The sequence below is a fragment of the Cololabis saira genome, chromosome 6 (assembly GCF_033807715.1).
Source record: "Cololabis saira isolate AMF1-May2022 chromosome 6, fColSai1.1, whole genome shotgun sequence".
Lineage (NCBI taxonomy): Eukaryota > Metazoa > Chordata > Actinopteri > Beloniformes > Belonidae > Cololabis > Cololabis saira.
In genome coordinates this window covers 10198964-10260147 of record NC_084592.1, presented here as the reverse complement: position 1 = coordinate 10260147, position 61184 = coordinate 10198964, and the positions used below count along the sequence as shown (strand labels likewise).

General features: G+C 41.8%; 1 protein-coding gene across 2 annotated transcripts; it reads right to left on the bottom strand.

The window, feature by feature from the left end:
* Positions 1-26016: 26016 nt before the first annotated feature.
* On the bottom strand, positions 26017-59717 carry ndp (norrin cystine knot growth factor NDP). Of its 2 annotated transcripts, none has more exons than XM_061723267.1 (3): positions 59587-59717; positions 35467-35921; positions 26017-28168 (listed from the first exon to the last, which is right to left on the bottom strand). In XM_061723267.1, the coding sequence occupies exons 2-3, from the start codon at positions 35671-35673 to the stop codon at positions 27944-27946; spliced, it is 432 nt and encodes a 143-aa protein (XP_061579251.1). In that variant the 5' UTR covers positions 35674-35921; positions 59587-59717; the 3' UTR covers positions 26017-27943. The 2 variants fall into 2 exon arrangements, with proteins under 2 accessions (XP_061579251.1, XP_061579253.1); XM_061723269.1 differs by lacking the exon at positions 59587-59717 and adding an exon at positions 58768-58790.
* Between the last annotated feature and the right edge of the window lie 1467 nt (positions 59718-61184).

Sequence of the window (61184 nt, the reverse complement as noted above, 5' to 3'; positions counted from 1 at the left end):
ACTTTTGTTATTGCACTAAAAATGTGCACTATTACAGAATGGATGTTCTGCTATCTTTCTATTGTTTTATATTAATTTATACAATTTTAAGTTAAGCAGGACAAGTTTCTGTTTAAGAAAGATACTTATTTTATTGAGTTAATTTTGTTATTTTGTATTGAAGTGAATTCCTGGATAATAATTTGTTTTTCATGTGTTCATGGCATTCAAAAATATGCATTTGATTCAATTCAGCTTCTCAAACAGTTAAAAAATCGTTTCACTTACAAAAAAAGGGGCTAAAAAAATTCACCACGCCAGGAAGTGTGAAGGCAAAAGGTTGGCCGGCCCTGCCGATGAGGTATCCCTTTTTTATTTTTCAGGGAATTGGCAACCCTAACTTGCACAGACCTTCGTTCTTTCAACGTACCTCTGGATTTTACAGCAGTTATATAAGACATGGACTTCACTCCTGATTCTAGGTAGCTTATAATATTGTTCTGCATTATCAGTAAAGTTAATGAATATATAATTTTTATAGTCTTTATCTTCTTTTTTTAATGCAAATGTACTTGCCTATGAAGAACGATATCTATCTTTTCCATGACAAAAAAAATCAGGCTTTTACTAAAAAGAAAAAAGAGGTGATTGTCATCACAGGGAGAACGAGGGGGTACAGACCCTGGCGAGAGAGACGTGAAATAACCCCTCCACCTTCCCTCCGGTACCTCATGTGTTGGGATTCTTGAAAAGATTAGCCCACCTACCTCTGATTCCTCAGTGGTTTCACTCCACACTCTCCAGCAGGATTTACACACCCCACCAACACACTCAGCGGCATTACCATCTGTTGTAAAGGTCAATCAGTGTAATTATCAGTTCAATTGCTCTTAAATCTTCTGTCAGGTCAGAAGGTCGAGCAGACCATAACTGTGTCTGTCATGGTTTCATGGAATATGGCTGTTCTGTATTTCACTGTTTTAGCATTGGTTCAAGGGGCACGTTGAGATTACATAAGTAACACAAGCACTTTCTCCTGTTCTGTCTGTTTACTCTACTCTGTGTGCTAGACCGAGTGTTTGTAAAACATTCATTAAGCCTTTTATATGTTTTAGACAGTCCTTGTGACAATTGAGGTCTGTGACCGAGAACACGCCCCCCCATCAAACCTTTATGTTGGAAATGGGAAAGGCCAGACTCAGCTGACTCTGTGACCGTCTCCATAAACTTTGAACAGGGTGACCAGATCCATTGCTGAAATGAACTGTGGGTGGCTCCGTTGCACTGATTGCTGTCCTCCATCAAAAGATTGGGGGATTTTAACTTTTCCCAATTCAACACGTGTCAGCCAATCAGGCTACACAGCTAGACCCTAGCCAAAGAACTTGTACACAGTCAAAAGCGACAGTTGATTGTTTTGAACGCACAACAGAGAACAAGGGAGGAAAAACTCATCATCAGAATGCACCCAAAAATGAAAGTTGGAGGATTGTATGTGGAAAGAATAGCTAATCCTAGGACATGTTTAGATATACCCAGATATACCCTCTGTGGTGCTTTACTGTAACACTGCAATGTGAATCTAGCATAAGGGGCCTATACCAATGAGCAGCTGTCATTGAAGCATCAGCGCTGTACCAAGACCTGCCTGGGTAAAGTCCACCGAGAAAGGCTACCGACAAGGCAAGCTGTCCTATTGCCATAGCACTCAAGCTTCTGTTTAAACAGTTCCTGTTATCACCAGTGAATGCAAATGCTTCAAAAGATGGCCACTCTAATGAAACAGCTCTGTTGTCTGTGACAAAAGTCCCAAGAGCAACATGGGCTGCAGGTCGGTCATCTGTGCTTATCCATCTAGCCCAGGGGTAGGAAACCTTGGTCCTAGAGAGCCGCAGTCCTGCATGTTTTAAATGTTTCTCTGCTTCAGCACACCCTGATTCTAAGGACTGTGCATTTAGCAGCCTTGTGGAGACCTGGATGAGAAGCTGATGATGACCGTTAATTAGAATCAGGTGTGGTGATGCAAGGAGACATCTAAAACATGCAGGGCTGCAGTTCTTAAGGACCAGGGTTGCCTACCCCTGCTCTAGACCTATCAGCTGCCTATGATACAGTTAACCACAGCATACTGCCATCTATACTCTCAAACATGAGCATATCAGACATTTTGCATTCTTGGATCTGATCTCACCAGACATTCATTTAAAGTGTCATGGCAAGAACAAATATCCTCAGGAGTGCCCCATGGCACCGTGCTTGGGCCCCTTCACTTCACCATGTACACCACCTCCCTGGACCAGATTATCCACTTACATGGCTTCTTCATAACTGTGATGAGCTCCTTTGAGACAGCAGTGAGGATGAGCCATTGTGGACTGGATATTTCTACTTTTGAATTACGAGTGTTGACTCAAGAAAAAGGTGTTGGCATTCAGGGTGATGATGCCAAGTACAGTATGTTATACCACCACACCATGGGCCACCTTCATGTTTGATACTTGTACATGCGATTGCCAACCATCTGGTTCTTGGTGCCTACACCTCCTTTGGTCTTGTTGTAGAACATAATTAATTTCTTCTGAGCATTGCTGGCCATAGTAAGATTACCACTGAATCCAAACTCTGCTGTGAACCTTCCTGGACTTGGAAGGCTTCATCAATGGAGGGATGTCTGGTTCGTTCTGCTGACTAGTCCCCACAATAGTGACACCTTTCTCCAGGACATGCTGTGGAAGAGACACATTGCCAAACAAGCTATCTGTGGTGATGTTGTGGCCTTCTGAATGTAGTGCAGAACTGCTGAACCATGTATTCCCCGGGATTCCTCTGACCCTCTTCCCCTGGTTGACTCCTGCGTAAATCATACCATCCAAATTAATTAATTAAAATAATCTTCTTCAGGGGTAACACTTGTGATGTAGTCTGTGTGGTTCCGAAAATATTTATTCCTGACAGTCACGGTTGACAAGAATGAAAGCTTCCCAAAAAAGTCCATAGTAAATAAATGCGGGTTACTTTTGACCCTCCTGGGCAAACTTGGGCTAGTGATAAAAAAAAACTATAATTTCATGAAATGTACAGAAGGTAAATTAATATTTTAAAAAGCCATGATATCAATAACATGATTATTGAGGAATAGCTGGAATATGAAATCATCAAAAAACTTTTCAACCTCACCAGACAGCAGAGGCAGGTTTGACCAAACAGTGCCATTAATGGTAACCAAAAGTGCTTCAGCAGAACCAAAAAACAAATAGAGACATAAATATTATGAACAAAGAGACACAAGGACCAGGATTGACAAAAAGCAGAGGAATAAAAGGCAAGACGACATATAGACACTAACAAACAGTGTGTGAATTTAAATAGTAGATGTTAACAGTGCAGGAGACAGGAGAGGCAGGTTTAACCAAACAGTGCCATTAATGGTAACCAAAAGTGCTGCTTCAGCAGAACCAAAAAACAAATAGAGACATAAATATTATGAACAAAGAGACACAAGGAACAGGATTGACAAAAAGCAGAGGAATAAAAGGCAAGATGACATATAGACACTAACAAACACTTGACAACGAGACACAGGTATAGATAATTGCAACAGGGGACAACAGCAGAGGTCACATGTCAAGGAACAGACTTTTTAAACAAAAATTGAAAATAAAAATAGTACAAAACAGGAGTCCAAACAAAAAAGCACAGATAATCCTTGACTAAAACCAGATAAAGCAAGAGAAATGAATGAGACCCAAGTAAAGTCATAATTGTAAAAAGAGTGAACAAAGTCACTTAAAACAAAGGAACAGGATGAAGACTCGTGTTGCTATGATCAATATTGGTCTATTATTGGTATTCAGTAGTTCTGCAATGTTGTGTGATGGTCAGTCTGTATGAAAAAACGAGCGCTGAAGCTACCACAAGGTTTCCCACAACAGTGGACAGAAAGGAGCCGCCTGTACTGGCATTATTACAAACATTATCTCTGTGGGTGGGGCACCAGCGGCTCAGTGGACCCTGTTGTCTTGATCTTTAACTGAGAGGAGCCATCACACACGGAAGCCGACCCAGTGTGGAACAATCAAGTAGATCAATCGACTAGAACAATTATCTTTGCACATTGATTCAGACACTTGAGCATCCGAACATCCGATACAACGGAGGCAACACAGTTGCCATGCCATCCTCAGACACTTTGGGGCGTGAAGCCGCGTGATGGTGCTGGGGATCTATCTGGTGACCGTCTGGACAGAGGCCAACCAACTCCACCCACTACTCCATGGCCACCCCACCCAGCCATCCTTTACACAATGAATGAAAAATGGATATCCAGCATTAGGAAAGTAATTTATTATCTTTCGCTCAGTTGGGATGTGTAATTCTAAGACCGAGTATGATGTGTGTGTTTGTTGTCTGTCAAATCAGACGGACAAATCAGTTGGAAAAGATAAAGAAAAGAAAAAGAGGTATCAGATCATCAGTAATATAAAAGGGAGTTTGTCTTCATAAGAGAAGAATTGTTTTTTTATGATAAATGGCTTCATGATGGTGTCATTATGAAACAATGCAGAGAGTAGAGAGCAGCGCTGATCTACAGAGGCAGGAGGAGATCATTCAAGACTGATGTGATATATGAATCTCATATTTAGAAAAACCATTAAGATAGTCGTCATCCTCTTGCACTGATGAGTGTATTTAGTTGCTTCACGTATAGACAGCATACATCTGCTCTGAGAGCTATTTACTGATAACCCCCCTCTCTACATTTTTCTATCTAACATTGCCCCAACACTGAAATAAACTTTAAACCCTTAGATGGTGTTGACAATTACCACCTGAACCAACACTCAAAAACAAAATAATTGTTATTTACAGTATAGCAGAATATCCTAGCGGTATATTTGTTTCTGACCTTATGACACAGTGACCCACATCAGGAGCTCTCAGTCTGCAGACAGTGACTCACAGGCTTCACACATACATGTCTATACATTGTCAGCTCCTCCTCAGTGGCTTCACTTTGTACTACACTTGGTTTCCCTCTTGTGGTTGTTTGCAAGTGCTAGTGCACACATTAGACCTCATGCTGTACTGGTAGATGTTAAAATGTCATGCATGTATGGTGTATTTGATGCTCGGTTAGCTCAGATGCCTCCAAAGGTTTTATGTATGTGGATAAAGTTGCAGCGTTTGCTTAATATCAACTCCAACTGAAAAAATAACACCAAGTCCAAAGTTAGCACCATGTTCTGCAGGTTAATTTATTCAGTTGCTTTATTCTCATGTGTCATTTCTTGGATTGCTTTCTCACAGATTCTGTGCAGTTTCCATCCATCTCAAGCTGCAGACTTTGTGCTCCAAGACGTGATTCACAAACATATTTTGTGAAGCAAATTTTCAGTTGGATCGGTTACACGTTAAGGCCCCCCTCATGGGTTAATCTGAGAGTGATTGTGGGTAATCCTAATCCTCAATTATGGAATAAGCTACTAAAGTCCCATGCTAGCATATCCCTGTCCTTTCAGAGACTGTAGGGCAGTGTGGTGGAGCTTGTCTGTGAAAGAAGGGGAAAGGTTAGGGTGAAAGTAATTACAGGCAGTTACTGAGATTTACTGACACTTGCACAGGATGTAATCCAAAACATTAGCCTCGGAAGAAATCTCGTCTTTGTAGAGATCTAGGGACAACAATCAAGCAACAGCACTGTTAAACATTGAAGGGATGATCAATATTAGTTTGATCAGTACTTCCACAGGAACTTTGATCAGTCAGGGTTTGGATAGAGAACATCTGAGGGTTTCCTGGCGTGTCTGGTTTAGCGTCTTAGCAATACTTCCCTTGGCTCTGTGGATCGGGATTACTCCCCACAGACGCCACCAGGTCCCATCAGATTTGTATCTGGGCTGTTCGGAGACCCAATGAACACCTTGGTGGTGGGGGATGGGGGGTGGGTTTGCCCTGGTGACCTACTGGGGGATGTGTCGACTTGGGGGAAATTATGTTACCATGTTGGAATGAGTGTGACTGGTCTCCAAAACTATTTAGGTTGGTGGCAAGTGCCAAAATAGCATTCACATGAACAGATGGATGCAGCACTTTTCAGCAGAACGTCGCTTCGCAACAAGATGAGTAAAGTTTGCTCAGGTTACCTGTCAGTGGTCATAATGTTATGTCTGACTGGTGTTTGAGCCAAAACATATTTACAGATGTTACTTAATCCTTCCATAAAAAAAAAACAATTAAAATAAAATAAAATAAAATAGAATTAAAGCTGCAACCAGCGATGAATGGGCCCTCGCGCGTGCAATTTTCACCAATAAAAGTCAAGGACTCAAAACTAAGTCCGATGACACCACCCATGACTCTTTATGTCAAACCATTCAAAAGTTATGGCAGAAAAATAGGAACTATCAAATATCTACCAATCAGAAGAAGGGGTGGGGCTAATTTGCACCAATAGGAGCAATAGGAGGTGAAGGAGTCAAAACTGAAAATGGCCGAAAAAATTACACGATTAATTCAAAATGGCCGACTTCCTGTTCGGTTTCGGCCATGGCGCAGAGAGACTATTCTTTAAGTTGCGACATGATACAGGTGTGTACAGATTTTCGTGCATGTACGTCAAAACGTATCGTGGGGCTTGAGGCACAAAGTTTTCTAGGGGGCGCTGTTGAGCCATTAGGCCACGCCCATTAATACAAACCATTAAATATCAAATTTTTCGCCAGGCCTGGCTTGCGTGCAAAATTTGATGACTTTTGGGGCACGTTTAGGGGGACAAAAAGGCCTTCGAGTGATTTCCTGAAGATGCAAATGTAAACTTCATAACGTCATCATTTAATAGAAAGGATCAGGAGTAACATATTGTATCACGTAATGCTAGAAGCATTTTCTGCACCACAGTCCATGTGGTGATGGGACACAGATGAGCACAGAGGCCTTCTCCTGAACCTTATGTCAAGATGCAGTTTTGATGAAACCTGCATGAAGATGAAGCCATCTACAGCAAAGCAGTGGGACCATCTGAACAGGTGCCATATATTCAGATTGCTTCTTTACATAAATACATGTATGTAGGGAATCAAGCTAACAGTTCATGTCAAAATGAACTTTTGTTACTTTCTTTCAAACCCAGGAACCCCTTCATCAGCTGCAGCTGATCTGGATACCAGAGTCATTACTGATCACACCTGCAGGCATGGACAGCATTCAGTGGAGTAGCAACGTGTCAGTGAAGATTATTATAAACATTTTGCCTTAAGTGTTTGTGCTTTTTTCAGTATTACAATATAGTCATTGAAATACAAATTAAAATCAGGCAAAATTGGCATCCTTTATGTTTATGTTATGTTTAATTGTTCGGGGGTCAAGTTCTGGGTCTCTGGAAATCGTCTAGAGATAACTTCTGTTGTAATAGACGCTGTATAAATAAAATTGAATTGAAAATACCTACGTTTTTTGTTGTTGTTGTTTTGTTTCTTTTGCATATTTGGCCTTTCCTCCGGGTACTCCGGCTTCCTCCCACAGTCCACAAACATGCATACTAGGTTAACTGACTCTAAAGTGACCGTAAGTGTGAGTGTGCAGGTGTGCCTGGTTGTCTGTGTAATATATGAGGCCTTGTGATGGACTGACAACCTGTCCAGGGTGTAACCCCTGCCTTATGCCTGTGATGAGCTGGGATAGGCTCCGGCGGACCCCCGTGACCCTGCAAAGGATAAAGCGGGTATAGAAAATGGATGGATGCATTGTTTTCATCACCCAGTCCATGAATAGTTTGCATAAATAATTTCCCAACTGGTAAATGGTGATTTGCAAATGCTAAACCTAAGCCTTTAAAAAGATACCCCAAATTTAAAGTGTTTAAAACACTCACAATAGAGTTTAAATGCTTTCTTATGTCATGTCATGTCTGACAGAGCAACATCAGGTTTAAGAGATTTAGATTTTATTTAACAGAGAAAGATTCTCTTATGTCTCAAACAGGTTCACATTTGGCAGCCAGCTGGCTGCCTGATCTTAATGTTGATATTCATTTGCAGGATTTAACACAAATACATGAAGATCCACGTACAGAGAAAAACACCTGATGAAAACAGTTGTTATTGGGGGGAGTAGCCTAGTGGTTAGAGAGGGGGGCTGGGATCAGGTTCAAGCCCCTGAATTGCAACCAAGTTCAACCACTTTGGGCCCTGAGCAAGACCCTTAACCCTTACTGCTCCCCGGGCACCGTGCCCTTGGCAGACCACTGCTCCTAGTTTGACTAGAAAGGGGTTAAATGTAGAGACTAAAATGTCCCCATTGTGGGATTACTAAGGGAAAAAAATGTTTTTTATTTATTTTATTGCATAATTTTCTTTTTCATAAATGATCTGAAACTGATCAAATTGATCAGATAATTGAGAATACACATGTCAGATATTTGAAGTTCTCTGTATTTCCCCAAATGTGTCATTGTTTACAAGAAATATTTGATGGAATGATTAGCTCTGTATGTTTTTCAGCTTTTACTTAAACAGAATAACAGAAAGTGGTGTCTCAAACATGTCACTGATTTTGCCGGGTGACGTGAGTAAACTTTTTTTTTTTTTATTGAAAATTTGCAATATACAAATAATGTACGACAAGCAGACATTTCAGTTCACAACCTGTGCATCATCAGCAGCACAGAGCACTGTCATGCATTATCAACAAGAACATTTGAAAAGAAAATAAATACATTAAATAAAGAAAAAAATGAATTAATTAATACATAAAAGAAACAAAACCTTGGTGTGACAGACTTTATAATATTTGCATTAAAATGAAAATTAAATTAATGCAGGTTAATGGTGAACCTGAGAATGACCTACATGTGACAGGTCACTGTGACATCACAGGGAGGACGTTCCGGAACACCTTTATTCTGCTCAGACTTGAAGAGAACAACTGCTTTTTCCTCACACTCTGAACAAGAAACAGCATTTTATCATCATTTTATCAATTCAACATTTCAACCTTCAAGGTGCAAAAATGTTTGCAAAGTGGTTTTCATGTGAAAAGGTTTGTTTCACTCTTTTATTGTGTTTTCTTGAGGTTTTGTGTTTTAAACTTGATCTTGTGAACTGAACAAATCAACCAACTGTCACATTTATGCTTTTCAAATGTTTTTTTTTAAGTTATTTTGATTTCAGCTGTCATGACACATTAATTTAATGAAATTAACACTATGATATGTTATCTTAACAGAAACAAGTGGTGGCAGCTCAGAAAACCAACCCTCAGGAAAGGTAAGCAAACGTTTTTTTCTTGTTAGTTTCATGAATGTTAGTTTCTTTAATATTTGAGCTAGAAAGTTTTATTTTTCAACAAATATACCGGTAGACAGTTTTGCTGGTAAAGCATAAGTCAGACCTAATTATGACTTTTTATGGTTTTAATTTTGGAGGAAAAAATAAGAGGTTTCCACATTTGTTGAGGATCAAGTACATGTATATAATGTTTAAAAAGATACATTATTGTTTACAAAGTCATTAACCATATACATATGTTTGTTTATGTGTAGTTTAATGTATTGGTGTTTAATTTCTAAGACTGTTTCACTTCTACATCTGTTAATGATTTGTTGTTGATCCAAAATATTTTCAGATTATTAATATTAATAACACCTCTTATTTCGTCACCAGGATCCCAGACTCTGCTGAAATGTATGAAAAGAAAAAAGAAAAGCAGGGATGGATAAAACGCTTATTTGGCTGCATTGAGGTAGGCTATGTTGTATTTGATTTAAAATGTTGGGATTTTTAGCTCAGACTGGTCTTTCTTTTTTATTATTCTTTATTTAGGTATGGCAGTACATATCACAAAGTAAAAGCACTAATATTCTTATCTGCCATCCAGTTTTTTCATTTTAAGTAAACATATTAAGAGATAAGAAAAGGAAAAAAGAACAAAGAACTAATTCTGGGAGAGACAGACTATTATCATAAAACCTCCATACAGAAGAAAAATGATTCTCAGTTGGGTGGAGAATGAGATAATAATAAGGATAATGATTTATTATTATGTATTAGTGTCTTCAGATCATTGAAGAATGTGAGGGGGAAGGAGGAGAAAAACAAAATAAGTTTTATCTATTCAATACCTCCACAAATTCTGGGCGCAAAGGGTTCACTTAAACAACCCTTTCGTCCACAATTTTACAAACAAATCTTCCTGGAGACGGAGGCAAAATGTAATCTTTTCCATGATATATATATATATATATATATATATATATATATATATATATATATATATATATATATATATATATATATATATATATATATATATATCATTAACTAAGTTTATCCACTTGGGGGATGTGGGGTCTTTCTCTGGAGTTTGCATGTTCTCCCTGTGCTTGGCTGGGTTTCCTCCGGTTACTCCGGTTTCCTCCCACACACAAACATGCACACTAGGTTAACGGATACATGGACCGTAGGTGTGAGGGGGCCTGGTTGTCTGTGTAATACATGTACATGTATATACATGTAACTTTATTTGTACAACACTTTTCATACACATTTCAACTTGTGTAACATAAATTCCTTTCCAAGTTTAAAACAGACGCAACATAAATAGTTAAACCAAAAAACTCCCTACTTTTACCCACAAATCACATCCAATAATTACATGTAAAAGTGTATATGTCATACACATGTACACCAACACTAGGGTTGCCACCCGTCCCGTAAAATACGGAATTGTCCTTTATTTGAGAAAAAAATATTGCGTCCCGTATTGAACTAATACGGGACACGATTTGTACCGTATTTTCATTAACTTTTACACCATATTCTAGTTGAATTATTGAAACAAATTAACCTTTACACCAAATTCTAGTTGAATTATTGAAATAAATTAACTTTTACACCATATTCTAGTTGAATTATTGAAATAAATTAACTTTTACACCATATTCTAGTTGAATTATTGAAATAAATTAACTTTGACACCATATTCTAGTTGAATTATTGAAATAAATTAACTTTTACACCATATTCTAGTTGAATTATTGAAATAAATTAACTTTGACACCATATTCTAGTTGAATTATTGAAACAAATTAACCTTTACACCAAATTCTAGTTGAATTATTGAAATAAATTAACTTTTACACCATATACTAGTTGAATTATTGAAATAAATTTACTTTTACACCATATTCTAGTTGAATTATTGAAATAAGTTAATTTTTACACCATATTCTAGTTGAATTATTGAAATAAATTAACTTTTACACCATATTCTTCACCTGTAGGCTATATTACATCTTGGCTGATGTGGACATACATAGCATAGGAGACTATATCAGTTGCTAGTATGGTTGTCTGTCTTTACAGTCATGCAAGTTCAATGCTATTAAAGCACTTTAAACTTTAAATCAAAGCATTTTGTGTTTTCATATAAAATAAACACATTTTTATTCAGTTTAGAAGTTTTGGGGCTTTTTTTTTGGCTCCTGCGCTGCTGAAATCGGGGCGTCCCTTATTTCTATCTCTGAAAGGTGGCAACCCTAACCAACACAGAGAAACATGTCAGTGATTTACATAAATGCATTTTTTTAACCATTTTTTTTCTTCTAATTGTGCAGAAGGCAAGACCTGAGAAACCAGCTCCTCAGGGAAGGTAAGATCCTGGAGATCAGCAGAACTTTTACCTCCAGGTAAACATTCAGCACCATAAAACATTATTGTTTCTTCTTGTTTTTAAGCCACACCACCCCAAGGACCCAGAAAGGGACCAGGAATAGACCAAGATGGTGTCCTTTCAACTGGTTCCAGGTACGTTTAAGTCCAGTGGAAGCAGATATTTACTCGTTCAGGGTTAAATTAAGTTTCTTTAACTATTCAGAGGTCATTATTCTGTTTTTGCTCTAATAATCAGTTTTTTCCTCCAACAGAAAACACAATCACATGAACAGCAGTCCTCCAATACTCAACAAAGGTAGGTATTCTTATTTATTCTCATTTAACATTTGCACTATTTATAAAAGTCAGTGATCATCAAGAACTAATTATGAAAATTGTCTTCATGACATTTTTGTGAAATCCGCTGCACCTACTTTGGTTTAGTATTGAACACGGTGTAGTTCATCTCTGGTAACCAGCTTTTATTGTTTCTTCTTCTGCTAGAACATCAGCTGATGATCAAAGAGGAGATCAGTTCATGAAGAAACTCTCTAATCCATCCCATGACCAGCGGAGAACTAAATTATCTGGAGGAAATGTAGAAGATGTTTTGGAGTCAGTTAATAGCGTTGAAGAATATTTCAACTTTGAAAATGACAATTTCTTTATAAAACTGAGAAATAACATAAGAGAAAGGTAAGTAAAAGGCAAAGTTAATATAACCTTTGGTAGCAGTACTTTTTCAGCCAGTTAAATAAAGCCTGGTTTTTACAACAACTTTCTGTACTGTGTTATTATGTTGACTGTGTTGGTTTTTCTCTTTCTTATCAGACACAAAGAGGTAATTCATGAAGACAGGACCGACCCCTTTGGGTGAGTAAATTTACAAATGTTCAACAGCTTCAGCCAGATTTCAACCCATTAATGAACTGTTTTGGAACAGAAAGATCTGAGTGTAATGAGGTGATGTTATTTGGACTTGTGTTGACATGTCAGATTGCCAAACATTGGGAACAGCTGTTACATGAACTCCACCCTGCAGAGCCTCCTCTCTCTGGATGGTTTCTTCAGCAGCATCAGCAGCATGGAGCACATCTGGAAGTCTGTCCCGACAGTCCTGAGGTGAAGAAACCACATCACCCTACACAATCTCAAACAAAATTAAAAAATACAAATCTAACCACAGATATGTGCTTTTTTTGTCTCCAGAAAACTGACTGCCATCAAAGATTTCCACACCTCAACAGACTCCGACACCAAGAGCTACCTCCTCCAATCTTTGAAGGAGATGATTAGCGAGGAATCCCGCAGGTTCCGTGGCGATTCAGAGAACGTGAGTCAGATTGGTTTTCTTATGTTATGGTATGGGATAAGTCTTGTGCCAGTAGGAAATTAATTTGAATTCTTTATATCTGAATGTGAATCATTCAATTTGAACCTGAATTGATTGATTTGTATAATTTCTTTTAAAATCTGTAATCTGAATGGAATAATTTTAAATTGAATGTATTGGTTTGAATGTGTATCCCGATAACATCAAAACTGTATTTCACTTTTGAAATGACAACATGTACGACAGGAATAGTAATGTATGTATTAAAAGGTGTTTGCCAAGGCAGCTCCTTGTGTGTCCTTTTCGAGGCTCTCAGAAAACCAGGTGCGTGATATTGGGGCATAAACTTGTGTGGGATGAAACACGAGGTATCAGCCGCTGCTGCTAAAGTCCACAGACTGTTTGTTTATGCTCCAATATCACGAACCTGGTTTTTCCGAGAACCTCGAAAAGGACACACAAGGAGCGCCTTGGCAAACATAATTTTAATATATACATTACTCTTTCTGTCATACATGTTGTCATTTCTTTTATTCATTTATTTACAAACGTGAGCGTTGGCCCAATGGTCACTGGCAGCCCCCGAATCTCGCGCTCAGAAGGCGCGCCGATTTTTCCCAGTGGCCAGCTGCAACAAAAAATCCCATGTGGCCCAGAAAGCTTTTTTCCCATAGACTGCAATAGTAAAAGATAAGCCTCTAAAACTGTTCACAGGACACCTCAGGGCTCCAGACTAACTTTTTTCACTAGGAGCACAGTAGCCCCTAACTGAAAATTTTTAGGGGCGCAATCAGAAATTTTAGGAGCGCACATCGTTTATCGACACGCTAACCAAATGTTTACATTTCTACTATATTTCAGTGTATTAGTAATACGTATTTCATAATAGATTAATGAATTACCACAATGTGCTGTTTCAAATGCAGTGTTACATTTTATTGTGCATTTTTAAAGATGCCGCAACATAAAGTAAACTGACAGCACCATTGCTGTCATTATATATAAAAAAAACATACATTCACATGATAAAAAAAGTGCTTGGTAACAAAGTGCTTAGTAACCTTTCAGCCATGAATGTAACTGTTAAACACAGTACTTAACAAATGTACAAATATTGGGGGTACTGGCCAATAACATTTCCCTACTTGTGTCTTTACTAAAACCCTGAACTTACACCAGTCGACCAAATTCACTGCCTTCACTCAAATAACTAAGGATCCTACCAAGAAATATTCTTATGTCTAACCTAAAAATGCCATTACACCTGACAACACACATCACTTAAAAGGTTAGGTGTTTTTCCCACGTGTTAAAATTTAACTTTCATTTGTGTCAAGCAAATTTTAAGCAGTGTTCAAAATAAAATTATGAGACCTGCTGTATTGGAGCACATTTTCTTTTAGTTAAAACTGTAGCGGGGACAGATGTTTAGAGAAACCTATGTATGTACCGGGTGAAGGCTGATTTATGGTTCCGCGTTACAACAACGCAGAGCTCTGCGTCGATTTAAGGCGGAACCATAAATCAGGCTTTAGAGGGGGGACATATCGGAGAACAACCAGAAGAATATAGAGTGGATTAAAAATAAAAGTTAAGCACTGAGCTACATGTTTCTCCCGTCTGGGCCATTGCAGACTCATTGCCTGAGCATGATGTTACTAAAACCAAACATACCCGCCGCTTCTTTCTTCTAACTTTATGTGCGCGCCGCGGCGGCAGCGAGTTGTGTCGCATTAAATGTCGTCCGGGCGTAATACCTGCTTTGAGCTGGTGAAATTAAACGAAAAAAAAAAATAAATAAATAAATAGATCCCCCAACTCATTCCCTTTCACACTCATTGGCCTGCAAATATGGGGGTTCATTGAGGCACTCCTTCCACGTTTAACGTGTAAAAAAAAAAAAAAAAAAAAAAAAAGAAAAGCAAATTTACTGGTCGCACGTGTGCGAGTGGACATGAAATTCAGTCGCACATACTCAAATTTTGGTCGCAAAATGCGAGCATTTGGTCGCAGTCTGGAGCCCTGCACCTCCAGCTGCAATCACCGGCAATTACTAATCTTTGTATTCTATATTTTTAAGTCATGGACTTTATATCCGTCAAAAATGTTTTATAATGGCCAGTCAAAGTCAAAGTCAAAGAAAAGTCTCTTTCTGGGCGTGACGACACGGCTGACGTCACAGCCGTGTCCGTGCATTCCACGGACGTTTATATTAATATATATTATGTAATTATATTATATTAATACATTAATAATATATGTAATACTATACATGTAATAATATACATTAATTAATATATTATATTAATACATATTATATTAATACTCGCGTCATTGCCCCGGGGCATCATGGGAGGTGACTCAACTGTGCATGCTCTATGGGCCGCATAACGCGGAAGTAAACCCGGAAGTCAGAGATTTTTTCGCTGTATGCGCTGGCTGAGCAGAATGCATTGAAATGAATGGGCGGCCATTTTTGATATCCCATCCAGTTTTATAATAGATCCATGGTCACTGGACATAACTCATCCAGGTGTTTACGCCAGGTATAGACAACGTAAAGCGCGTTACTGTTGTAAAATCGACCTCTTCCTATCTGCGTTGATTAGTTTTGCATGACCCGAGAGCCCAGATGTGTGACACAGAAAATTGAATAGAAAAACTGAATTTGAATAAAGAAAAGTGAAACTGAAAAGTGAGGGTGAATTAGGGAGTTAAATACAGTTTTGATTGTTATTGGGATACACATTCAAACCATAGATTCAATTTCAAATTAGTCCACTCAGATTCAGATTTTAAAAGCAATTATTCAAATCAATCAATTCAGGTTCAAATTGAATGATTCACAATCAGATATACATAATTCAAATTCACTTCCTACTGGCACAAGATTTACCCCATATTATGTCTTCATCTTGGTGGCAGTTTCCTGACGTGAGAGTTAAGCTGTGTGTGATTGTGTGTGTACAGGACGCCCATGAGTTCCTGACCATACTCCTGGAACAGATTCAGAGTCTGTCGCCTAAACTTAAAAAGAAGGCGGCTATTTTAAGGAAAAGCTACACGTGTCCAGTAGAAGACCAACTGGCGTTTCGTATGGACAACACCAGGACATGCAAAAGGTCAGATGATGCAGTAGAAACCTGCACAGCATCATTTTTAGGATCCCACCACCATCTGCTCTTGCTAGATTTTTATCAGAACCTACAGGATATCAGTCTCTATGTAGCCTGCTAGCACACAGCTCAGTACCATCCGTACATGTCGTCTGTAGAAACATCAGGACAGGTTTCATATTCTGATGGTCCCACCAAAACCCCTCAATACTGAATTGTTCCTTTTAATGTGCAGGTGTGGATTCCAGTCAGTACGGGAGGAGCAATTGACCAACCTTTCTCTGGATCTGATTCCTGGAGGGTCCGTTGAAAAGATGTTGGAAAATTATCTAAAAGTAAGATTCACCAGTCCTCCTTCATTCATACTGTCATGTACAGTCACCACTTGTGTGTGTGTGGAGATGTTGTGGTTCTCTCCTTAAATTTCTGACACACTCTTGTCTCTGTGATGCTCGGCAGGAAAACGAGGTGGAATACAAGTGTGCATGTGGAGGGAAAGTGTCAGGCATCTCTCCGGCTTTTGCAACCTTGCCAAAGTGAGTCATCACATACGTTACAAATGATCAGCTGATGTGAGGGGTTCTCAGTGCGTCAGATTAAGGCTACCTCCATGTTAGACCAATCAGAAAATAAATCATAAACATCTGCATTCCCTGTTTTAGTTTGTAAAAACAACTGTTGTGATCTAAAATCAGGTTAACGTGACATCGATGAACGAATCAGAACCCACACACTCCTATAAATGTTCATAGATCTTCTGTGGTTCTTCATATTCATACGAATCTACCCAAACCATGATTTTCTACAGATTCCTGATCTTACACCTGAAACGTTTCCGCCTGACTGATTATGGTCCGGAGAAGATGGATGATCCTGTACAGCTACAGAGGGACCTGGTGATGTCGTCAAAGCTGGTAAAGAAACTTAATTAAACAAACATCAAGATGATGTAAAACCTAATTGTTCTCCGTGTGCTGTATATTTGAGTGCTTTAGAAAAGCTAACTCAGAAACTGTGATCTTTCTCAGGGTGGTGGCTGCTACAGTCTGGTCAGCACCATCAGCCACATCGGGAACACTGACAGAGGTAAGAAAATTAGAGACGAACTTGTAACAGTTAACAGACGTAACAGGTATAGAAGCTCCTGGTTATTATTTAAAACTAATAAGCTATTATTATTTAGCTTATTATATTATTTAGCTATTATTTGTGGTTCTTAGCCAATGTTGAATCAGTAATAACAATGATCTGTCTCCTGAACAGGACATTACATCTGTGATGGCATCCATCCAGAAGACAATCCGTACGAGACAACAGACCGCTGGCTCACGTTCAACGACTCGTTAGTTTTTGAAACAACTGGGTCAGACATCTGTGAAAATCGACAGGAGTTGGCATACATTCTCTTTTACAAGAGAAATGTAAGAGGACAAAATCACATCCTAAACTCATGCCCATGTAGAGATGCAGGAAGAGAGTTTTGAATAGACCAGTTGGTGCTTTTACTAACATTTTTGTTTTTATTTCCAGTGGTAGAACCAGATGTAAGAAGAGCGGAGACCAGAAGACTAGAAGAACAGAGGATAAAAACCCCTTAATCCTACCAGGTATAGAAGCGTCTGGTACCAGGTTAGAAATTTGAATTATCCAAGTCATCTTAAGGTAGGTCTTAAATTGCAAAAAGAAATGTCATGGGTTTTTCTCCGGGCACTCCGGTTTCCTCCCACATACTAAAAACATTCACGTTAGGCTGATTGGTGACTCTACATTGACCCTAATCTGTATTTGATTAAGAAACTCTTTTGAGGACATTTTCAAAAGTGACTCTCCCGAAAAAAACAACATCTTCTGCAACACTAAAATGCATGTCACCTGGATGGCCGACGAGGGAGCGTGGGTGCCTACCGGGGCCAGTACCTCTGGCCCTGCCTACTGGCTTTGGGTTCCGGGTTCTTCCTTGTCGGTCTCTGGTCTCTCAGGTGGCGGGGTTGTTCCCTCCCTCCTCCACTATAGTTACAGTTCAGGTAGAGCATCGTTTTGACTTTACACACACACAGTTACACAGACATACACACCTGCTCACTCACCTACACACTCACTCCACAGTTTTGAGGGACAGATAATCGCAGTAGCCTAGTTTTGAATTAGTCTCAGGGACCTGAAATGTTTGCTGCTTGTGTCTCTGCCTGTTTTCGTGTCTGTGTTTGTTTGTTTGTTTTTTCTCTTACAGATCTCAAAGGCTCGTGTGTCCGTTGTGCGTTTCCCTGTATCTTTCTCGTTTCAGACTAGCAGCGGATGTAGTAAAACACAGCACAGCCGGACTGGTTCTTCTATAGCTGTACGACCCAGGGATAAGACTCCAGGACCCAAAAAGAAAAGGAGACCATCTGTTGTTGTTTTGCTGCTGTTCTCTCCTCTTTCCTGTCCTCTCAACGCCAACCGGTCGAGGCAGATGGCCGCCCTTCCTGAGTCTGGTTCTGCCAAAGGTTTCTTCCCGTTAAAAGGGAGTTTTTCCTTTCCACAGTCGCCTAGTGCTTGCTCAGGATGGGGATTGTGTCGATGAAAACTTTTGATGCAATCTGTTGGTTTCTTTTCATTATTATTATTGTTATTATTTATTGGCTTTGTATTAAATGCTCTTATTTGGAATGTGTTGAAGGGATTTTTGTAACTAAATTAACTTGGTTTCATTTTAACTTTGCAACTGGGATTGGGTCAGCTACTGCGTGATGGGGCACATTTAAGGGGGGGCGAAAAGGCCCTCATTTCATCGGAAGAAAAACGAGAACGAGGATAACGAGGAAAACAATTCCTACAGATACAATAGGGCCTTCGCACTGTCAGTGCTCGGGCCCTAATAAGTTGTTCTTCATGAAGGAGATATGAACCAAATAATTTTTTTTTATTGTTATCATTATTAGGGCCCGAGCACTTACAGTGCGAAGGCCCTATTGTATCTGTAGGAAATGTTCTCATCGTTTTTTGTTTTTATTTTTCCGAAGAAATTAGGGCCTTTTTGCCCCCTTAAATGTGCCCCAAAAGTCACCAAATTTTGCACGCAAGCCAGGCCTGGCGAAAAATGTGATATTTAATGGTTTGCATTAATGGGCGTGGCCTAATGGATCAACAGCGCCAACCATATTTGATAGATCCTATTTTCTGCCGTAACTTTTGAATGGTTTGACATAAAGAGTCATGGGTGGTGTCATCGGACTTTGTTTTGAGTCCTTGACCTTTATTGGTGGAAATTGCATGCGCGAAGGCCCTTTCATCGCTGCTTGCAGCTTTAATTATTTTTTAAATTACTGTTATTATTGACATGACTTTTGGTTATAATATTTATTACTATATCACTAGTTATTATTATTACCATTTTATTACTTTCTATTGACTTTTGTTCACACAAACTGTTACGATGGGAGAGTTGAGGCCCGAGAGTCAGAAACTCAAAATAAAGTCGCGTGGGACCAGACAAGACACACAAGCTGACAAAGAACAAGTGGATTATCAGGACAGAATGATTCTGGTGTTACGTCACACTCATTCTGATCTAATTTATCTCTTCATCCTCTTTCGGTTGTTGCTGGTGAAAAGTTATCAAAAATGAGCACTGCTAAATCTAAATCAAGCTAAATCAAGGACTGGACCAACGCACAAGAGGCCGTCTAGCTGGACCTCCTTTAGTTTAGCCCTCAGTAGCAGCTAGACGCCCTTGACTGGGGAGGAAGGATCTTCAGTCAACCTAACTTAACTCCCAAGTTAAAATGATCAACTTTAGAGCAGAAATGAACAGAATTACAGCCTGGTTAAAAAAAAAACATTTTTTTTGATTTCACATTCATGAATATCTGATTTGACAACAAATCCTGCTGTCTCCCAGCAGTTGTGCAGCTATTTCAGCGGGGATCGGCTGAAGGAGTAGCCACAGCTAACTTTGATTGACATAAGGTGGGTGTGTTCCTGTCAGCTTCCTGGGCAACATGTCTGCACGCAGGTCGAATAAATGTAGCCTCAAAACTGCTCTTCAGAATGAGTCATGTGACTAATGGTTCGTCCACTATATTTACAGTATATATGTGTGTACTGCTTGACGGTTGTCTCCTCCAGCAGTCTGTTAGTACAATTATCAACAAGTGAGATCCTGTGTATGTTTACAATAATACCAGGAAAATAAGTGTGGTTATTCTCTCTTACCTTATAATGAAATTGATAAGCACTAGGTAGCTGAAGAGATGAAAACCAGCCATTAACTCCATGAAACTGATATGCAGCTGTCACTTAAAAAGCCACACTAATTACACATTTCATAATTTTAATTTTACTGGATGGGGTTGACAAAACCACCCCCTGTACAGTGTACCAGGCTTAACACGTGTTTATTTCGACTACGCAGTTGGACATTTTCACATGGGCCTTTGACTCCCCTGGTGGTCATTCAAGGAACTGCACATTTTTGTACTTCGTTACTGATGTCACACATGCAAACTGGATGTAGCCACTTGATTACTTTCAACCCAAATCTTAAAAAGTAAGACAATCTTGAAAAAACCTGCAGTGCATTGATTCTTACATTTACTTTTTATTTCTTTGAAGAACTATAGGAACCAACAACAGTCCATGATGTTCTCATGCTCTTTACCCATCAATTTCACTATTTGAAAGGTTAGTGCAACATTTGGAGACTTAATTTATTTGCCATCAGCTCCAGAGTCTTATGAGACAGTCACTGCTAGACTAGTGGGAAAAAAATGGATACACTGAGCATTAGTGCCAAAATAAGTATCCTACTGTAGTAACTTTAAATGTTCTTATTTATTTATTGTTGTGATTTTTACAATAACTTTTTGTAGAAATTACTATAGGATGGATGGGAACGGTGTGCCAAAGACGCCGGCAGGAAGGAGTACATTTCCTCAGCAAAGATCATTTACACTAATGTGATTGTTGCTTTTGCAAGGTGAAGTTTTTAATCATTTTGATCATTTTAATGGACTTCACAGGGCCTCATATCACTGGTGGAAAGGCTGAGCTGAATCAAAAATGTATTATAAGCTAAATCATTAATCATACAAATGATTTATAGGTTTATAGTAAAAAACAATTAAATCCTGAAGAGTGTAATGATATTATCTAACTACTTAATTAACCCTACAAATGACAATCGCTCCACAAAGGATGTCACGGCCTCTTCAAATTTAGTAAAACTCATCATATTGAAGCCATTCCTGTATTTCCTTTTTTTAATGTAGTAATTCAAGATTCAGAAGAATGTTTTCCCACTGAGCTTCTCTGATGAGTGGAGTTTAAACCCCACTTGTCTCCGTGAGTTTCAGCACATCTGCAGATGTGCAGATCTTAGTCTGCCAGCAGGGGGCAGCAGCAGCTTGTTGACTGTTTTGCACAAGATGTTTTTTTTCTTTCCTTTTTTATAGGTATATATAATTAATTCTCGTCCCTTCCTGATCTTATATGTTCTCATCTACCATTTTTTCTGTTTGTTCATGTGCCCCTCAGAGAGGTCAACACTGCGGTATTAAATATGTGTTTCATATCTGAAACGCTTTTTCATTTAACCCCTTATTTAAGCTCATCAAAAGTCTAACATCTATCACATAAAACTCAAAAGCCCCCCGTGGAAACGCAATATTTGGAGCAGCGTTTGAATTGTTTTTGATCATTTACTGAGAGGAAACTCTTTTTCAAAGGGGCTCCATCCTAGTTTTTCCTCATTAGACGGTTTTTCTTTCATCCGTTTCGGTCAAATCTAATCATGATTACAGGCCAAGTAAAACATTATATTCATACATCAAAGAGCGACTGAAGTTAATGAAGCCTTAGCCGTCCTACTTAATGAAATCAAGTGGATATCTTTCAAAAGTTTCGACCTCTTTAAGTAGAAATCCCCTCATGTCTGACTTTCACTCCCAGTTTCCTCTCAGGCTAACGCTTTAAATATTTAACCGGACAGTTCAGACTTTTCCAGAAAACTTTCACTTCACTTCACTTTTTTTGTTTATTTTTTTATCTCCATCTCTGATATTTAAACAAGGAAAGGTTTTCTGAATGAGTCATATAAGTACAGGAGTTAAGAATGAAAAATTGCAAATAAAGGAATAAAAGGTGATCCATTGTAAAAATCTTTCTTTCATTCATCATTCATGCTGTATTCATAGTCAGTTATCCTATTACCTCTCTTTTATTTGTTCAATTGAAGCCGAACAAAACGGTTTTCCATCCAAGAACCGAAACCTGTGTTTCAGCGGATGAAAATGAGCATTTAGGGATAACTCTGGCTCGTTCTGCTGGTGACGGAGCAGAGCCCTTTAAATTAAATGAAGAAATGAAATACAACAGTGAGCAAAGTTTGTTTTACTGTTCTCTCGGGTGCGTGATTTTCAGCTCGGACCTGAGAACCTCTGAATCCACACTTTCGGAGCTTCAGCACAACTGTTATGATTATTTCCCGGGGAAGTGTGTGCTGACAGCGTGATCACAGACCTCACAGCACTAAATACGAGAGGCTGAATAGCCACATTGTGAGGCCTCCAGCTCATGGCCGTTGTCCACGTCTGGGATTATAATGAAATAATAAACACAGACGCGAGATTGTATTTAATGAGCAGCCACCTTCAGTGCAGTCCAGTAAAATACCTCCTCTTTTTTTTATGATTCTTTCTTTTAGTTTTTTTTTCCCCAAACGCTGGTGGTTGTGATTAGCATCAGGAATGAAAAAGTATGCGTTGTGAAGGGTTATAAAAAGACCACATCTGCCTACCAGGCTGCCTCACACCTGGAAATAGACTGAGACCAAAATAAAAAGTGTATTTGATGAATAATATTTTTGCTTCTTTAATTAGAAAGTCCAGAACTTGCCGGCCATCTCCTCTGTGTGTTTTCTTCCAGAAGAGTCTGGGAAAAGAGCAGTCGAGATTTGCTCCATTATCTTGTCACTCTGTCACACTCCTTCCTCGGTTAATTATATCTGCTGCCGGATGTCATGAAAAATACCTCCCCTCTGCTCTGTTGACGAAGGAGAGCAAACGCGAGAGGAGACGGCAGACGGAGGCAGATTAATCTCCAGAGGAGGAGAGGAAAGGATTTTATTAGGTTCAGGTGCGAAGCGGAGGGCATGCTGTCAGTCGTAGCGGGGATTGAAACGTCCACAGAGCTCTGTTATGCTGTTTCACAGACCGTGCAAACGGTCTTGTCCAGGGTGAACGTGAGCGTGGACAAAAACCACAGAGCCTGTAAGTCCTTGGGCGCTGCTCTCTTGGCCGTGCCCAAAGCAAACAAAGCATGTTTTAGGAGAAACATTTTAATTTGATACTCAATTAATCGGAGCAGGCTGACTCAGGCCGTCCATAACTGACAGGACTCCCGAGCAGAAAGTGTTTCCAGCCGGCCTGCCAGCTTCCCTCTCACGTTAACGTTTCTCAGTTGACCTTTTTGGGCGCAGGCGCTTCGTGCCAAAAGCTGGCGGGAAATAACAGGCAGGTTCTCAAAGTTTTACCATCAAAGACGAGACGGCTACAGCTTTATGTGCTAAAATTATGAGGTTGACCTACAGATGTAAAGAAAGTACACGATAATGAGACAATAACCTACTTACTCAGCTCTGAGCTCTGACCGTTAGTGAACAACAAACCCTGTCTGATACAGTTTGTGGATGGCTGGTTGATGTACTTACAACCTATTTAACTCCTGGACTGGGTTCAGATGTTCACATGCGCAGGGATACCTGGGAAATGAGTGCTTTTGAGATATTTTCAGCTGTTTTCAAAAGCTGCATAAAGATCCCACAATAGCACACACGATATCCCTTCTTTGGTAAGTCCTCCAAAGGCATTGATGTGTCCGACAATGAGATGATGAGAGGATGCTTCACTTTAAATTCTGTCTGTTTTCATCTGAATCACAGATTATTTTTCACATCACAGATACCTCTCTTACCTGACACACACAGGTAAGGGAATGTTTTGGCAGTAAACCACTGAATCCAGCCAAGAATTGGGTTTAAAGCTGAATATATATATATATATATATATATATATATATATATATATATATATATATATATATATATATATATATATATTAGGGCTGTCAAACGATTAATTTTTTGAATCGCGATTACATGTTGTCCATAGTTAACTCGTGATTAATCGCATATTGATCGCACATTTATAAAATTAATTAATAATAAATAAATAAATAAATAAATAAATAATTAAATTAAATCTAAATCACCTTTAGGTATTTTTTAAATGTTTTTAATACTGTTAACAACATGAGAAAGGGCAAATATGCTTGCTTTATGCCAATGTTTATTCAACTTTCCGCGGCGCGCGCTCTCTGCATCGGTCGTGTGTTTGGCTGCAAGTGGTATTTGAGACTTGACGTACTTCGATGGTAATTCATTTCAAATCGACAGTACATGCAAATAACTTTAGTCTTGTCCAGCAAACCATCTGGCATCTTCTGAAAGTGAACTAGCCGTTCTAAAGTCCCTTTTCATTCTCCATCTTTCAGTGTGTATGTATAGGATTCTGTGACATCCCAAACCCAGATCAGAGCAGAATTGTGTGTTTAAGTGTATATGCCTGAAGCCAAGTTGAGGGGAGGAAAGACGAGTCGGGTGGCGCTAACAAGTAGTCCTATGTGACATGGCGGCCTGCTCTCTGTCTGGCCGGCTCGCTGACTTCACCAACACCAGATGAGCTGGCTGGAAGCAGGAGATGGACCGGTGGGGCGTGCTGAATAACCACAGGATTTGTGCTGCTACTTCCCCCAAGTCGAGTTGCACAAATATGACCAGCAGTCTCTCTCTGCAACTCCTGCTGTTGTGTTCGTTGACCGCAAATAACTTCTTTCCGAGGCTCTTCAGTTTGTTAATGACCAGAGTTTCATTTCCTGCAAAGCCGCAGTCTGTCATTTTAGCAGCCAGCTGCAGGTTACGGTTCTGTAATATGTAATAAGCTGATTTATGGTGCCCACGGCTCTGAGGACGAGGAGCTCACAGACATCCTCATCCAGTTCTGTTTACGTCAGGTCAGACCTGCGTACCCTCGGAGGTGAGTCGTGGGCAGGGCCAGCTTGACGCGCCAGCCTGTGTCAGTCATGTAAAAAGAGCAGGCCACACGCTTGATTCTATTGTTAAATGCAGACTCTTAAGTATATACAGACATTTCTTGAATCCTTTGGGGAATTTTATTTAAAAAAACAACAAACAAAACAACTTAATACATCTTCTTTAAGTAAATATGTCTGAGCTGGGGTCCTGGGAACAACAAATACAGGTTCTCCAGTTTCCTCCCAGTTCACAAACATGGATCTGAGGTTGATGGTGGTTCTTAGACCGTAGCGACGACTGTGTGAGTCTGTGACAGCTGGGACTGGCTTTTGTGAGCCTCAAGCTTGAGTTATGGTTCTGCGTCAAAACAACGCCGTGCCTACGGCGTGTGGTACGCGTCGATGCGTACACTACTCCGTCACTGACGTGCACCTCCCGAAAATTGTAACTACGCATCGAGGCGATGCAGATCACATGCAGACGGAGAGGACTGTGATTGGTTCGCTTGGTAGCAACGCATTTCCGGTTTCCGGTTTGAAGCAGTCGTGAACTTTCAGCGCTCTTTTCTTCGTTTATGTGTGATTTTTTTTGTTTTGGTTTTTTGCACAATAGTTGTCCTTATCTCTTTGATTCAATGTGACCGGAAAAAGTCGGATAAACCATCCAGGAAAAGATCGCGAATTAGCGGCCACGGGGGGTACTGCACCGCAGCAAAATGGAGTGACGGAGAAGTCCGAAGGGTTCACGACGGCGTCACGGTGACGGCGTGTGCGTTGGTGTGACGCAGGACCATAATTCAGCCTTCAGGATGAAGCGATGTAGGAAAAATGACTCGATGTAGGAAAATCAGCTGACTCACTGGCGTCAAAGGGTTCCTTAAAAATGCATACCAGTAAATAGCATCTCAGGATGTCGTGGGGTGTAAATCATTACACCCCTGGAAGTGGTTTTGGTATCGTTTTAAAATGCGATTTGGTGGTTTTTGTGTGGAAATACAAATGACTCCATTCATGGTTACCATCGTTTTGTCAAAGCTGTCAGCGCTTCTGAGCTGCTCTTTGGTGTTGTTGCAGTGACACGCTGACTGCAGGGTTAGAAGAGAAGTTCAAGGTTCAGTACGTCGGCCGTAGCAACGTCTAGTAGCTCCGGAGCCACAGTGAGCGTGAAGAGTCAGGCCCGGAGCCAGTGTTTGGTTTGGGCCACTGTAGTGAAGCGGCGATGAGGGTGACGACTGGTATCTGTGCCTACATCAATCTCCTTCTACAAGTCATGAAAACAACGGTGCTTATTTTTATGCAACTCAAAACGAATGAAAACATAGTTATGAAAATGGTGACGTGGGTCTGCCAATGGATCGCTCACAGTGGGACTGTCAGCCAGTCACGTATAGACATCGCTGGGGTGGAAGCAGGATTCCTGCAGACTTGGAGTTTCACTCGCTAAACTCTTGGAGACTCAAGTTTGAGTCTCTTGTGTGAAACCAGTCTTTTTAGAGGTTTATTGTCACTGTTTGTTTATGTTTAGACACCAAAAATACTTTAGGTTAGAGTAAACTACTCAGTAAGAGACCATTTGTCAAAAATACCACCCACCCCTCCGCCACCAGGGTGGCGTATGAAGCGGATTTAGAAAATGGATCAATGGAGTCTTGACTTTTGTTACAAAGTGTTGAGGATTTGGACTGAGGGGCTTTTTCTCAACTGTCGTCGGCTGAGGACCACACCAAACATGATAAATTACTATAAATGTGTGTGTTATAAAACAACCCAAAAACAATCAAAAACAAAAGGAAAATGAAAGAAAATAAGCTTTCATGGGGGGGTTATTTCTGTGCGTCCATAAAATGATTAGTTTATTTGTCTGAATTTCAAGTGTCAGCTAAATCTTTTCGTGGTTAGACAATTACAGTCACACAGAGACCACAATCTGAACCAGGACATGTTTTGATTCAGATAAACAGACAACAACTTGTGGAGGCCGATGAGTCACACAGAGAGAATGAACTTTATGAGTGTGAGGTTTCGCACCCATCACAGCGAACTGTGAGAAACATGTACACAGGCTTTACAGACATTTGTAGAGTAACCATAGTCCCTTTGCTTCGACGGGAGAGCATCCTCCGCGTCCAAGCGCGGGACATGTCACGAGTAACGATACACGACAGGCGTTAGCGGCAGATTTATCATTCCAGCATGAAAGTAGCTGCAGTTACGACATCACAAAGGTTCAGAGATTATACGTTTAATGGCCGCTGATATCCTCGACAGTCTATTGACGGCCCACACCGTCACGCAGATGCCGGTCGAACCTTCATACTTCACCACGCCACTTCATTTCCTTTTTCTTTAATGAGGCATGTTGTTTTGTTGTCAAGTGCGTTGTGGCTTCTTCTTGGAGCTGAGAGGAGGCTCCGACACATAATTAGCTCTCATGCTGCAGTCCGCGAGCGTGTGTGTTGGAGATTACAGAGGCCTGTAATGAGCGTGTCTCTGTGGGAGAAGCGTCTCAAACTGGCCCGTGGGAGCAGCAGTTTGTGGTGTCTGGCCGTGTGAGCTGGAGAAATGTGTTTGCATGGTTTGCGCTGATTGAATGCTTGTCGTGGAGAATGTAGAATGTTCAACGCAGGTCCCGAGGGCAATTTTGACGACCATATGGCGGTGATTGGATTCCTGCAAACAAGGATCTCCGAGGCAATTGTCTGATCCAATAATCAACTTTATAATGAGGTTTGACGCTTGAAGAAAAAAAAGTCTGATCTTGAGAGTCTTGAAGGTCTGAGGGGGGAGCTGCTGCCTCTTCAGCTGCACTCCTCACAGTTGCAGGCTAATATATATCTGTAAGTGGCGGTGATGCGAGTCCCGCCGGCGCAGCGCAGCCTCACCGCCTTCAGCTTGGAGGTGTGCGGCCGGCAGCACGAGCAGGAGCTCTTGAACGGCTGTTTGAGCACGGAGCTGAAGGAGATGAGCGGGTCGGAGCGGGTGGTGTGGCTGCAGTGGCCCTCACAGCGTGCCAGCAACACCATCTGCAAAACAGCATGCAGGAAGAAGTTAGGAAGTTACACACGAGTCCATCACGCAGGATTTTCATCACCTCCAGCTTCTGTCAGGGATGGGGGGAAAAAAAGGGTCATGGAGTACAATGGAGCGGTGTTCGGGGTCTGCCCGGACGGTGGATCCTTCCCAGCCTTGGCCTTGCACCTGCAGAATGAAAGATAGCAACTCGAGCACCCACACATTCCTACATCTGCTAAAGCTCAGGGTCAAACACGGCCATTCTGTAAAATCTGGAGACCAGAGCACCAACTTTCTCAAGTTTGAGACAGAAGCTCCAACGCGCACACATGTACACGAAGCGCCAGCCTGATTAGTGTTGTGACTGTCCGGCGGGCATTCCTCCGCGGGTCACCGCATTCCTGTCGCCTCCCTAAACAGCCTCCTGTGTCACGTCCTTCTGTCAGCTGCTGTGTGCCGCCACCCATGTACCCACTCTGAGTAAAGCCTGTCTGGGGCCATGGCAGTGACACACACACACACACACACACACACACACACACACACACACACACACACACACACACACACACACACACACACACACGCGTCAGGAGTGTTGTCGCCACTTTAAGACCATTTGTCTTCGTCCTGGCTGGGGATCAGGCTATCTAACACTCGCCTCCGCTACTCATCACCCTCTTTGTCGCTTCTCCTTTCATTCAGGAGCAGCTACTTTATAAATACAGATAAAGTGGGTTGTCATTCATGAATGTGCAGAAAAACTGAGTCCAAGCAAACAGCAGTACTGAAACAATACAAAGGTCCAGTATTTATAATTATAGCAAAAACTGTGCATTCATTCAGCAACTTTTGTTGTCTTCTTCTTTTCTTTCTCAAAGTCTATGTTGTAGTCCCAGAACTCCCTAGCTAACTCCCTACTGATGGCGGCTCATTCTTTATTCTGTATATGATGTTATGCTGGAAAATGAGTGGGAATGGATAATCTTCTTTTATGCAAGTGTCATTATTATTGTCTCTGTTTTCTGTCATCTCAGACGCCCAACCAGCCAGGGCAGATGGGAACCCTCCCTGAGTCTGGCTCTGATCTCCACTGTCGCCTCATGCTTGATCAGATCCAGGGAATCACAGAAGTGAAGGTCTACAGTAATGCAGTCTGTCATGTTCCTTAGCCAGGCTGTTTCTCATGTTTGGCATTGCGCTGCAAAAACAATAAGCATAGTATTCCATAAATCTGGTCAAAATGGTCTTAATTTCAGCAAAAATATGAGTGTATTGGGGATAAGATTTTTTTTCTTGAACTAAAATTCTTAAAACTAGCAAAAACATCTAAAACAGTGGGGGGAAAAAGGGTAATAGAGTACAATGGCGTTGTGTTCGGGGGCTGCACTGACGGCTTTCCTGAAAGTTAAATTTTTTTACTTTGAGATGGGTTTTTGCACTGAACATAAGATGTGAATTATGAATTGGACTGTACTGCAATATGATTTGGACTTAATTGGATTATACACTGAATTCTTTCTGGGTAAAGTGGTTTACGATGACTGATGTGATCTGGCACCAGACAAGTAAACTGAACTGAGTCTGGGGTTTTTTTTCGGCTCAGGCTGCTGCCCCAACAAACTGGTCCAGGCTAGCCAAAGAAAATGGATGGATGGAGGAATCGATGGATGGATGGATGGATGGAGGGATGGATGGATGGATGGATGGATGGATGGATGGATGGATGGATGGATAGATGGATGGATGGGAAAAACTGGAAAAAAGGATTAACTAACTATTTAAGAGAGAAAGTCAGCTATGACTTCCATATAGCAGTGTGTGAGGAGGATCAGGAGAATATGCACTCTGAGACTCTTGGAGGTAAAGAAGGATGCTTCTGCTCTGATGGGATCTGGTAAAGGTCCAGTTCCAGAGGTATGTATGATTTTGCCTATAAAGACCACACAATGGATCTGAAATCCATTAAAGCTTGAAATCCAAGCACAAGCAACAAGGTTGATGTCTATTGTAACAACTACAAGGCGACTTCGGGGCCCACACCTGCTTATTTAGACTCAATTCTCCTTAACTTCTCAGTACGGTCCATTCCTCCTTAACTTCTCAGTACGGTCCATTCCTCCTTAACTTCTCAGTACAGTCCATTCCTCCTTAACTTCTCAGTACGGTCCATTCCTCCTTAACTTCTCAGTACGGTCCATTCCTCCTTAACTTCTCAGTACGGTCCATTCCTCCTTAACTTCTCAGTACAGTCCAATCCCCCTTAACTTCTCAGTACGGTCCATTCCTCCTTAACTTCTGAACTGTTTGACTGCAGCTACCAACATGAAGAGACAAGTGAAGGGGCCCAACATTAGGCCTGGGAGACCACCGAGGACAAGTGAAGTAGATGATCGCAGAACTCTTTTATTAATGAAGAAAACCGTCCACAGCATCAGCAGAAGTCAAGACCCCCCTGGCCAAGGTGCTTGTATCTCTAAAGTCTTCTTCATAAATATAAATACAGAGGGTTTATTACTAAACCACTTGTTGCTTAAAAAAAACAAGAAAACCACAATAAACTTTGCTTAGAAAACCAAAAATCCCTCCAGCGTACTGCTGTACTGCTGTTCTGCTGTGACCCTATACATACCACGGAGGGGACTCTTTCAGTTTCCAAGACAGTTACCTGACGTAAAGCCAGAGGAGCAGCTTTTGAGCTACTGAAGACGCAATTGAAGGCAGAAAGAGCCACAAACAAGCAGCTGCTGAAGGTGGAAGCAGCGGAGTCGAACCATCTCCAGGAGGAAACCAGAATCTGGTGATGTCCGTGGGCTCCAGACCTCAGCCAGTCACTGACTGCAGGAACATGTTCACCTCAGTATTCAGAGTTATAGTTCTGAAGCTCGTTCATCACAGAACCACAAATGAAAAGCAGTCTGGACTGAAACTGGCTTGCGATTGAGGACGACATTCCTGCGAGCGAAGCAGCGGTCCAGAAGGAGCAGAAGCCTGAACGACTGAGTGTAAATACTGTAAGCCGGTTGCAGAACCAGAAATCCCTCTGCGGCACCTGTTTTCAGACATTTTCTGTTCCTTGGTAGAGGAAAGATCAGAAAATATTCAGTTTAGATGACTTTTATTCACACAGGTGGCAAATCGAAGCTTGAGGCATCCTTGAGTGTAACATGGAAGCCAAAATGATCCGCCCCCACCTGCCCGGAGGTATATACGTGCACAGAATCTGAACGATACCAACAACAAAACCCACGCAGCTTGTTCAGCATGCTGCTGGCTTCACTGCTGCAGGATGAGATCAGTCATCGTCCTCTGAACGTATTTTCCACGGACGACCCTGACAATGATCAAGCATCAAGTGACTCCACCGAATAAACAACCTCAGGATAAATCTTTATGTTCAAGACCTCAAAGAAACCAAACAATACCCCCACTTTTTTTGTTTTGACACCCTTTTAAGACACCATTTTGGATTTTAATATGTTGATTTCTGCGTCAGTGAGAAGCCGCCTTAAAAACCAGATGGTTTTGAACCCTCCAGTCTCCTATAATTAACAAGAAGTAACATTTTTAAGACTTGCAAGCTGTTTAATTTAACATCAATGAAGCTGATCTATTAAAGTTTTACAGCTCTTTCTCTGCAGAGTGAGCTGACATTTCATCCACTGGTTTATATTCAGAAAGGCTAAATAATGTCTAAAGGTTCCGATTCACATGGTTCAACCTAAAGAGCTCCAAATCGTCACTTGATGTACAGTAGGCCACGTCTAACTGGAGAGAGCTGGCAGCAAATGAGAAGGTGCAGATGTTGCCTGCAGGTCTTTGCATTATTTTCAATACGGAAAAATAACAAGGAGATCAAACACTCAATAAAGATATTCATTGGCGTCTGAGCTTAACAATTATGGGTGTGCTGCCAATTTGGAAAAGTATTCAAAATTAAGGCCTCCTCCTATTTCTTTTTAACGTTTTAGACCCAGTGGTTCCCACAGAGCCATTTGAACCAGGGGCTTCACAAACACTGTGAAACTCTATTTATTTAGGTTTAATTTATGAATGTTGGCCCGCAGACTCAGAGGTACAAGAGTTGAAGATGCTTCAAAAACACTTTCAGAATCAATACCTGGCCAGCGGATATGTTCGCCTCAGCTCCTCAACGTGATACACACTCTTTAAAAACACATGGAGGGTGAGAGAGCCGAGGTGCAGGTGGGGTTTGTGTGAACTCGTGCAGAATGAGGTGTGAAACACCAGACTGGAACAGGAAACCCGGCTCACGCGCTGCACGCAGGCCTCGCTTTAGCTGATCTTTGATCTTCCCACCTGCTCAATGCACTCAGTGTCAGAATTAAAAAGCAAAACAAAAAAACAACTAAAGATCATATTTCTCATGCTCGAGCAACAATTTCTTTGATGCACAATAAATGAAAAGAGAAATAACCGACAGCACCTTTCCACAATTGCATCCACATGGCACATTTTTGGCACATTTTAGCAGTTTTTTTTAAAGGATTTTTATGTCAAGTGCGTGACTTTAAGAAGTCTGAGAACATCTCAACGAGCGTATCGTTATTCACTCTGGACTTTTCTCCGTCTGTCCTCGGCCCGTCTCTCTTCCTGCGGCCCCTGGCAGAGGCAGGAGAGAGCAGGCTGACAACTGAGTCCCGGCTGAGGTGCAGAATATGTCTGCAGCGTGGCCAGCGTCCAGCGCCACACACGCACTCGGCCCCTGAGAAATGGAGCGTGACTCATTCAAATGACAGAGAGATGGAGATAATGACAGAGAGGAACGAAAAGATGCTGGATTGACCAAGTGGAGGCGGGAGTCAAGACTAATACTAGTTTTTTTGGCTGGGGTTTCCTCTGCCTGTCTCTGAGGTCTTATTTGGAACAGCTTACTGGGTATTTGCAACAAATTAGTGACTCTATCAAGTGCACATGTCCTATTACTTTAGATAGTTGGCTTCAAATTCAACCGAGAAAGTTTGCATGATACGGAGAACAAGTTCTGCATCCTTCCAGAAAATGTGAATCCTAGATATTTCTTTTTTCCTTTTTCTTCAGAAAATGATTCTAATCTCTTAGGATAGATTCACATTTACATTTCAAGCCTGTTACAAAATACTAAAAATTCAAATATGATAAAAGAAATCCTTATCAGGTGATCAAAGCAGCAACCAATGACAGGCTGAGCCTTTTAGGAGCAAAGTTGGGCAGGAGATCCTTACTTAAAAAAAAAAAAGTGTGACAAAATTATCAAATTGTTTAAAAACAAGGGATCTTCACAGGAAGATTGGTTACTCTCTTTTTCTCCAGTGTATATTGCATTTAAAAATTTAAGGGAATCTGGAGGAATTTCAGTGCGTAAGGAGCAAAGATGTAAAAATGATGACCGATGGTATCCGATCCGGCCCCGCATCAAGAACTGTTATTCATCAGCAGCTGATACACTTCCATGAACAAGCCATCACTTTTGGAAACCTTTGTCTAGCACTGTAATAAATTTATTTTGGAAAAAAACTTATTTTAACCATGACCAGAGGCAGTGATGACATCTCTGGGCTCTGGGGCATTCAGGATGAACCTGCAGGCAGCAGAAATCCATATTTTTCTTTTTTCGGAAAGAAGCGTCTGGCTTGTGCTCTGGAAAAAAGGACCATCCAGATGGTTGCCTGCAACGAGTCCAAAAGCCAGGATCTGCGATCGTATGGGGTCGTATCCGCACCCTTGGAAGAGGTTGTTTACGCATCTTTGATGGTAATTAATGCAGAAAAGGACAATGAACATATAAGATCACATCTTTTTCATGCATTTTCCAACACAACAATAAAGAGCCACAATCTGTGCACATCACAAAGTCGTGGCCCCGGAAGAAGAGGGTATGTGTAGCTGATTGGCCCTCCTGCAGTCCTGACGGCTCCACAACAGAGAACGTTTGGAGACTTTTGAAACAAAAACGTGACAATAACAAACCTTGAACTTAAAGGAAGAATAACCACTCCTGAAACTGTGTCGTGAGAAGAAATATCAAAAATATAAGGTGCGAAATTAGGGGATTTTCTCAAATTAGAAAGGCCATTAATGAACAAAAAATAAAAAATAAATGTAGACGGATTTGCAAAAGTTGGTAATCACCTGTTTTATGTAAAAACACAATGAAAGGAATCTGATGGTAGTCTTCGTATGAGGCAAATTTTCAATTTCAGTTCAAATATTGACTTATTTTGTTTGTTACGACTCATCTTTTATTCAATTAAAATTATATATTTTTTTAAATATGGGAAATACTAAATACTTCCTTATTGTTTCCAGGGAATTAAGCTGCTAACCATCAGCTCTTGTTGAACTTCTATGAATTCAGAGGGAAAGAGGGAAAGACATGAGTAATGGTCTGTGGGGGAAGAAAAGGGTTTCTGCACGTCAATCTGGAAAGGATCAGAAAACATTTTTTACAATTTACAGTTAAACATTTTACAGTGAGAAAGATTTTTTTTTTTCCCAAGCTTAAAGCATTCAACTGCTAATCTTCCCAGGAGTGGATGTGCCAACAAAACCAACACTACAAATGTCACTGAGCACATTCATTACAGTTTAATATAAAGCTACATCTAAGGGTACGGCAAGATAAATGTTTAAATGTATATTTGAATGTTTTGGTTGCAAATGTTGACCGTCTGTCTGACAGGCTAAAGCTACATTTCAGTGGGATCATACAGCTGAAAAGTGTTCAAAAGCACACCAGCAAATCTACACGACCTTAAACGACAGTTACTGAAATACTCTGGCAAGATGTTAAGAAAGCTATAGGTTAAAATAATAAATAAATAAAAAGCCCAAAAAACCTAAACGAAATGAAGCACATCATAAAGAATCCCCCACAACCATGTGAGACTTGAAATGACGACCTCGGGTTATTGTTGTTAAAGGCGGACCTAGAAACTGTTGAACCATGGACGTACTTAGTATTTACCATTTTATTTGATTTATTTATTCATTTTTTTGCTTCATAGTTCTTAAATTAATTATGGGGGAAAAACAAGTTGTCTGAGGTTCTAGTTGAATAATATAATATCAGAATATTATTATATTTATGCAAATACATAAAAAAATACAGAGGGTGTCACTGTTCCAACCTGCCTCCATCAATGAAATAAAATGAATAGGAAAAAAAAACATTACATATCTTGGATTCATACTTTACTAATTCGGGAAGGGAAATGAATTAAACATTAATTTAACTACAAAAACAGAAAAAACTAAGCAAAGGCAATTTTTGTATTAGATATTTGTGTGGGTTTATTTCTGTGGTTACCTTGGAGTTGCATTTGTAAATTGGGTGTGTGATGGTCTCAACGAAGTGGTGCCTCATGCAGCGCTCGGGGTCGGGGTCGCTCAGGTGCGCGTGTGTGTTATCGCTGGCCTTGTTGCTGCTGGCAGACTGGACCAGGCCCAGCAGGGGGCAGCACATCAGGACCAGCAGGAGGCCAGACGGGGGACCCACGGACACCGGCGGTTTCATGATCGGGACACCCTGAGGCTCCTGATCCCCACGGGATGCCCAACACGTCACAGCGCTGTTTCCTGGTCACGCTTCCTAATCAGCCACGTTGGATTCTCGAGTTTCACTCAAGCGGGAGGATCGTCAAGCCTCTTCTTGTTCTCGTTCATACAGCGGAGGCTCCGAGTCAAGAAGCTGGCGGGAGGAAAGAGGCAGGAAGGTCGCTTCGTCAGGCTGCTCCATCCCCCGTCTTCTCAATCCATCTTACTCTGGAAGAAGAAGAGGAAAATGGAGGGCTAAATTGAAAGAGTCAATACAAGAAACTAAACTGTGTGTGGTGGTTGTATGTTTTCTCGATTTGTCATAGTATAGGGTGTGTGAAGCGAACGAAGCTACCTCAAGAAAGCGTTTCTGAGAGTTTTTATTCAGTTTGAGCCTTTCCAAACCTGGCAGCCTGTATTGTCTCCTGTACTCCAGGCAACCCGGTCAACACCCACACAATGGACACACACACAACACACATAAGTCCTAGTGCTTTTATTACAGAGGAGAAACTTAAGCTATGCACAAACAGCCTGCAGCAAGACCCTTTCCTCTCCACAGGAAAGACTTTTTCATTAAAGTGAATTGCTCGCTCAAAAAGCCTCTCATGACTCCCAACCCTCTGCCAGTCCCACAGCATATTTTCACAGGTATTAGCATTTTTGTTTTTATTTTTTTAATTTCACTCTTTTTCCCCCAACTTCCTTTTTTTATGGTCCTCCTGACAATAGGGTTTGTGTTAGGAGGGAACTTGGTGCCGGCTGAGGCTGGCTTGCTAAAAGGCAATGTGTTGTCAATTATCCCACCGTGCGGGTGTGTGAGGTCAGGGGGTGAGAGGGGAGCACAATGGCATGGTTGACGGCTTAAAGACATCTTTAAAAAAAGGCAACAACAAACATTATTGTTGTTGACCTCTTCACTTGAAAGTCCTTCATTTGCTCTTTTAGTTCTTGAATACAGAAACTTGTTTTATCCTTTTGCAGTTACCCACATGTATGGCCATCCATCCATCCATCCATCCGTCCGTCCGTCCGTCCGTCCGTCCATCCATCCATCCATCCATCCATCCATCCATCCATCCATCCATCCATCCATCCATCCATCCATCCATCCATCCATCCATCCATCCATCCATCCTCTCTAAATGCAGTAAATACTCAACATTAAAAGTACGCTGCAGACGCTGACATCGTAGTGACCGAGACGGTTTATGTCATATTTTCTATGATTTAGTGCAGTAATTAATTGTTTGTTGTGAAGCTGTGCCTGGACACGGAAACTATGCACAATTTAGGTAAAAATACCAAGCAACAAGTGTGCTGGTATTTGGGTCATATTGTTTCCATTCCTGGTAATTCATAAACATCCATGACTTTAAGTGTGCTAACTTTTTCAATATGGCACTTTGTTGTATGTTTACCTCTTCATAATTTCCTTAGCTTTCAAACTTTTAAGTCTAGTGAGATTAAACAAACAGTGCATGCCATGCAAAGATCGGCATCTGTACAGTGTACTGTGATGTTACTACTCCGTACACAAAACAATCTATGAAATAAATTAATTGAAAAATAAAACGGTGCCTTAGCTGAAGACCCAATAGCTGACCCAAGATAACCTCTGGGTGTTGAGCTCCAGCAGCAGCTTCTCTCTTCAAAAGCAAGGGGGCCAAACCCAAAAGTGAAACTAAACCTGGAGCCTATTAAGCAGCTTGTAAGGCCTATTGTTTTGGGGGAAAATGGATCAATGTGTTCTTTAGGTTTGGCTCACTTTTTTTTTAAGACTTTTCAGCTGAAGAATGTGGTGCAGCTGGATCGGCTGCTACGACACAGAAATCTTCATCTTGCAAATAGATAATTGCTGTTCCATAACCTTTAAATCATCCAGGAAGATCCTGGAAGTGTCTCTTACTCGTGTTAATCACTGCCTCTTCAAAAGTTGACATCATAGGAGTTTACCACCAGAGCTGAAGCACAGCAGATAGGGAGGGGGAGGGGCCTGCAAGCTGCATTCATTCAAACTTTATCAGCTGTAAAAAACAAACAAACTACTGAGTAAATCCATTTATGACTGTTAATGTTCACATACGTATTTGTGAGTTGTAGCCTGGCGTGTGTAATACAATGTAGGTCCAAGATATCTGGTATTTATCTTTTTATTAGCATTTATTATATATTTTAAACACTCCCTACAATTGAGGCTGAGCTGGTTGCCAGGCGAGTATCCAGGTTTTTGACCCTGAGATTTTTGCACATCATTAATAACGATCATGCATCAGGAGCCAGATGTTTTTAACAAAAAGAAAAACAATGTCAATTACTCTGCTAATCAACATCCCTGCCATAGTCTGATCTACCGTTCCAGACCTTATTAAATTGTCAAAGTGCAGTGTAGGTGTATTTTTGCATGTGAGAAAGTATTTATTATTCTATCAGATGCCATCTATTTTAATACAAAACAAACACACAAAGAAATTTCAAACCAGTAATGGGGCTCAATTTCTAAGTTCATTTTCTGGGCTCTGTACCCTGAATACAGTATAAAATGATGTTTAGTTCTCCAATGATTTGATTACATTTTCAAGGACAGCAATAATCTAGTTATTGACCCCATTCTAAATATGAAGATACTCCGTTTAAAGAATATCAATTTAATATTCTGAGTTTACACGTCATGTCCATAAACTGTGTTGCTGCCCGGCCGGGAATCTGCCCAGCTAAAACAAAAACTAACGCCTATTATGATGTACCTTAACAACTTAATGCAAAATCATTGAAGAGGAGTTTGTTGAGCTTACTATATTATATACCTTTCTTTTTTGTTTCTCCTAATTTTGCAAAAGCTTCACATCTAGCTTCTACTTTAAGTGCTATTTATTTGTGTTTTAGACTTGTTTTTCTCCTAAAAAAAGTTAAAAACTACTATATGTGTGGACCATTTGGTTTTGCAAAATGCCACGAAAACTCCAACAAAATTTTATACTGTTGTTTACATGTCTTAAAACAATTTTTGCATACCGTATCTTGTGGACCATTAGGCGCACCGGGTTATAAGGCGGATGATAAAACATATATAAAGCGAAACAAAACCGTCTGGTAAGTCGAACTTTATTCAACTCATTCACAATAACTCAGAATATCGTTCTAATACAGAAAAATACTCTCACATTTAATCATTCATCTTCCACAAAGACACAAATAAAAAGTGGAGGAGGTTAGTGTCGTACTACGTCCTATTCTCTGATTGGTTCATCGTTGCCAGCGATAGCAGAAACTTGAAGTTAGTGTGAGGTTGGAACAACATTTGATTATAACTGGATTATGATATAGATTTGAAAATTGGGTTTACACTAATAACCTGACGTTGGGTTGACGTGTAATTATAGTAAGTCTGATGTTGCAACCCGTATCCAACCAAGGACTGACTTTAATGTGTCAGCTGAACAGTCCGACTATCAATCAAGCGGAGCGGCTTCAACACTACCAAAGTCACTAAAACTTGTTGACAGGTTTTTGAGTGCAGTGTACCACATATAACTGGTTTGAGGTCAGTAAGTACAACAAAATTCATACACTACCAGTTTATGAGAAAAATTAAGGATTTTAAGTGCGCCTTATAGTGCGCAAAATACAGTATTTCGATTATGACCTCGACCATGCTGTTTATATTGTAGTTTCAAGCATCTAGAAATCTGTCTGTCTTCTCCATCCTCTTCTTTTCAGCACTTCTCATTTTAAGCCCTGTGTTTTTCTTTCTAAGGGGAATCATTTAATGTTAACATTCCTCCTGAGAGAAATAGAACTATCATTTGGACTGTTAAAATAAATACTCCCAGAGATGTTTCACTCGTCTGTTGAACATGTGCTACAGGGTTTACATAGCAGGCGGCTCGTCTTCTAGTAAACAGCCAGCACCCATCAGCACCTCCAGCGCTGCCAGCCCTACAGCGATCATTGTTATCCTCATCTCTGCTGCTGGTATCATCATCAAGATCATTCATGTGTTTGTCTTAGGAATCACACACTCCAGTCATTGAGGATCGCGCCAGTGTATAAGACCACATCACTCATGGATCACCCAAACAAGACAGAGTGAAGGAGAGAGGTTGAGGCCAGAATAGACCAAATAAAGAAAAGATTCATGTATCTACCCCTGCTTCTACATGGTTCCACTGGGAGGAACAGCTAAATTAATATTTAAGGGACACTGACATGACATCTGCTGTTTACCTCCCCCAGAGTTGCCAAAAATACAACTATATGTCCAAACGGGCTGGTTAACAGGGCCAGAACATAAATAACAAACCAAGCTGAGAGGTTTGCAAAGAAATTCGAGTTTGACGAAGTAAACTGGGTAGTATACGGTGGTGAATGTACACTGACATCAGACAGATGACGGGCGGTCATCTAACTTAACACGGGCAAGACAAAAAGCAAAACTTATTGAAATGATCCGTAAAAAACATTTCAAAATAACATATTTTGATCCTCTTCTTTTTGAAATTCTAACATCTTATATATTAGGTCAAAAAGCCTTCAAAATGCCTTTTAAATTTAGTGAAAACACTACACATGACATGTTCAAGACATTAACAGCAAAGACCTGGAGGACGTCTTACATCGGCTGAACTTCTCCTCTTCCTGTTTAGACATCCTGCCAACAGTTTTTTTCAAAAAGGTCTCAAAGATTTTGGAGTCAGAGCTGTTACAAATCATGAACTTGTCTTTAATGTCAGGTGTGTTTCCAGAACCACTAAAACAGCTGTAATTGAACCTCTTCTGAGAAAGGACAATCTTGACAAATGAACAACTGCAGACTCATCTCAAATCGCCCATTTCTAAGTAAGATCCCTGAAAAAGCAATTTTTCAACAATAACTTTTTAACACAAAATAACTGCCTTCCAGTCAAGTGTTAGACAGCACCACAGCACAGAGTCTGCTCTGACCCAAGTGTTTAATGACATATTAAATGGCATATGTCTGAATGCAGCCAGTGAAAACATGTCAGTCTTGGTTTTACTGGATCTCAGAGCTGCATTTGATACAGTTGATCACAATACTTTACTCAAACGACTGGGGAACTCGGAGGGTCTTTCTGGACCTCTACTAAACTGTTTCAAAACATACTTAGAGAACAGGAAGTACTTTGTGTCAATAGGTAACTTTACATCTGAGCAGACAATAATCACATGTGGAGTTCCCCAAGGTTCCATGTTGGGACCTCTTCTGTTTAACATCTACACGCTCCCACTGGCACAGATTATAAAGAACAACCAATAAACTACCATAGCTATGCAGATGACACACAGATATATATTACAATGTCCCCAGGAGACCGAGACCCCGTACAGGCTCTTGATAAATACATTGAGGAGATTAAATACCGGATGTGCCGCAACTTTCTCCAGTTACACAAAAACAAAACTGAGGAAACTGTCTTTGAAGCCAAAGAGAAACAATTACAGGTCACCACAGAGCTTCAATCTATACACCTAAAAACCAACAACCAGGACAGAAATCTGGATGTAGTAATGGACTCAGACCTAAATTCGTAAGATCACATCAAGGCAAAAACAAAGTCAGCTGACTATCACCATAAGAATATATCAAGGGTAAAAGAACTGATGTCTCAGCAGGACCTGGAAAAACTAGGCCATGCATTCATCTTTAGTAGCTTGATTATTGTAACATCATCTTTACATGTTTACCTAAAAAGTCAGTTAGTAAACTGTAGCTCATTCAGAACTTCGAGTCCTCACTGAGACCAACAACGTGGACCACATCAGTCCAGATCTGAAGTCTTTACACTGGCTGTCTGTCCGTCAGAGGACAGACTTTAAAGTTCTGATGCTGGTCTATAAAGCTCTGAATGGTCCAGAATATATCAGTGGCATTCTGACCCATTATGAACCTTCCAGACCAGTCAGGTCATCTGGATCTGGTTTTTATCAGTTTCCAGAAACAGAACCAGCTTGCGTTCAGCTTCTATGCTCCACGTGTCTGGAACAAACTCACACAAAGCCTCAGATCAGATTATTTAAATCCAGGTTGAAGAAACATGTTTTCAGCTACGTTTGAGTAATGCCCTATGTACAGTATGCACTGGTACTTTTCAAAACTTAAGCCTATTCTAACTACTGATTTTATCTGATTTCATTTATTGTTCTTATTTTTTCTTAAAGGGATTGTGACATGAAAAACACATTTTTCTTGATTTTTTGTGTTTTGTTGGGTGTCTTGACATCAATTACACCCAAAAAACAACGAACTTTTAACATTCAGTGTATTGTGTGCTTTCTGGGATTTTCCGCATAACTGTGCAAAAACGGCGCATGTGGTTTGGTGGCGGATCGTTACGTAACGATCCGCTAAATCACCGCCCCCTCCACCCAGCTCCCTGCCTCCTCTCTTCTCCAGCGCACCATAAAGGCTGATTTATGGTTCCGCGTTACACCGACGCAGAGCCTACGGCGTAGGGTTACGCGGCGACGCGCGCCATACGCTGAAACCTACGGCGTAAGATCTGCGTCGATTTAACGCGGAACCATAAATGAGGCTTAACACGGAGCGGTTTAGAGCCTCTTTTGTTCTAATCACCGGAGGAAAACTGCTAAGAAGACCCACGGCCACTGACTGGACTTAAGATAAGGGGACAGTGCTGCTTGCATGCCTTTATTTTTATGATTGTTTGCTGTGGTTCGCCCTCCTGCTTTTCCGTGCATGCTTCGCCTGTCGCTCCGACGCCGCTGAGCGTATGGCTGGAGGAGGAGGAGGTTTGGAGGAGGAGCGGAGCAATGATTGACAGGAAAGGGGGGAAAGGAAGCATTTTTCACGGCGCAAAAAAACACTGTAATAAAAAGCCAGGAAAAGAGTACTAGAGTGAAGTTTTTCTTGTTACACTCTTTTAGACACATTTGAGGGATGTTGGCCAAGACTTTTAATAGTGTTAAAAGCATGTTAAAAATGATGTCACAATACCTTTAAATTAATTTCTTGAATTTTCTTATATTTTAAATCATGCTTTTTATTTATGTTTGAATGTCTTTGTAAAGCACTTTTGAATCATTGTTGAATTGTGCTATAGAAATAAACATGCCTTGCCTTAAACCCGCTTTTGAGCCTGAGTTTCCTCCCAAGACTATGTTGTATGTCTTGATTTGAAGCTTGTTGCAATTGATTATTTATGTTGGTGTCAGTAGGTTTATTATACGGCTTCCGATCAATCAGAATCTGCAGTCTCCATTCATCCATTACCAATACCCACTTATTCCAGTGCAGGGTTACTATTTGAGCTCTACTCAGGTACACCCTGGACAGGTCGCCAGTCCATAACAGGGCCACATCTGGACAAACAACCACACACATTCACTCCTGTGGGCAATTTAAAATCAATTAACTGGACATGCATGTTTTTGGACTCTGGAGTACCTGGAGAAACTCTACTGGACCATACAGAAAAATCTCCTGCGGGGAGATGAACTAGGAACCTTCTTGGTCTGAGGCAATAGGTGTGGTTCCATCAGCGGGGATTCAGGGTAACCCTGCCTAACACGTGCAACATCCTCGTCAGCCCTGTCAGCCTACACGTCTCCATTACGCTGTAGCGCAAAACAAGAACCACTCACCAAACAAATAACACAGCTGACCTGACCAGAATGTCAGTACGAGAGTGATCGAATGCACAGTAATGTCACTAACCTGATTTTGCAGCAAAGAAATAACTGGCTGTAACTGTGCCTTCGTTACATGTCGCGATAAACCAAAACAGGGTTACTTTGTTCGTCTTCTGAAGTCACATTCGATCATGTGTTTTTCTGTTAGCTGCTACGTGGCGTTGTTGATCTTGCAGAACCATCTAGTGCGTGATTTAAAACCCTTCTAATATTCTCCAAGCCTACGAGTTAGTTTGTCACTACACATTTTTATCTACGAATATTTATTTGACCTCTGGAGATGTTATAAAGCCAAAGTTAAAGTCTATAAAACAGAGATACGATGAGCCAATACCTTCAGACCTGGAGTAGAATACAAGAGAGGAAGCAGTTTTACCAAATAACTTCAGTGTTGCGGTTATGTTGGTAACGTGCGATAAGGTAAAGTAATACTGCTCTAAACAACGAGACAAAAAAAGGACACTAGTATTTTAGAAGCAGACATCTGGGCACTCTAACAGCTCATATAAATAACCATGTTGGCTGTTTTCACTATGACCTCACTTTGGCAAGCTCCACGAAAACAGTCAGTCCAACAAATCAGCCATAAATTAACGAGGTGTTGTCAAATTTGTCCTCCAAATCTAAGAGAGGGAATAGCATAGCCAAATCTATATCAGCTTTCATACAGTAGCTTTGTGACCACGGGCTTACTTGAAAGTTGACGACCCTAGGTTTCAGCAGCTGTCAATTCAATTCAATTTTATTTATATAGCGTCTAATACAACAAAAGTTGTCTCTAGAAGTCTGTTGAAGACCTCGAAAAGAAATAAAAACTCATATGCATCCTACGGCCAAACTAAAGCCCTGGTAGTGTAGGGACAACCAAAGAAGTGGGCATACGTATTTCTACCTTCATTAATTTTTTTAAAGGGGGTTTTCAAGTCAAGCATGAACATGTTCTGATATAAACAATCAGTACGTTTATATGCATCTTAATCCAACCAATACTGAATAATTAAAAGCCATGTATACACCTTAGTCGAGCTGTAGTCAAACCAAACTGAAGCTCTTGAGATCGAGCTATTAGTGCCGGATAATGTGTCATAATCCGAGTTATTCCGGCATGTATACGCAACCCACGCTTAGCCGAGCTAGCAAAGAACAACAAAGAACTAAACGGAAGAATGCCAGCGCAAAAATGCGTGTGGCGCCACCTATCATCACGGAGTTGAACGCAACTCACTCAATAATCGATTGTCTTCTCGGCACGTATACTTTGATTTTTTCTGAACTTACAGTTTAATCCGTTGCTAAATTGTTGCCAATAGCTTGATTTAGATGTGTATGTTACCGCACTGAGTGTCTTTTAAGGATATATACCATACTTAGGGGGCCCCATAATTTGCATATTGTCGCACATCTTGTGGCGATTGAGTAAAGTTAAGTACTAAATTAGTGCCTCAGAAGAGAGAGAGAGGTCATGTATTTTCCGTACCTAGGACATATTTGACAAAAATTGAGAGACTTCCAGCAGTTTTCTGAAAGTGATGGAGATCAAAACGTTTTGGACGTTGGGACGACCGTATCGCCCCAATGCTGGCATTGCTTTGCATGAGTAAATAGGATGGCAACTGAAGGTGGCAGCTTTACAACATTTCAAAAAATCAAAATCCGACAGCACTCACTGTAAGTACAAAACTTTTAATGCATAGTTAAATCACTGCACAGCAGAGAATCGGACGCGTTTCAGCTTACAGCCGTCCTCAGCGATGACAAGCTTTACAACATTACAAGTGCTTTTCTGTATCATTTTCTGACTGCAGTCTGAAAGAACCGGACATCCAGCCGACACTCAAACATATTTATACCATACAGGATCCTTCAGACCCTCAGTCAGCTGGGTGCTCCTGTAACCTGCCTCGTCATTTTTAAGTTGCTCGTAGAAGCTGCAGGATTTGACAACGGACTCGATGCACGTATCGAAACATGTCCATCTCTCTTATCCACTGCTATCTGTCCTTTGAGTCAAGACAGTCAGGGAAAGAATCCAACCAGAGCTTTATGCAGTGTTAGCAAGTGGAACAAATCCAATCCAGCGGTGAACGTACTGCAGGTCGGTAGCTTTTCCTGGAGCAGCTGTGGAGCTTACTGACATCTGTTGCCCCATGAGGAAGTCTCGCCCACTGCTCAATAAGTAATCAGGATCACTGATGTAATGACTTTTTTTTTCCCAAAGGGGATTCAAATGTATAAATCACTTGGTATTTGCTTCTTTATGTGACTTTTTTGCACAGAATTTGAACAATTTTATTATAAATCCCCACATTAAGGTCACAGCAAGTACTTTCTTGATTTAGTTGTCATTTCCAGTTTTTCGCCATATTTTACGACAAAGTTATCGCGTCTCTGAATGAATGTTCTTGTGGATTTTAGTCGGGGTTTTTGTATGTTACATTGCAGCAATATTGCCTTTAAGTTACCAGTCCATTTGGTCATAACATGTTTCAGTCTCATCATGGTTCAATGTAAGGCCATTAATCACACGAAGGGGGTTATTGACTCATGAGCGCTGCCCGCTTTAGCATTTAGGACACATTAAGGTACACCAGCATAAAGCTAAATTATCTCCCCTCTGTCTGAAAGGGGTATGACCTTACGATACAAATCCTACGTGTTTCTCTGCAATGGCAAAGAGCAGTTACCATGAAACAGAGAAAAATGCTTGTAAAGGTTTTATAACAGCTGGCTAAACATATTAAGGGTATCCTAGAGATATCTGTGCAAGAGAGAAAACAAAACACCACCACTAAAGTGTTATTTCTGATTTAGATGCTTAAGACTGTAAAAACTGGATAAACCCTTTGTGAAGTTACCTAAATGTTGTCTGAAAAAACAGTTTGAAACCAAATATTTGGGGTTCTGGATGACACCACATTGGCAGGAGCTCATGACATCCAACCCGAGTGGATCCAAAAATGGGTAAATGGCCAAAACGAACAAGCCAGGTACTGGTTGGACCGCTGCCATGTCATGGTCCTGCTGGCTGTGGAGGTGTGTTCCTTCTGAGTTGCAGGTTGGGCGGAGCAGGATCCTCAGGTCCCAGGCAGAGCCGTCACCTGGTCATCCTCAAGACTCGTCAAACATTCCTGCTTAAGGAGCAGCAGGAGAGCCGGTCTTTGCCCGATCGTTATACCAACCCAGTGGTAATCAGGCCGAGTTTTGTGTCCCGGTGCTCTCAGCAGTTTGTTTGTGTATAATCTTTGTGTTTTCCTCTGTCCTACAGTGTGTGGATTTCTGGAAGTCTTGTTCCTCATGTGCTCTATTTCTGGATCTGCTCTCACTCCCTGGTTGGATCCTCTCCCAGCACCAGCCACAGCCACACAACTACTGCCTGCTAACCCTGTGTCAGCTCATGCATCACCCATCACCGCCAGCAGATCTACCTCCTCCCAGTGCTGGTCTCCACAGAGACTATTCCACCCAGCTCTGGACCCAAACATCCATCCCTCACCGCTCCAGTAACCACTTTTGTTGACTGAGTTCTGCAGTTGGGTCTGTTCTTGTTCTGGCTTAAGCTTGCCGTGAAAACCATATTTACCACAACTCAGTTTTAGCTTAGCTCATTGTAACAAACTTTACGTTACGTTCATTCTGACTGAATCTGTCTGTCCTCATTTCAGATGCTGCAACCAAATCAACATCTAAAAATGAGTGCCCCCAGAGCTGGTAACAGGACTTGATCAAGTTTCACAGGAACCTGCTTATTTGGTCAATACGCCCTTTCGCAGTGGCATTCTGCCGGTTATTTGGAACAATTAGTAAACAGATTTCAATCAGACGTAGAAAGAGGACAACAACACAAGGAGATATGGACCCCAACGATGCAGCAGCTCTGTACATTTTGCACACACTAAGCCTGATTAAGATGCATGCAAAGTCTTCCTCTTCTTCTTCTGCTACTGAGTTGTCATGTCGTGACTGATATTCCTGCTTCCGCAGCCTAGTTACATCTGTCAGGGAGAGTCCCAGGCCAGTCAATGGCTTGTGGTTTGCATTTACATGCTGGAATAGCTCGAATTAGAACCAAATTATCTGGCTCTAACAGCTCAATTTAAAAAACTCCATTTCAGATCGACTACAGTCCGGCTAAGGTGTATAACTGGCTCTCAAAACGTCGACTAGTCGGACTAAGGCAATAACTCGACTTTCTCTCTCTCTGTCCTGAGAGTGATGCTGAGTGCAGTCGGTTGTCTGATGGTCAGTGGTCTAACCTGGAATGATCTGGAGGTGAAGCTGGCTCGACTGGAGGACCGAGCTGCAGCAACGGCAGCCCGTCGGCCCGGTTGTCCTGGTTGTCCTGGTTGTCCTCCAGCTAGCCCTCACCAGCAGACTTTGACGGGAGGCAAAAGTAGCTGCTTTCAGCTGTTTCGCTAAGCTTCGGCCCTGGACCCTTCCAGACCAACACAGAGAAGGTCTCCGCGGTCTGTCAGTGCTATTAATAGCACAACAACCAACATTGCATTTAAAATAAGACTGATTACAGCTCAGAAGGTAAGTTCACCAAAAGTGTTAATAGTTCGACAGCTGGCTGTTTGACACCATGAATAAAAATGCAGCTATCGTTAAAAAAATCCCCCCAAAAACAAAATAAAACAACAACAAAAAAACTACAAGTTGTTGTTTATCCAGAAATGTTTGGTTTCATACAACTTTCCTGGATGAGAAACATCAAAATTCACTCCTGTACAGTTATGGATGTGAAACCTATCCATGGAGACCAAGCGGTTGCAACAGGCTGTAAATGTGCTTGTTTCTACCTCAAAGTGATGCAATATACTCCCTATAAGTGCAAATTCAAACTCAACTTATTCATAACTTCTTTATACTTAGTGCAATACTGCCACTTAACACCTTATCCTGCTCTCTGTAAAGTCTTGTGTCTTGGCTTCGTCATGTATGTTAGTCTCTTTGTCTTATTTTTTTTTAATACTACTGGACTGGGCAGTTGTAATTTCATTGTGTCCTGATACAGTGACAAATAAATCTATTTTAACATTAGGGTCCATGGAAATCGACTGATTTATGGAACCATTCCAGGAACTGTGGGTTTTCATCTTTTTCTGACGATGACAGCTAAACAAGCCGGATGTGGCCCCTTGGTCTTAACTCAACTTTGCGGGTTTACCTGTGATACCTATGATAACGAGCTGGACCAAGTTTATTTATTTATTTTGGTCCAAGCTAAATGAATGAGAATTTTTTTTTTTTTTAAGAATCAATTAAGCTGCAGCTTCTGCTCTCTGATTATTTACTATCAGCTTCCAGCTGCTCACAGAAGCTCTAACACCGTCTTTCTCCGCTTAATAAGCATTATCATTGCAAAACAACATATTACAAAAAAAATAACTTTAACTCTATAAAGACAGAGTTTTGTTCTGTACAAAGTTTTGTGTATTTCTGCTGCCTCTCAGACAAACAGAAGTGACTTTAACATGTCATCAAGGGAAGTATCAGTAACTGCTTATTGCAGTTGTTGGTAAACCCTCATAAATACGACACTGGCCGTTCAATAAACTTAAGCATGTAAAAGAAAAGCGGTATTTTCAGCTGCTTCCATCCACCACCTTTGTGTGCTAAATAAATAGTGCAGGTTTGACATCCTGAATATGAACTTTGTCATGATGTTGTGAGAAAACTGAGACTCTGCGGGGGCTTTGTTATTATAGCCCATTTGATTTACAGTCCGTTCTGGCACGAACGGGAACTTATCACGCACGCTCGCCATCACTTTTGCAGCCATGTTGAAATGGAGCCACGGAGAACATTAACAAAACAATATTTTCCGACATGAGCTACATAAATGTAACATTATTCATGTCAGAGAAGACTTTACGATGACAAATAAATAAATAAAAAGGTCAACTCTGGACAGCCCCGCATCTCCTGCAGTTTATTCTCACTTACTGAGGAGCCATGATGTTACATATGTAGACTTTAACTGTGATTGATTCCTGTGTGAAATTCAGCACAATCACCCAGCGTATAGATCCAGATCTTTACATTAAAGACAGTTGAGAAGTTTTGAAAGAACTTAATTAAAACTGAATTCAGGCTGGCCTGACTGATTAGATTTACCTTGTAAGATATAGAGCAGTTGTCATCGCATGGCCCCGTGAGGGGAGAAAAGATTCGCACATTAAAGTTTATTGTGGAAATTTCCCACAAATCCACACGTGTAAAGAATTTGAACGTTTGGGATGTTAAACGTTTGCGGCCCGACAACCGCTGCCTTCAGTTATTCCACTGTTTTGCAGTTGAGAAAAAGCATGTGTGACTGTAAATGGGTTTTGTAAACTGAAAGCAAATAAAATCACTTCAAATCAAAGAGGACAATGCAACTGTGGTTGTGGTAACACCAGGAAAACATCCCAGGTATTTCCTTGTAAATCACGGTTGCCTGTGGAACATGTGTTTTCGTTAACCAGACAACAGATCTCCACCTCACCACGAAGGAAAGCAATCACTGATACTGACAGCGGCAGTCTGACCAGTAAATACAAGGACAAGCAAAATAAACTTTCCTTCATCAGGAATATTGTAATATTGGTCCGCGGCCAGCTGTGTCCTCTCTGATTAACAATTACACATGAGGAGCAGACGTTCCCACCTTTTTATGCTCAGCTGAGATGGCTTTCTATTGATTGTCGTCTGCCTGTTACGCCTCCGGCCAAGACGGCCGAGCAGTAACTGCACCGAAGCGGGGGGGGGCAACCCTCAGCACAAGGTGACTACACATCATAATTACTGCTTCTTTCGCCTGCGAGGGCCGGAGCTCTGAAAGCTGGTGACATCAATACACAGCTATGAATGGCAGCCGTTTCAGATAATGGGGGCTTTTAGGATAATAAAGGGAGAGAATGTGACTGCACGACTGAATTCATTACTCGTACCCATGTGTATCCGGGCAGGTTAGAGCCCAAGCAAACAAGGTCAGCGGGATCGGTCTCCCTGAGTTCACCCTCACCTGTCCTGCTCAGATTTATGGAGTCCTGACAGTCTACAAAAAGCAGCTGGATATCCTCGACCGCTCCACTTGCCCCTTCAGGTCCAAGTACAACGACCAGCAAACCGGCCCGTATATTTCCTAGAGCCATCTTTGTAATCTTCCCCCCATCATCAATTCAAAACATTGTTTTCAATCCATTTTTCCCCCCCCGATACAATTTATAAAATCAAATCCTCGTTGTGTTTAACCTAACAGTGCGTAATTTTCCTCCACGAGCCAGTCCTCCTTTCAGTTCTTTTCCCTCAACTCCTCATTTATCCCCGAGACCCATCAACTCCAAGCACTCGTACCAGTCTGTTGCAGATGTGGAGGTCTAAATTACAGTAATTGTGTTTGGGAAGAGAGTTGGATCCAAACTCACTGTGTCACCTTGGGCCCTTGCTGTTTTTATTATAAAGCACCGCTATATTGGCAGCGGAGCTCCACAAAATACAACAAGTCATTCATTCTGAATTACCCATGAAATTTCACCTCCATTAAAGTAAACAATTTCACGGGAAAAACTGCTGCAAGGCCAACCTTCATCCAGTAATCCACCATCAACAAACTTATTTTCCTCTTGATTAGAAGGGAGTATTTTGTTTTTTTTTCTTTTTCAACTTATTTTTTTTCCTACAAAAGGTAACACAACACAAAAAAGTGGTGAGACTTGTTGCATCAGACAGGTTTGTTGAATTATATTGTTCCAGCGACGAATGGAGAGAGAGGGCAATCAGTTCCTCAGGGGGCCGGGGATAACGGGGGGATGTGCTGAATTAGTTATGAAAATTGCCCAAAACAAGTAGTCCTGAGAGGCTTCGTTGGATAGGATACACGGTTCTTCTAAAATCCGGGGTTTGACATGATGAATGAAGTCCCACGAGAAAGTTTAAAATGCTTTATGAACCTGACTCAACTGGAAAATTAACCTGTCAAGTTTACGAGTAGATTCTCAGTGTCAGTTCTGAATTTGTCTTTTTTTTTTTCGGTGTAAAATTTCAGACGCTGTAGGCGGCATTACCACTCCTGACCACCTGGGGGCAGCATATTACAAGAAAACTAATCAAAGAGACAACAAAGTGCATCTCTAGGGGGATAAAGAGGTAGCACAGAAGGTGCCGGACCGTCCGTGTTCATCAGTGCAGTATAGACCAGTATAGACCAGTATAGACCCGTATAGACCAGTATAGACCAGTATAGACCAGTATAGACCCGTATAGACCGGTATAGACCAGTATAGACCCATATAGACCAGTATAGACCAGTATAGACCAGTATAGACCCATATAGACCAGTATAGACCAGTATAGACCAGTATAGACCCATATAGACCAGTATAGACCAGTATAGACCGGTATAGACCAGTATAGACCAGTATAGACCGGTATAGACCGGTATAGACCGGTATAGACCGGTATAGACCGGTATAGACCAGTATAGAGTATTTTCAGCCTGTCATGTTAACCGCGCATCCAGGCAACGGAGGTCGTGTTGACTGAAAGACGAGGCAGCAACTGGTTATCAGGCTTTTAACAAACGGTTCCCAGCATTAACATGTCTGGTTGTTGCGTATACGGTTTGATGAGCTGGCGTTAGATTTGGCTGGTGGCTTGCTAGGCAAAACAAACATCTTTGTGTTATTATTATTATTTTTGCAGGCGAGGCATCATTGGACTCTAGTAGTCCTGGTTTTGTGTCATCTGTGTTTATGTACGTGGCCACAGAGAACGTGTCCATATGCATCCAGTGATTTATATGCTAGTAATTTCTCTCTAATGTACACGATCGGTTTCTCGGTTAAATAGGTAGATATATATATGTGGTCACTGTGGTATATCTGTGGTCAGAACACCGATCTAGAAGTCGGACACCATTTGTTAAAAGTCAACTTGTTAAGCTAACGTTCGCCATCTTTAGTTGATAATCCTCTTGCATAGTTGACAAGCTGTTTAGCTCCGCCATACTTCTGTTGCCAGACGTCATCATTTACTGCGTTTCCATGCAGTCAATAACCCTTTTAAAACCCGAATATTGGCAATAACCCGAATTTGCACGGCCATGTTCACAAGGAATCGTGGTCTTTTGAGTCCAGGAAGTTCTTATAAACACGGCGAAACGCAAGACCACAGCACACTTTTGGAGTGAGCAGACTAATCACTTCATAAATGTAATGAAGGATATGAACATTTCTGCATTTGTAGACGAAAGTACGGGGATAGCGAGATTTACAAGAAGGTGAGCGAAAAGTTGCGCAAAGCAGCATTTGTTTTGAATTTGGATACAGGAAGAAGAAGCGGAAATGACGCTAATTGCGTCATCACGTTCTCCGCGCGTCGCTGGTTTGATCCAGATAATCCCGAATGATTAATTACCATGTAAACAGGGATAACCCTGTTTGATCACGCATGTAAACAGAATATTCTGAATGTTTCAGTAACCGGAATATTAGCAATAAACCGAATTTTGACTGCATGTAAACGTAGTCAGTGTTTACAAAGACAAAAAGAGTGTATTGTTACAGGCCCTACTGTCAGCGTAGCAGGTCGATGTGCCCCCATGTGGTCACAGGTGGCAATGCTACGTAGAGTGTCTTTAATGTTTCTGCACTTTTTTTTTTTTTTTTAAAGATTTTTTTGGGCTCTAGTAGTGGCCCTTTATTCAAGCTGCAGATAGGAAAGGGGTAGAGAAAGAGATCGGGGATGACATGCAGCAAAGGTGCGCAGGCTGGGATTCGAACCTGCGACCGCTGCAGGAGGACTGTAGCCTCAGTATATGAGCTGCTGCTTAACCCACTGCGCCACCGAGCGGCCCGTTTCTGCACTTTTAATAAATGATGCAAGTTCAAAAGCCAAAAAGCAAAAACGTGCCTTGTAGTAACATGATCTGCAACAGCCAGGAGACTGTCATCATGATCATGGAGATAGACGTTCAAAAATAGAGAGAGAATACACTTCTTATTTATTTCTTCACTCTTCCAGTCTCTTCTCCACTCCATGTCAGAGCTTCTTTTTGTTAGGTTTAGGTATTTACGTACTTGTTCAGGATTGAGATAATATACTACTTTGCCCCCCTTGGACCTTTTTTGAATAGGAGATACTTTAGCTCCCTATAGACATTCACACATTTCATTTAATGTGTCAACAGCTGAGGTTTTTGCCTTTATCAGCTGCAGCCACATTAACAGATATGGGTCGTTTCCACTGGTATCTACTCGGCGTAGTGAGATTATTACGATTATTGTGTTGGTGAAAAAAGAGAAGCTGTATTTGAGCCAGAAAAGATCGAACGATGGTGCAGCGTTTCCCACAAGTGAAGGGACTGATGAGCCGCCATGGTGGCATCATTTTCAGGACAACACAGGTGGTTGTCCTTTTATCCCGTCACATAATTATTGAAGTGGTTCGAAGCCTCATCACTTACAGAAAGAATGAGAAAACCCTGTTGTGAGTTCGGACAGGTCACAGTCCAACACAGGGCAATGCTCAGATAAAGTTTGGGAAATTATACAGCGACCTTGTCATCTGCCTTTCTAAAACACACTGCACAAGTTTAAATAAAAAATGAGTATACAGTTAAAATAAATACTTGCAGATCTGAGAGATTGTACCTGGCTGATTTAATTAAATAATACTCCAGTGATCCCCAAAAGGCAGGGTCAGCAAATGGTTTTCCATGCCAGTTAATGTACCTAAATATGAGAAAGGAAAGAAGAAAAAGGTTCCAGCGGGTTGAGGAGAGGCAGAGAGGGATTTAGTGGAGAATTAAGAACCTGGACTGGACAAGAAAAATGAAGCTCCAACATCGTAAAAATAATCAAAAAATGACTGCTTGAAGAAAAACAGCCCATTTCCACGGTCGCTGCTGACCTGGGTGTGCACGGACGGTAGAGGACAGTTTCCTGGTTCCATCGCTGGAGCGAAGCTTTGGTGATGATGAAGTCACCGTCAGGATTTCTCTGTGTCTCTGCACAGGGAAAAGAGCGTGGAACGTCACGTGCGCTCTGCGACGTGTCACCCCAACTGTCCAGATCCTGACCCGACTGGAAATTAATGGAGAGAATCCACGACGAGTCCCCGCACCGCAAACCCCTATACGGGGCAGTTGGAGCCGGACCGGTGACTGTTTTCCATTAGTGGGGTTCCAGCTGTCCGAACAGCCAGAGGAGCTGCAACAAAGTACTAACTGTCTTTCTTCTTTTTCTGGTTCACAATTTCATCTTTTCTTCTTTTTTTTTCTACTCATGATTGAGTGATTGCATATACTTTTGCTTTGTTCTTTTATCTGATCTGAAAAGGTTAATTAGCATTAATTACAACCATTTTATTTGATTTTAGTTGTTTTTACAAAGCCAGAATGTTTAGCTCTTGATTAAAATGAGTGTTTCATAGCTGCCTTGTTTTCCTTCTTCCTATAAATTAAACATCCAAATGAACATCTTCAACTCGTACAGTGAATAATCACGTCCATAATATAAGCCGCCGCTGTAAAGATTAACGAGGCTACTAATGCAACACATCCAGTGCTAAACGGAAATCATTTATTGAGAGAGGGCTCTTCGGTCCAGGTTATTTGTGCTTTTCAGAAACACAAAATGCCAGATATCCTGTTTTGCCCGCTGGGTTAGCGTGTCTCCGACGAAAAGTCAACTTTCCCACCAGATGATGATGATAGAGAGGAAAAGAAACAGTCCAGTTAAGACATTCATCCAAAGAATTATGGACTTGACATGCAAAGTCATGGTTACAAAGCTGTAACCGAACAGTCATTTAGCAAATATGAAGTTGTTTCAGCTTCTAACGTGCTTTGCGTCCCAGTTATGTGGAACCGCTCTATCACAGTCTGTCTGTCCTTTGGCTCAGCTTTACCTGAAACAAATTACAAATTCAATTATTTGGCTAAGCAATATCTAAAAACCCCAAGGCGATCTTTCTCTTTAAGCGACAGATGTGGAGGTCCAGGTACTCAAAAACGTATTAGAGCGCCAAAGCTGGATGCCTATAGGCAGACATGATTAGACAGCATGCATTTTGTGTAACCAATATGCAGGTCTGCATTTGACTGCTTATTAAAAGTCATATGATCGTTCTTGGAGCAAATCAAATTAAGTAAATTCCACGTGTATTTGCAGAAGCAACCTTTACAGCACCGCCGACGGGCAAACCATTTATGAAGCGCTCAGTACATGTGAAAACATCCAGCGTGGCTTTAGCATATCTGGAGAGCAGAGCCACATAAGCGCAGTGAAACCCCTCCTCACATACCATCATCCCTCTGCTAGAAAGCTTCTGGATTTGGAGAGTTATGAGATTTTGAAAGATGACTTTAAGATGAAGTCCTGTAGATATTGTGATGTTTCTCTCTGGAGTTATGGTGGGAAACAGGCTGCCCACCCTGACCCACGCCGCGCTGGCGGATGTGCGCATGTGAATATTCATATTTAGCACATCTGTCTGAGGAATTGGAGTGTGTGGACCCGTGGAAAATAATTTCTGAATCTAGGGAGACTTTCGCTGACATCTCAAACTAACTCTGAAACCAAGAGTCAACTCTGACTGAATGGTGACGACTCAATCACGCTGAGAGCTCAGACTGACAACGCATTTAACTCCAGTGCAGCTCCTGAAAGTAAAAGAAACTATAGAAAGTGAATTTTTTACTTTCAGGACCTGAAACGCTGGACAACTTTGTTAGAGAAGGATTAAGACGTGTTTTTGATTCCACCGTATCCAACTGTTTAACTGGAGACGTCGCCAACACAGGAATCTGCTTCAGGTTTGCTGCTGCTCAGTTTATTGGACAGTTTGATGCACGATTGCATTCTCACAACCAAGGTATCAAATCAGGCTCCAAATCCACACTTCTAATGTCAGAATCGTGCTCAATAAAGGGGCTTCATATTTTTGGTGGTCTGCAACCCAGCAGTGTCGCAGCTGGTTGCTGCCTCACAGCTAGAAGGTCCTGGGTTCAATTCTCACCGGGGACGCTGTGGATGCTGCATGTTCTCCCTGTGATCCTTGGGTAAATCATGCAAAATAATAAATAAATATATATATATATATATATATATATATATATATATATATATATATATATATATATATATATATATATATATATATATATATATATATATATATATATATATATATATATTTATTTATTATTTTGCATGATTTATATATATATATATATATATATATATATATATATATATATATATATATATATATATATATATATATATATATATATATATATATATATATATATATATATATATATATATATAAATATATATAAACAAAAAAGAAAAGTCTCTGCAAGGCGGCGATGATCTAACATCTAACAGGTATAAGCCGGTGCGGTGGGATCAGCCAGCTACGAAGAAGAGCCTGCATGACACATGCTTTTGCTACGGCGTGGACGTCAATGCTCATTCCTAAATGTTTGAGTGAGTAGAAACTTTCCCTCCGTTCCCCTCTGAGCAGTCCCCTCACCAGCCCGACTTGTTCTCATGACCCGGCCCGCTGTTCACTTTTCCCTCTCTATAGTGGTTGTTTTCAGTTTTTGTTCTGCTTTTCCTGCAATGCAGCACTTTTTAAAGGACTTTGTTTGATTCATCTCCTGCGTTTGGGTCCTCCACAGATCCTTCGTAACGAGATCAGAACCAGGCCCGTCTGAAAACAGCAAAAGCCAAAGTGAACCCGGCCCGGATCATCAGAGCAAAAATAGATAAAACAATCACTGCCTGTGGTTTCAGCGAGTCAGAACCTCTAACGCAGATGAACTTGATGACACAAGCGTTTGACGCGGCTCCAACATTTTCTCTTTGACATGAAGACACAAAGAAGCATCAAAAAAGAGAGAAAAAGTGTATAATGTGAATAACTGTTGTGGTGCGTGCCAGCATGGCGCCCCCCGTCTGTCCTGCCATATGTTGTGTAGGACAGGATCTCTCAGTCCGTGGTGTTCTTCTCTTCCTCCCAGCGGGGGGCTCATATAAATACTTTCTGCCCACCAAACTTATGGGCTTTGTTCTCACACATGTGTGGACGTGGAGTAAGGATGTGAGGCGATGAGCGTGACTGGAGCGGCCGAGGACACGGGTCTGCAGAGGAACCCTCTGCATGTGCTGACAAAACAGGTGCGTGAAGGGGAACCGGAGGAGGAGGAAGAGGAGGATGAGGAGGATGAGGCACCGGGGCGACGTGACAGGTAGTGTGGGGGTAGAGGGGCCGTGTTACTGACTCTATCTCCCTCCCTTCGTCTTTCCAGCTTCCTCATCGCACTCTCCCCTGATTAGCTCCGGTGGCTCGCCGTGCCCAGAGTTTACGTCATGATTTTCTGCTCACCTCCCCACCTGCCCTCTCATCCCCAGCCTCACCCCCTCCATTGTTTCACCAGCTTTTAATAAACTAAAGGGCAGATTCCTGACTGAAGCGCAGAGCTGGAGGGGGGTTATACAGACCTGTCCTCCAGCCACACACACACACACACACACACACACAGAGTGTATGCACAAACACACTCGCAGTTTGGCATGCAGAGTGCCAAGCTCTTCCCCTGTCCACTGACGCCAGCACCCCAAACACACACACACATGCACAGACTTCCTCTCACACACACACCCTCCACGCACCGGCCTCCTAAAAGCTAAGCTCCTCACTAAATATATCCCCCTCAGCGAAGATAAGGCAAACACTGTGGATTTGAGAACCGTGCGCGGCCAATGCCGGGCGGCCACGTGAGCCGCAGCAGAGTGAGCCGGGTAATTAAGGCTTCTCAGAAACACCAGCGACACAGGGAGCGTCGGAGAGACGTAGAGGACAAATCTGTCCGGATATTGTCACATTCGTTCCTCTTCCTCGCTGCTGCAGTGTGTGAGGTTGCTTGGATAATAACAGACCCCCCCCCCCCACCTAATCTTCTTGGCTCAACGTATACATACACCTCAGATCCTCATCAGAGAGAAGGGGGGGCTCGGGGAATGTCAGCGCTGGAGGCTACGAGCACGGTGTGAAAGTGGATCAGCTGAAGTCGTGGGCGTGTTTGTTTTATCACCCTGGACCGGGTTCGGCGGGCAGGGCGGCGCTGGGGATCTTCTCGGCAGACCCGCGGCTCGTGCAGGGCATCCATTTGTCAGAAGCACATTCCTACGGCGGTGAGACATTGCGAACTGCCTGCCGGAGCCTCGACACCGTCCGAGTAAATACTTTCACAACAGGCCCCCGTGTGCGCGCGTGTTTGGATGCACGTGTGAGAATATGAAACACGAGAGGTTAGACGTGAAAATGAAGCGTGCGCCGCTCTGCCAGAGCGTCGCAGCCCTATCTGCACCTGGCCGGCCGCGGCGCCTCAAACACACCTCCTACTCACCTTCGCTGCCTTTCTGCTTCAAAGGAGGGATTAAGTTTGAGACGAGGACTCGACAAACTTTTTCTGACCGCACAAACTGTTTCTCATCTGGTGTCACTGGAAGTTGAGAGGAATGTGTCTTTCTCTTCCCCTCTTGGGTCGCTCTCACCTCCTCCGAACCCTCCTCCTCTCCACCTCTCTCACACATCTCAGTTTCATTCTGTTTCTTCTATTTATCGTGTCCCGCTCTGACTCTCGGATGTTTCTCTTCCTTGCTCTTCGTGTCCGCCACATCACTTCATCCTTCATCTAAACACCTTCTCTCTCCCTCACTCGCCCACAAACACCTCCTCTTCTTAGTGTAACCCGTCTCCTCCTCCTCCTCCTCCTCCTCCTCCTCCTCCGCAGACCTACCACAGAGTCGGCCGTACCTGTCATCGTCTCCTTCTAAGTCGGCCGCCCTGGGCTCCATAGCAACAGGTCAAGCCAGCCCTCCGCTCCGCTACGGACATAAGAAACCTATAAAGCGCGTATCCGCCGCACACGCGCGCCTTACGAGCGCACTGTCAGTGCCTGATTAGCAGAGCCACGGGCCCCAACACAAACACCCTATTACACATGGCGTAATCGAAACCACTCGCCGGTTCTGGACTCACGCTAAGCAGGGGCAGAAGAATGTGCACCTGAGCTCAAACTCTGCAGAAGTACAGCCATGCATGACGGAGTCTGCAACTCTGAGGGAATGCAGTAGATGTGTTGGATGTGAAGAGAAGAGAGGCAGCTTGCGGGCGTCCTCCTCCAGGTATGTGACATTGAGGATGAGGATTGAGGTTGTCCTACCTTCAGCGGCGGGGAGAGACGGCTGGGGAGACGAGGCTGAGATCCTGCACGCAACACTGGATTTGTTCTTCTATTGTTTCCCAGCCAGCTCCTCTTGTTTCTACCTCTCTCTCACACACAGCGCTACTCTCTCCTCCCTCTGTCTCGCTCTCACCTCCTCCCTCTCCCTCTCCCTCTCCCTCTCCCTCTCTTCCGTCCCACACACCCCCTCACTTCTTCTTTAACAGGGAAATCACCAGAACGAGGCGGCCGCCTGGATGCTCAGCCCGTGAGCGCGGCCGTCACATGTGGATGGTGACACAGCAGTCGTATATCACACGCAGCCCCTTTCTCTCTCCCCGTCTCGCTCACAATCACGGCAGCTGACGCACCGACACGCTCCGCGCCGGCAAATGGGAATTCCAGGCCTGGAAGGCCCCGCTCACCCCATCAGGGGGAGCGCTGACCAAAAGCTGCAGCCAGTTTTACGAGGTCAGGGTTATAAAACTGTTAGCAGGTTTAGTTTACGCAAAAACAACTGGGCCCGGTGTCCTTTCTGTTCACACAGTTCCCTCCGTGGAGGGGGGGCAGTCACCTCGGCAGGCTTCTCTCGGTGTGACCCCTAAGGTTGATAGAGCCGTGCTACATAGTTGTCCTTCACCTGCAGGCAGAGGAAAGAGAAAACAAGACACAAATTAAAATGTGTTCACTTTTACTCATCATGAAAGATTTCAGAAGCTTGAAATGAAACCAAAAGATAAGTTAATTTATCAAAAACGCTATGCAGGAATAAAATATGCAGCCGCCTGGATGATATCTCCTTTGTTTTCATTTCTAATCAATTACATCGTGGCAATCTGGTGCCTGTACATATTTGGAAATGATGAGAACAACAGGAGTTTAGCCGAGCGCAGATCTCCACTGTGACAACTACATCCATCATTCTCCCACGGCTCAGTCGGAGCGCAGACACCCTGGAGTCATAAAAGCGGCGAACTACAGTATGTAAAAAGCGGAGCTGTGCAAATCCCACAGGATCCGGACTCATCTGCTGGATCTGCTGGCAAACCTGGGGGAGTCCTGCACTTCAAACTCTGAGGAATCCAATCCTAGCGCTCGGGCTGCCACAGGAAATGCAACTGGTTTACAAACACTTGTTTTCATCAACACCTTCCATATATCCCGTACATGAGATCATAGATAAACCGACTGCCAGCTTTCAGCATCTACAGCTCGTCCTGCTGCGTCCATGGAGTCCGACATCCTGGAGCTCCAGCCAGACGGATCAGGAAGCATGTGCACGGACGGAGTCCATGAACGCAAAGCTCGCTGATGCGTTGGCTGAAAGCGTGCAGAGTCAGAATAGTTCTAGACCTTCTGGACCTTCATTAGCCCCAATCACACGGGCAGTTTATTCTGCCCCTGTAGCTCCTTTATTTGGCTCCGCTGCGAAACAAAGACTGCACCGCTTTCAGGGGTATTGACGGGAGCAAAATGAGCTAAACAAGCGTAACGGAGCAAAAAGGCGTAACATGGCGTGAGGATGGCTCATACTGGGGATGAAATCAGGATGTAACCTCCCAATGGGGGACACGTCCTTGACAGCAGTGTTCAGGTGA

What these genes read in the sequence shown, in the direction of transcription:
- ndp (XM_061723267.1), bottom strand. Translation starts at nt 35,673, where the DNA reads ATGAAACCGCCGGTGTCCGTGGGTCCCCCGTCTGGCCTCCTGCTGGTC. An exon ending in TTTACAAATGCAACTCCAAG is followed by an intron (nt 28,169 to 35,466) that starts GTAACCACAGAA and finishes GCTGTTTTGCAG; the next exon opens with ATGGTGTTGCTGGCACGCTG.